Source organism: Ornithorhynchus anatinus, chromosome 1, assembly GCF_004115215.2.
Source record: "Ornithorhynchus anatinus isolate Pmale09 chromosome 1, mOrnAna1.pri.v4, whole genome shotgun sequence".
NCBI lineage: Eukaryota > Metazoa > Chordata > Mammalia > Monotremata > Ornithorhynchidae > Ornithorhynchus > Ornithorhynchus anatinus.
Window position 1 is genome coordinate 34,249,688 of NC_041728.1, and position 71,327 is coordinate 34,321,014.

Consider the following 71,327-nt stretch of genomic DNA (forward strand, 5'->3'; position numbering starts at 1 on the left):
ACATTAGAGAGATGGTCCAATGAGGCAAGGTTAATGCACTGAGGTGTCTCGCTAGAGAGGGCAACAGATAAGTCAGATTCCCCCTGTGACCATCCTGCCCTGAGCTGTGTACTGCCGGGACTGAGCCGACATGCCACCGGGGGGATTTGAGACTCACCACCAAAGCCTGCTCTGGGGATGGCACAAAAGAGCCCCTACCCAGTCGAGTTGGGTGTCACAATGGAGCACTTGAAATGAGGTCTGTGTCTGGAGTTGTGTAACCTGGTCTTGAAAGCCACATCTGAATTGGTAATGTTGAGGGGTCTGGATGCCCCACCCGGCCCTCTAACAACAGCCAGTGGTCTCAGCTGGAGAAGGAGCTGGGTGGGGGGAGGGGGAGGGAATTTGCAGGCAACCTAGTTTTCTGGCAAGCACTTGGCCCTCCACCCCCATCCCCAAGACACTGGCCCTAATAGAGAGAAGCCACCCTTAAGCCAGATGCTTAAGGGTTTATGGCATTTGTTAAGCGCTTACTTTGTGCCAAGCACTGTTAACACTGACTTGTGAACCTAAACCAATACCTACCTGCACCTCAGATCCAACTGTTTAACTCCAGAAATGGTTTGTCTTCAAGGGACTGAAGGGCCAGCAGCTATGCACGGGATAATTCACTTTCTAATATAATGCCTACTCTGCCCTCCTCACCCACACCCCTGATAACTCACAGGGAGCCCACTTAACTCTTCTCAGAGAGGAATGGGGTGGATCCACTGATGGGCACTATCCTCCACCTACCATTCCATTGCCAGAAGCCAGCAGTCCTCACAGAACTGTTCCTTCCCTGGGAGAAGAGGATGCAAAGAGTGATCCTGATTCACACACACACACACACACACTTTCATTCAATAGTATTTATTGAGCGCTTACTATGTGCAGAGCACTGTACTAAGCGCTTGGAATGTACAATTCAACAGATAGAGACAATCCCTGCCCAATGACAGACTCACACACACACACACACAACTCCTCCCCCCAACCCCCCTCAAACACATACTTTATTTTCTCTTCCAGCTCATCCACTAAGCACTGAAGAATTCATACCACAGCAATTAGGTACATATCCTTATAGTCAGATCCTTCCTTTCACTGCAGTATATCATCTGGACCCACCCCATTCAACTGATACTGGACCTCTAAGAATGAAAGGGGACTACTAGGGAATGCAGAAGACAAGTACATCTGAATGTCTAAGGGAGAATGAGAGCAGAAAAGTTGGGACAGGTATACTGAGGTGGGGAGTGAGGGCTGCAGGGAACATGTCTGCTAATTCCACTGTATTGTCCTCTCCCAAGCACTTAGAACAGTATTCTGCACATAGTAAGCATTCAGTAAGTACCATTGATTGATTGCAAGAGGGAAGGGTCTCTGAGAACTTCCACAGCCACAGAGAGAGGCTGGGGAACAAAGATGCAGTTCGAGTGGCTAGGGAGCCTTCTGAGATGGAGTATTAGGCCCTTCACCCCTCTACCCACCCCACACCAAAGGAGGCATGAATGATGTCAGGATAGGTGATGGATGATTACCCCCTCAGGACAGCCCTGCAGGGAGGCCCTGGGAAAATTACCTAGCCTAGAAGAGCTCCCAGCTAGCAAACCAGAAAGCACCTAGCCAGCTACATTCATAACACTTTATTTTCCCCACCTCCCCCAACTCCCTCAAAGGCAGTCACAGAGGCATTCTAAGTTCTGCAAGGGATGAGGATGTGAAGGGTGACCCTGAGGACAGGAGCAGGGGTTCAGGGAGGATGGAACCATCTATAGAATTAAGGGCACAAGATCTTCTCAGTCCCACAGTTAAATCCAACAGAACCAGTTCCCTACACAGGGGCTTAACCCCCGTTTGCAGAATAGCCTCAGTGCTGAGAATGACAGGTCCCTCTCCTCACCACCACCACCTCCTCCTGCTGCTGCTGTAACCACTAATCATCCGCATTTACCCCCATCACCTTCCCTTAGAGATGGTAGCTCAGCTTCTGATTCTACCTCTCTATGGCAATCAGCTGCTTTGCATCCTCACTGGAGGGGGTACAGTCCTCATGGCCAGGAAGTGTGGTGAGAAGCTTATGGGAGGAGAAGTGAGCTGGTTCCTCTCTTCCCCTCACCAGGACCCCTTGGACATCCACCTCCCAATCTGGAGGCTCTGAGTTGGATTTAGGAAGTCCCTGAAAGCTCCAGCCTGCTCACTGTCTCTCATTTGGTTCACCTCCACCCCCAACCCATCTTCACACATCCTCCCACCCCTCACCCCCATAGTGGACATGCCAGCAGCTTTCAAAAACTTGGAAAACCTCACTGAAATTCTTTCTTCTCCAAGTTTACCCTGACTAAAGCTCCCATCCTCCCCACCCACAACCAACCTCACCACACACCTTATTTTCCCTTCCACCTCACCCATACACTTAAGCTCATCCACCAAGCACTGAAGGATTCACCACATATCCTTATATCCTTCCCTTACCATTGTTGTATCCTCTGTGTCCTCCCCATTCAACTGACGCTGGACCTAAAAGATTCAAAAGGAACGATGTTACATTGTGGAAGACAAGCATATTGAAGGTATAAGGGAAGAAAACACCATAAGAACAGAAAAGTTGGGGACAGGTGGGCTGAAGTGATATGTCAGGACTGCAGGTAACGTCTTCTAATTCTGTTATATTACACCCTCCTAAGCATGGAATACAGTACTGTACACAAAGTAAGCTCTCAAATACCATCATTTGCAGGAGAGAAGTGTTTCTGAACTTATACAGCCTCAGAGAAATGCTGGGGAATAAAAAAACAGTTTGAGTGGCCAGGAAGCCTTCTGAGATAGTGTTTTAGACACTTCACCCCACTATTCACCCCTCACCCCCAACACAGGCATTAATGAAGTTAGGACAGGTGAGAGGTGATACCCTCAACCCAACAGCCCTGCCAGGAGAGCTGTGAAAATATTACCCTGCCCAGAAGAGCTTCCAGTTCACAAGTCAGTGCTAACAGTGCTTGGCACATAGTAAGCACTTAACAAATGCCATTATAATTATTATTATTAAGCCAGAAAACAGATTCAAAGTTACCCAAAACTCAACACCTCCTCCTGTTTTTTTGCCTAAACTCACTAAACACTTACAACAACACAAACACATGCAGCTCTAAGTAGAGTGAGGCCCTGAAGGCTTATATAGGACAGGGATGGTACTAATCCCCCTGAATGGAAGCAGCTGGGTTAGACATCAAATGACCTGGGAAGTAGCCCAAGCTGCTTCACTGCAGAAGGGGGTGGCTGTGGGAAAGATGGTGGGGGGGGAGGGGGATGGGAAGAAGGGGAGAAGGGGGAAAGGATCTGTAACATGAAGGTCAGGGGTTCTAATCCCAGCTCTGTCACTTGTCTGCTGTGTAACCCTGGGCAAGTCACTTCACTTCTCTGAGCCTCAGTTACCTCATCTCTAAAATAGGGATTGAGACTGAGTCCCATGTGGGACAGGGACTGTGTCCAACCCAATTGGCTTGAATCCACTAGGGCTCAGTACAGTCCCCGTCACACAGTAAGTGCTTAACAAATACTATCATTATTATTTAAGGGTTTGTCCAGAAAAACACAAATTCCCAACAGCTGTCCAGTAGGTCTCATCTCTGGCTTGATTCCCCACCCCACCTTCCTGTCCTGTCTCAGTTCCCGCCTCACAGTCTCCACATCCAGACAGCTGGCACTGGACCCCAGGAACAGTCAGGGCAACCTGGCCCTTCAAAGCATCACGCTCCTCACCTTCAGAGCTTTGCTAAAAATCACATTTCCTCCAAAAGGTCTTCCCCATCTAAGCCTTCATATCCTCTATTTAATAATAATGGTATTTGTTAAGTGCTTACTATGCGCCAGACACCATTACTAAGCACTGGAGGCAATGGACTAAGTGCAGAAGAGAGTGAGAGAAGAAGAAAAGAGCTGATTTCGGTTTTATTTTGTGCATGTGTGTTGTGTTTTCCTGTTTCATCATTCCTGATGTGTCTGTTCCCAGTCTCTCAGAGCAGGAGAAGGAGGCCTAGAAGAGAAGCAGCAGCAGCTAGGATATGCAAAAGAAAGGAAGAAAAACTCAAGGAGCAAGAGCTAAAGATGAAAGAGAAACAGAAAAAATTGAAGGAAGAGGAGCAAAGAAATACTACTGCAGAAATATCCATTGGGTATGACCTCAGTCACTACTTATGCATTATTTCAATTCCTGTCTGTTCTTAGACTGCTTTAACGTTTTAAAAATGAAAATTAATAGAAAATCAATTGTGCAGACAAAATGCCTCTAATGAAACACAGGAGAAATGCAAGTATCATATCATCTTCCTCTGAAGACAGTGCTTTGGTTTGCTTTGCCTTTCACAATCCGGGATAAAGAACAAAATGTTTAGAATTTTTAAGCCTAAAATTTTTATTATTGGGTTGGGGCAGGGAGGATTCTAATTCACCTCCTTTGAGGTTTCCATCTCCTTGTAGGTACACCAACTTTACTAGGGTTTGTTTGGCTTTGTGGGACTGGGACTAGAGACCTAAATACTGGCAATCTCCAGCAAAGTTGAAAATCTGGTAAATAGGCTCTTGGGGTGGATCAAGAAGAGGTGCAAAATGTAGAATCCTTGCAGGTGAGGGTATTTGGTGAAGGGCAAGCCACAGACACAGCCAGACTGGTGCTAGAAAAGAGCAAAAAAAGCCCTAGAATAGAATAGTAGTAGGCCCACAGTAAGAGAGGTGGGGGTGGAAGCTGTAATGAGAAGGTTCCACATACTGAGATCTGTGCAGTTCTGGGAAAGGCCAATGGTTTGGGTTCTGTTCCCAGCCTGGCAAGTAATATGTGAATCAAACCCAAAGAATTGGGCTTCTGAATCCCAAGCAGCTCCTCTGGGGGCAGCGTTGGGAGACGGGCACTGGCCAGAAGGAGCAGCATAGTCCCCCATGGAGCATGAGCTCACCCCCCAGGTGGTTTCTCCAGTTCCTCTTCTCTGAACGGGAGGGACAAGCAGGGCAGGGAGAAGGGGACAATTAAGTAGTCACCTTAGCTGGAGGAATTAATTTCCCTCAAAGCTACCAGTGACCAAATAACAGAGGAGCCAGAGCTGATCTTTGTCTCCCCAGCAGCCTGTGGGCCCTCTCTAAGAGTCTCTTAAATGGATAGTCAATGTTGTCGTTCATAATATAAGCATAGATCTGCTTGTTCACTAGGGTGGGACTTGATCCGGAGCCCCAGCTGAAAAGAATGAGACGTGAAGCCAGGTTTTGTCCCTCAGCAGTGGCCACCCACTCTGTCAGGGCCAGAAGGGCCAACAGAGCAGACCAGCGACCTTCGAGCTGAACTCTAGCTTCATGGGTTCTAATCCCAGCTCTGCCGCTTGTCTGCTGTGTGACCTTGGGCAAGTCATTTCACTTCCTCTGTGCCTCAGTTACCTCATCTGTAAAAATGGGGATTAAAAAATGTGAGCCCCACGTGGGACAATCTGATTGTGCAGTATCTACCCCAGCGCTTAAAACTGTGCTCTGCACATAGTAAGCGCTTAATATTATAATTATTATTATGATTAATGGAGAGAGCATAGACCTGGGAGACAGAACAATTGGGTTCTATTCCCAGCTCTGCCACTTGCCTGCTGTGTGATTTTAGGCAAGTCGCTTAACTTCTCTGTACCTCTGTTTCCTGGTCAGTAAAATGGCAATTCAAAACCTGCTCTCCCTCCTACTTAGACAGTGATCTCCATATGGGCAGGGACTGTGTCCAAACCAACCATCCCGTATCTACCCCAGTCCTTGGCACAGAGTAAGTGCTTGGCAAACGTCATTGTTGTTACGTTCTTTTGGTCGTTATGAAATATCATCCAACTTGGGGCAAAACTTGACTTTAGTCTCTGAAAAATCCTGTTTGAAAACAATTTCTAGAGGTAAAATCAATCGATCATATTTATCGAGTTCTGTGTGCAGAGTACCGTGCTAAGTGCTTGGAAGAATAGGAGTGCTTAGTACAGTGGTGGACACGCTCTCTGCCCACAGGGAGACAGGAGGAGGAGACAGCTTAGTTTCTTGATCTGATCTACCGTTCCTATTGGACAAGAAATAAAAAGAAGAAAACAGCTAAGAACCTAGCTAAAGAATGCTGATCCACAAGGTCATAATAGCACAGATCTAGACATGTATGTTATATATATTCAGTCATTCAACAGTATTTTCTGACTGCCTACTGTAAATTTTTTTTAATATACGTGTGTGTGTGTAATATATACATAGATATACATATCTATGTCTATCTGTAAATATAAATATATATATATACTGTGTACTAAGCACTGTGGTAGATCCTGGGGTAGCTAATCAGGTTGGATACAGCCTATTTCTCAAATGGGGCTCCCAGTCTTAATCCCCATTTTACAGACGAGTTAACTGAGGTACAGAGAATTTAAGTGACTTTCCCAAGGCCACACAACAGACAAGTGGCAGATCCAAGATTCAAACCCTGCTCCTTCTGACTCCCAAGCCTGTGCTCTGTCCACTAGGCCACACTGCTTCTAAACCTGTATCTAGCCCAGTTCTTAGAACAGCGCTCGACACATAGTAAGCACTGTTCTATCCAGAAAAATTGACTCCAGGTTTTCAGCTCATTGAGCAACGTTTGAGGTTTTGTTTGCTATATCCTAGAAAACCTTCCTCTGCTCTCCTCGCTTTGTGTCCCCATTTCGGCCCCTTACACAGCAGCCGTTGGGGTGGCCCGCTTGGGGCCCCGTTTCCTCACTTATGGCACCCAGCCCCGTTGTGAAAAGACGAGTATACCTTCGATCCTAGAATCCAAGCTTTGTTCTGGGGCTTTGCACTTTGTCATCCTGTCCTGCCACATGACATGGAGTGTAGCCCGTGTGACTGATGGAACTATTTATTTTTATTGCTATTGTTTTTGTCTGTCTGTCTCCCCCAATTAGACTGTAAGCCCGTCAATGGTTGCTGATTTGTACATTCCAAGTGCTTAGTACAGTGCTCTGAACATAGTAAGCGCTCAATAAATACTATTCAATAAAAATACTATTGAATGAATTGCAAACAACCTAGTTTTGGTGGGTGGCTGGGGGGTGGGGGGCAAGCACTGTTTCTGTGTCTGAGACCACAGGACAGACTCACGTTTTCCTTCTCCCCCACCCTCACCCCTTACCCCCTCCACAACACAGGGCTCACTGCAGAGCCCTCCTCTGAGTAGGAGGCAGTAGAATCTGGGTCTAACGGAAGCAAGGTGTCCCTGGAGCTTCTCCACCAGTACTGACGGAAACCCATCTGGAGTTGTGGAACCTGGTCTTAAAGGGAGTCTGAATTAGTGAGTCTGAGGGGCCGGGTTCCCCCATTCTGCCCTCTGCAGTCTTCCTCTGTGGCCAAACCTTTCAGTCTCCAGTAGACTCAGTTGTCTCATAGCTGGAGAGGGAGGGGTTGCAGATAAACTAGGGTTTTCTTGCAGGCTCTATTTCCCTCTCCCCTATGAAACCCTAAATCTATCATCAGGAGAACTGCGCTGTATAGACAGATGACCCCAGCTAAGCTGACTGCAACGCTCTGCCCTATTGATACTTAGTGGCCCCCTTCTCAGAACCCCAGCTCTGTTACTCCAGGAGGGCCTCATTCTCCAGAGACTGGAGGTCCAGCACAACTGCACAAGTCAACCTCTACTACCAAGCCTGGCTACTCTGCTCCTCACAAACCACACCCATGATGGTGGTCTCGGACAGGAGCCCACAAGGTTCTGCTTCTCAGAGTCGAATGGAGCGGACACCCTGATGCCACCCTTTCCTGCTCCAGACACTAGAATCCCAGAAGCCACCAAAGACAAAGGAGGGTTCCTTCTCCAGGGATTGAGTATGGGTATGGTGACCCTACATATAGGACTGAGGACACAGGGAGATTTGACCTGTCTCTTGGATTAAAGTGCTCAGGTCTTCTAAGTCCCGCAGTCAAATCTAACAGAACCAGTTCCCTGCACAGAGCTTCAGCGTCCAGAACCAGCCTCTGTACCAAGGGTGGCAGCCCCCGCTTCCCTATTCTATCCCCAAAACTAACCAGTCTCTCAGTGTCTCCCTCTCTCCCCCACCCCAAATATATACCTTCCCTTTGCAGTAGCGACGTGATCCACAGCTCCATCTATCCAGGGTGGGCAAATCTGAGAATTGATATGACCGGATCCACACCGCACAGGGGATGGTACTCAAGTCCAGGGCGAGCTGTTGAGCAGTCTCTGTCAAGAAAGTAATAGCTGGTCAGATTCTCCCTCAAGTCATCCTACCTTGAGCTGTGTACTGTAGGGGGTTGGTGCTCTGGGACTCCTGTCTGCACAGGTGCCAATGAGACACAGATCTAGTGCAGGGGATGAAGGACAGGAAACTTGTGACCCACTACCAAAGCCTCCTGTGGATAGGGGCAGTAGAGCCTGGAGCATGGGTCTGATGAAGGTGAGGTGTCACTAAAGCTTCTCCACCTGTCTTGGCTAAAACCCATCGGGGCTGAACCTGGTCTTAAGATACATGTGGATTATAGGCAGCTAGTTTTCTTGCAAGCACTTGGCCCTCCTCCAGCCCCCTCATTCCCAAGACACTGCCCTTAACAGAGAGGTGCAGAGACAGACCATGCTTAAGCAAATTGCTTCACTCTGCATTAAACAAATGCCAACCTGAACCTCAGATCCAACTGTGTCACTCCAGAAATGGCTCCTGATTTTACACCTCCATGGGAGTCACCTGCTCTGCATCTTCACTGCAGGGGGAACAGTCCTCATGGCCAAGAAGTATGGTGAGAAGCTTCTGGTCCCTCTCTTCCCTTCACCAGGAACCCTTGGACATCTACCGCCAGATGACTCATGAGTGGGGCTTAGGAAGCCCCTTCGAAGTCCAGCCCCATCGTGGTGTCTCATGTGGACCATAACCTCCCATCTACATAGTGGACATGCTAGTGGTCTCCCAAAATTAAAAGACCACTACCAAAATCATTTCTTCTGCAATAAGCCGTTCCTGACTAAAGCTCACATGCTCCCATCCCCAACCAAATACACATACTATTTTCACTTTGGCACACCCACCAAGCAATAAAGTATGCACCCCACAACTCACAACTTGTCAGTTATGGGATTTTGGGGAACTCACTTCACTTGGCCTCAGTTACATGATCTGTAAAATGGGGATTAAAACTGTGAGTCCCCCATGGGACAACCTGATTACCTTGTCTCTACCCCAGTGTTTAGAACAGTGCTTGGCATAAAGTAAGTGCATAACAAATACCACCATTATCATTATTCTTCTTCTACTCAGACCCTTCCTCATACTGCATTGTTTGGGTCCTCTTCATTCATCTGATTCTGGACCTATAAGACTGAAAGGGAACTATGTTAGTATATGAAGGTGTAGGGGAAGAAGACACCATATGGAGAGCAGAAAAGTGGGGGGAGGTACAATAAGGTGACGAGTCATGACCGCAGGGAACATGTCTTAATTCTCTTGTACTATACTCTCCCAACCTTGTAGTGCAGTGCTCTACACATAGTAAGCACTCAATAAATACCACTGATTGATTGCAGTAAGAAAGTGTCTCTTTGAATTTCCATAGCCACAGAGAGAGGCTAGAGAACAAAGCAGTTTGAGGAGCCAGGAAGCCCTCTGCGTTGGAGTGTTAGGCCCTTAACTCCACTACCCACGCCCCTGACAGACATGAAGGACATCAGGAGAGGGGTCAGAATGGTACCTCCACACAACAGCCTGACAGGGTGGCTTTTAAGAAAGTTACCAGGCCCAGAAGAGCCGCCCCTCCCCAACCCCAATTAGCAAGCCAAAAGGCAGATTCAAAGTTATCCAAAACTCAGCACCTCATTGCCCCCCAGCAGCTTTCTCCTCCTAAATTCAACAGCCACTTACATTAAGGCAAACTCAGTCGGCTCTGACTGGCCTCAAGCTCTGGAGGCTTCTATAGGTCAGGGTGGGGCCGGCCTGATGTCAGTAATCCACCTGATAGGAAGCAGCTGGGTTAGAGATCAGGTGTGCCGGGAGAAAGCCCCAGCCGCTTCATTGGAGGAGGGAATGGCTGTGGGAAAGATAGGGTAGGATAGGAAAGGAGATAGGGGAGAGGGTGAGATTGGATCTGTAGCATGAAGGGGTTTGTCCAGGGAAACACACATTACAAACAGCTATCTAGGGGGTCTCATCTCTGGCCTGACCCCCACCCCACCTTCCTGTCCTGAGTTCCCGCCTCATGGCCCCCACGTCTGGGCCACTGACACTGGACCCAAGGAACAGTCAGGGCAGCTTGGACCTTAAAAGCAGAGTATCACTCTCCCCACCTTCAGAGCCTTCCTAATATCACATCTCCAAGAGGTCTTCCCCCACTATCATTTCCTCTATTTAATAATAACAATAATTATGGTATTTAAGCACTTACTATAATAATAATAACAATTATGGTATTTGTTAAGTTCTTATTATCTGTCAAGCACTGTCCTAAACGCTGGAGTAGATACAAGGTAATCAGGCTGCCCCACAAGGGGCTCACAGTCTTAATCCCCATTTTACAGAAGAGGTGACTGAGGCACAGAGAAGTGAAGTGGCTTGCCCGAGGTCACACAGCAGGCAAGCTGGGATTAGAACCCACATCCTCCGACTTGCAAGCCCGTGCTCTTTCCACTAAGCCATGCTGCTTCTCTAGGTGCCGGGCACTGTACTAAGCACAGAAGGGAGTGAGAGAAGAAAGAGGAAAAGAGCTGAGTTTGTTTTTTATTTTGTGCATGTGTGTTGTGTTTTACTGTTTCACGGTTCCTGATGTGCCTGTCGCTAGTCTTTCTCAGAGTAGGAAAAGGAGGCATAGGAGATTGCAGACAACCTAGTTTTTTTGAGGGAGGGTTGGGGGACAAACACTGTTTCTATTTCTGAGCCAACAGAACAGACTCCTTCTCTCCTTTTTCCCCACATCCACCGCCCACTCCCTCCAAGACACAGGACTCACTGCAGAGCTCTCCTCTGGGTAGGAGGCAGGAGAGCCTGGGTCTAATGGAATACAAGGTGTCAGTGGACCTTCTCCACCAGTCCTCACCGAAACACGTCTGGAGTTGTGGAATCTGACCTAAAGAGACACATGTGGATCAGTGAGACTGAGAGGCCAGGTTCCCTCATCCTGCCCTTTGAGATCTGCCTCTGTGGCCAAACCCTTCAGTCTCAAGCAGACTCTGTTGTCTCAAAGCTGAAGAAGAAAGTTTAGGAGATTGCAGACAACATACGTTTCTTTTGCAGACACCATTTTCCCTCTCCCCCATCAAACATTGAACCTATCATCAGGAGAGATGTTCAGACAGACCCCTTCAGCTAAGTTGACTGCAACACTCTGCCCTTATCATTTGTTTATTTATATTCATGGCCACCTCCCCCTCTAGATTGTGAGCTTGTTTTCAGGAGAAAATGTGTCCATTTGTTGTTAGATTGTACTCTCCGAAGCGATTTGCAAACAGTAAGTGCTCAATAAATATGGCTGATTGAATGAATGAATGCTCTATTGATGCTGAGAGGCCCGTTCCTCAAAGCCCCAGCTCTGTTACTCCAGGAGGGCCTCATTCTCCAGAGACCGAAGGTCCAGCACAACTGCACAAGTCAACTTCTAGACCCAACCCTGATTACTCTGGTCCTCCCAAACCACCGCCCTGCTCACTGAAAATGTGACATGTGCCCTCTCTGTGGGACAGGAGGACTTGAGATCATGGAGGTGCCTTGAGCAGCCAGTGAGCCTCTCCCTTTAGTTTATCCCTGGCACTCTAGTGATCTCAGAGCTGAAAAGAAGAAGGAAAGAAGGAAAGGAAGAAAATCAAAAAAAACTTTCCTATCATAATCTTACTGTTAATTGATTTCAGCTTTTCTTAATTAGTTCATTACCTTAGAAACAGTAAAGTTAAATAAAACTTGCCAAAACTGTAGGGGTCCTCAATGGACTAGGGCTAAGTGTTTTGTCTCAGCAAAACAAAGTTGTGAGTTCTAATTGCACCTGTGGAAGTAGAATCTTTTTAAGATCCTAACACCAAAGCCAGGAGTAGAACACAGGTTTCCAGCCTCTCGGGGCGGTTACTTTTCCTCCATGAAGAAGAAGGGAATTGCAGAAAGTGAAGTTTCTCCTTTCTCACACTCCCCTCCGCCCCCCCCCCCCAAAACTCCCTACCACTGGCTTCCCCTGGAAGGATGGGTGTACAGGCAAAACCCTGACAGGTTAACTGCTACACTTTGCCTCACATTTAACACTGGACCCCCAAAGAACCTCACAACCATCAGTACTCCTGGGGTCTTAGATACCTAGGAAGGCTGCAGACCAGGCAGAAATCTGTTCCCCATACAATGCCTGCCTTCTCTGCTCCCTGGATTCCCCAACCATCCCCCCTGCTGACTGCCTCATCCTAAAAGCCCCCATGGTTCTGCCTCTCAGAAAAGGGGATGGAGTGGACACAGTCACAGTTCCCACCTTACTGCTGACACTGCATCTCTCCCCTTCCCCCTTCTCTCCCCAAAAGGAAGGCACTGGTCCCATAAAAACACGTATTTTGAAAAAATCCAGAGCAGAAAGAAGGGAGTATTAAATAAAGAAGAGGTGCAAACATTTCCTCTATACAAGTGAAGCTTTTACTAGTCATAGTATCAAGTTAACAATTTTCTATGATGATTGGGAATTTGGCACCATTTTCTTAGACTTCCCCAACTTGTCCATTAGGCTTAGAAAACTGGTTGTGTATTGTGTGAATTGACCTCCATGCACCCACACTTCAGTGGGCAGTCCTCCAAGCCGGGGAGATACGCTGACCAGTGTCTGTGGGGAGAGTAATAGTTGGGCAGTCTAAACTTGGTCATCCTGTGCACTCCTGGGGGGATCAAGGAGTGGGGGGAGAAAGAGAAGGACTCATGACTTACCACCAGTTTCCACAGAAATCCTCATCTAGAGCCGTGGAACTGATCTGGAGAGATGACAGGATTACCAATCCCAAAGTCCAGGGTCTTCCTTCCAGCCCTCTGGAAAAGGCTGAGAACTGTGTTTGTTACCAGACATATCAGTCTCGTGACAGGGAGGAAGAAACCAGTGGTATCGGAGCAGGAAAGGGATGGGTAGGGGGTTTGAGACATCCTAGTTTAGAGCAAACACTAGTCTCCCCATCCCCTAAAAACCCTGACCCTAATGCCAAGAGAGGATGTATACAGAGAGAAGCAGCTGACTGCTGCAATGTCCTATTGAGACTTACCCAAGATCCCCCTCACCCCCAGATCCCCAATCCTGTTACTCCATGAAATCCAGTCCCCTCGAGACCATAAGCTTGTTGTGAGCAGGGTATGTGTCTGTCCTATGGGTACTGTCCCAAGTGCTTAGTACAATGCTCTGCACACGGAAGACACTCCATCAATCTGATTGACTGAAGGGGCAGAACTGAATGCACGCTGGATAGAATTCAGTTTCTGGTACAATATCTGCCTTCTGTCCTCCCTGCCCACACCCTTGTTGACTTGGTCTCAGGCAGGAGTCTGCACAACTCTGCTTCTCCGAGAGAAATAGGGTGGAGACACTGATAGACATCCCGTCCTCCTGCTAACATTAGATCTCATAAACTTCCACATTAAGCCCAAAAGGGTCCCTTCTCTGGGGACTGAGGCAGGAAAGTGACCCTGCAGATAGGACTGCATTGCACTTTCCAAGTGCTTCACACGGTGCTCTGCACACAGTAAGCACTCAATAAATACGATTGAAGGAATGAATGACTATAGTCCGAGGGAGACTTGACTCATCTATAGAATTCAAGGCCCTGGGTCTTCGCAGTTCCAGGCAAGTCAGACAGAACTAACTTCCTGCACAGAGTCCAGGTCCCTGTCCTTCCATGAGTGGCAGCCGCCTCATCACTCTTCTACCTCCTTATTATTCACACAAACTCACACACATACACGCCCTTCTCTTTGGGGTAGCAATGCAGCCCACTCAGTGAGGGGGAAAATCTGGGAGTTGACTCTGCCTACAGTGTAAAAGAGATGATCGTCGAGGCCGAGGAGAAGCACTGAGTTGCAGGGGCTCTGTAGAGATGCCCCTGGGCCCTGGAATCAGAACCACCCTCGTACCTGAGAGTAGCAGCCCGCCCCCTGGTGGCACTAGTTGGGATACGGGGCGGCTGCATCGCTCTATCGCCGCCTGGTGGCAACAGGCGTTGGCATGGCAGGCTGCCCTTTTCAATAGCCTCGTGGTGGTACTGCCTATTATTCTATGAGGCTTCGCCTCTCTATCATCCCCCAGGTGACACTGACCATTTTTGTTGTTATTTATGAAGCACTCACTAGGTGCCAGGCACTGTACTAAGCGCTGGGATAGAGAGAAGTTCATCAGTTTGGACACAGTCCAAGTCCCAAATGGGACTTACAAGTCTTAAGCCCAATTTGAGAGATGTTATAACTGAGGCTCGGAGAAGGGAAGTGATTTGCCCCAGGTCACCCCGCAGACAAGTGGCCGAGGCTGGATTTGGAGCCAAGTCTTTCCGGGCTGTAGCCACCAGGTGGCGCTGCTTCTCTCCCAGACGGTGATTTTGGGCGGCCGCGCCTCTCTATCGCCATCTGGGGGCACTTTGCTCCTACTGCGCTAGCTTCTTCCTGGGCCTCCAGCTCCTCTAGGTTGCCAGTGACTCGTTTCCCTCGGCCTCCCCAAAGCCTAGAACTCCCTCCCTCTCCACATAGGCCAGAACACCACTCTCCACCTCTTCGGAGCATTATTAAGGACGCAACTCTGCCAAGACGCCTTCTCTGATTAAGCCCTCTTTTACCTCCTGCCCCGGCTTCTGCATCCTTTACAGCCTTGGATCTGTGACCTGTGGACATTCCCTATTTTCCCTGTAGCGCTTATGTGCATATCTGTAAACTAGGCATTTTGTGTAACAGAAATGCAATGGTTGTGAACACAGAGGGGGTAGTGAATAATAATAATATTATTAATAATTATTAGTAATAGTAATGTAGCATTTCTTTAGCCCTTAAAATATGTCAGGCAATGTACTAAGCATTGGGGTAGATAAAAAAAAATTGGATTGGACACAGTCATTATCCCATGTGGAGCTCACAGTCCCAGTCCCCATTATACAGATTAAGTAACTGAGGCACAGAAGAGTGAAGTGAGTTGCCTAAGGCCACACAGCAGACAAGTGGCAGAACCAGGATTAGAATCCATTACTTTTTGACTCCCAGGCCCGTTCTCTAGCCGCTAAGGAGAGGATGAGGTGAAAATACACTGGGGATAATTGAGCATATACTTTGCGCAAAGTACTGTACGATGTCCTGGGGGAGTAGGATACTGAGTTATTGTTAAGGTATTCGTCAAGTACTTACTATGTGCCAAGCAGTGTTCTAAGCACTAGGGTAGATACAAGGTAATCAGGTTAAACCACATGGGGCTCCCAGTCTTAATCCCCATTTTACAAAGTGACTTCTCCAAAGTCACACAGTAGACAAATAGAAGCAGCATGGCTCAGTGGAAAGAGCACGGGCTTGGGAGTTAGAGGTCATGGGTTCAAATGCCGGCTCTGCCACTTGTCAGCTGTGTGACTGTGGGCAAGTCACTTTACTTCTCTGTGCCTCAGTTCCCTCATCTGTAAAATGGGGATGAAGACTGTGAGCCTCACGTGGGACAACCTGATGACCCTGTATCTACCCCAGTGCTTAGAACAGTGCTCTGCACATAGTAAGCGCTTAACAAATACCAGCGTTATTATTATTATTACAAGTGGCAGAGATGGGGTTAGAACCCATATCCTCTGACTCTCAAGCCCATGCTCTTGCCATTAGGCCATGTTGTTGTGGACAGGTACTGTGTGTGTCCTATTGTACTGTCCCAAGAGCTTCATATAGTGTTCTGCTTGCAGTAAGTGCTCCATCATGTCTGGCATTGTGAGATCTGGCGTTGTGAGATCTGGCCCTGGAAGACACACCTGGATGAGCGACTGTGGAGGCACAGGTCTTGCTGCCCTGCCCTCTGTCACCACCTAAAATAGACATCCATTAGACACTTGGGGCTCCAGGAGAACCATTTGTCTGATAGAAAGGGAGAGATGGGGGGTGAAAACAAACTAGCTTTGCAAACCTGAGTCTCCCCCAAAACATGGAGTCCCCTTCAGAGGAGAGGTTTGACAATCGCAACCAAGCAGACTGCTACATCCTGCTTCATATTACCACGTCCACTGGTCATTCTCCAGGGACTGGATGCCCAGAACTACTACAGACTGGGCAGAATTCAGTCCTGGCACTCCTGCTGAAGTAAGCTAGAACTGAAGTCCACAAGGCTCTGCTTCTCAAAGAGGAACAGGTTGGATGTGTTAATCTTACCCTGCCCTACTCCTGACACTAGATTCTCCTCCTACCTCCCAGAAACCACCACTGTCAAGGCCACAAGTGTCCCTTCTTAGAAGACTGAAGCTGTGCAAAATGACCCTGCAGACAGGTCTGGGAGCAAAGAGAGGTTTGATCCAGCTAGAGAATTAAGGGCCTCGGGTCTTGTCCTTTTCCACAGCCGGGTCGGTCAGAACCAGTTCCCTGCGCAGAGCCCCAGTCCCCGTTTCCAGTACCAGCCTCTGTGCTGGGGGTGGTAGCCCCCCACCTCTCTTCTCTTCCAGAGATGAACTTGAAGCATGGGAATTCAAACACATATTCACCAACCACAAACAACAGCTTCCCTTAGAAGTGATGGCACAGCTCCTGACTCCATCTCTCCCCAAGGATTATTATTATGGTACTGGTTAAGCACTTACTATGTGCCAAGCACTGTTCTAACTGCTGGAGTAAATACATGGTAATCAGGTTGCCTCACGTGAGGCTCAGTATTAATCCCCATTTTACAGATGAGGTCACTGAGGCACAGGGAAGTTAAACAGAGTTAAGCGGCTTGCCCAAGGTCACATAGCAGACAAGTAGAGGAGCCAGGATTAAATCTCATGTCCTCTGACTCCCAAACCCGTGTTTTTTCCACTAAGCCACGCTGCTTCTGACACAGTCCCTGGCCTTCGGGGCTCAAAATCTAAATCCCCATTTTACAGATGAGGGAACTAAGGCCCAGAGAAGTAAAGTGATTTGCCCAGAGCCACACAGCAGACAAGTGGTGAAGCCAGGATTAGAACACATGACCTTCTGACTCCCAGGCCTGTGCTCTATCCACTACACCATGTCGCTTCTCTCGGGAAATGCACTGCTTTGGACACGGAGGGGGTCCCCACTTCCATAGGCACTACCACTATCAAACATGGAGGGGGTCCCCACTTGTGGACAAGAGTGTGCAGGGCTCCAGGTCTGCTCATTTGGTCAAGCCAAAGTCAGCTCCCTGCCCTGAGCCCCAATTCTTGAGTCCAGAACCAGGCTTCGTGCTAACGGTGGCAGCCCCCTCCTCATTACTCTTCCCAAAGCTAATCCCATCTTTCATGCATGCAAGCACACACACCCCACCTTCTCTTTGAGTGGCACTGCATTACAGAGCTCCATCTTTCAATGGTGGAGTACATTTGGGAATTGACCTCACTGCCCAAGTGCAGGGGGATAAACTTCATGGGTGGGGGTTGTGATGAACCGCAACTGTAGAGAGAGCAGTTGCCAGTAGGATTCTCCTGTTGGTCATCCAGCCCCCACCGGCGGAGTCCTGAAGGAGAAGACCTGTGGGGCTTTCCTGCTCCCAGAGCTTAGAGCCGACGGACCCAGAATTAGGGGTCTTGGAACGCACTGTAAATGTCTCCTCTGGAGATGGAAAAGAGGCTCTTTGGTCTCATGGGAGAGAGGCGACACTGGAGCCATCCTCCCTGCTCATGTGTTATGCCACCTAATTTCCCCTTGCACTGTACTTAGCAGCTCACTGGGTAATTTGATTCTGCCGCTTTGGATGCTCCTGTTGACAGTTGGGATTAGGAAACATAAACTTCCTGAAGTCAAACAGGCCCTGACTCTGCAGAGAACTAGCCGTGACCATCAGGAAAAGCCCTTTGGCATCAGGATCGCAGAGCAGGCGACCAGGTGATGATGCGAAGACTCTTACCGTGAATGAATCAGGGATGAGCTCCACTCAGGGAGTTCAACTGTCTCACAGTTCACCCGGGCTTTAACCACTTGATTTAATCGATGGAATTTTTTGAGCTCTTGCAGTGTGCAGAGCACTGGACTGTGTCTGGGAGAGGACAAGAGAACAGAGTTGGTAGGGATGTAGACAAATGTGGTAGACAATCACACCTCCCCCCTTCAAAGCCCTCCTGAAGGCTCACCTCCTCCAAGAAGCCTTCCCAAACTAAGCCCCCCTTTTCTCAGCTCCCTCTCCCCTCGGCGTCGCCCTGACTTGCTCTCTTTGCTCGACTCCTCTCTCCCCACCCCATAGCACTTGTGTTTATATGTACGTAGTAATAATTCTATTTATTTACACTGATGCCTTTTTACTCATTTTAATGTGTATATATCTATAGTTCTATTTATTTACATTGATGCCTGTTTACTTGTTTTGATGTCTGTCTCCCCCCTTCTAGACTGTAAGCCCAGAGTGGGCAGGGATTGTCTCTCTTAATTGCTGAATCGTACTTTCCAAGCGCTTAGTACAGTGCTCTGCACACAGTAAGCACTCAATAAATGTGATTGAATGAGTGAATGAATGAATTAACATGTTCCCTGCCCAGAAGAAGCTTACTGTCTAGAAGGACTGCCTAGAGTCAATCAATCAGTGGTATTGATCGAATGCTTACTGTAGAAAGTGATGTAATGAAATTGCAATAATTGAGCTGTTTGGTGGAAACTGAGCCTTAGCACAAGTTAAACCGTTTTGAGCAACAGGGAAGAGAACTTTTAAAATGCCAGTGTGAAAAGGTTTAGAAAATCCTTTGTAACTTGCTGAATTTTACTACCCACCATTTGAGAATGTGTCAACAAGGTCTGGGGCCTAAGATGACCTTATCTGGGAATCAAGATGTCTACGAAGTGATTGAAATGTGCATGTAAGGCCAGAGGGGTGCTACTGTGTGGGTCTAAATGTAACCGAAAAAGTGTCTTTGGGGTCTTACACTAATCACCCCCGGAGGCCTGGTGTTTGATCATTCTGCAGAATAAAATTTGGAGACCATAAGAACCATGCACGGTCTCAATGACCATGCAGAGCAACAAACAGCCATAATTTTACATGCAACATTACTGGATGCTGAACACTGTATTGAGTGCTGCTTGGAAAAGGATTATACAAAAGAGTTGGTAAACACGTTTCCAGCCCACAGTGAGCTTCCCCAGATGCCTGAGGTGGATAAGAGGATGAGACAATACTTGGAAGTTCTCTTCAGTGAGAAATAAGACCTTTCTGCATGCTCCTTTTTTTAAATGGTATTTGTTAAGACCTTTAATAATGTTGATAATTTTTAAGCGCTTACTATGTGCAGAGCACTGTTCTAAACGCTGGGCTAGATACAGGGTCATCAGGTTGTCCCACGTGAGGCTCACAGTTAATCCCCATTTTACAGATGAGGTAACTGAGTCACAGAGAAGTTAAGTGACTTGCCCACAATCACACAGTTGACAAGTGGCAGAGCCGAGAGTTGCAACTCATGACCCCTGACTCCAAAGCCCAGGCTCTTTCCACTGAGCAGTATGTACCAGGCACTGTTCTAATCACTGGGGCAGATACGAGCTGTTCAGGTTGGAAACCGTCCATGTCCCATGTGGGGCGCTCAGTCTTCATCCCCATTTTACAGATGAGGTAACTGAGGGAGAGAGAAGTGAAGTGACTTGCTCAAGGTCAAATGGCAGATAAGAGGCAGAAAAGGGATTAGAACTCAGGTCCTTCTGACTTCGGGGTCCAGGCTCTCTCCACTAGGCCACACTGCTTAGCGCTTAAATGCCATAATAATAATAATAATATGGCTTCAGCTATCATGTCACTATGAATGACTCCCAAATCCATCTCTCCAACAATCTGCCTTATGAGAGTGGGAAAAGCTTTTTCTTTCAGGACAGTTCATTCATTCATTCAATAGTATTTATTGAGCACTTACTATGTGCAGAGCACTGTACTAAGCGCTTGGGATGAACAAGTCGGCAACAGATAGAGACAGTCCCTGCCGTTTGACGGGCTTACAGTCTAATCGGGGGAGACGGACAGATGCCATCGAGTCATCAATTATGCTTCCACTCAACTTATTTCCCCTCTCTGCAATTTATATTAATTATTATATTTAAAAGGACTATTATATGAATTCCTTGCCGGGAAGAAACGTGTCTTCCAACTAAGATGTACTGGACTCCAAGCGCTTTGTACAATGCTCTGCACACAGTAAGTGCTTGATACCATTAATGAGCTCATCATGATTATATAACAATTATACCACTTCCACAAATACTTAGACTCATTGCAGCATCCATAAATACCTGCACCCAAAAGAGAGATCTTAAGAGGGAGACTTTGCCATTCGGGAATTGGAAAAACAAAAGTAATCAGAAGTCACAGTATTAACTCCAGGAGGGACAGGGACTGTGTCCAACTTGATTTGCTTGTGTCCACCCCAGCTCCTGGTACAGGGCCTGGCCTCTGGTGAGTGCTTAAATACCATTATTAATTATGACAATAATAATAAAGTGGGGATTCTATACCTCTTCCCCTTTCCTCTTATACTGTGAATTCCCTGAGGGATGGGGACAGAGTCTGAGCTGATAATCTTGAATCTACCCAATGCTTGGTACACTGTTTGGCACATAGTGAGCATTTAACAATGCCACCACAATTATTATTATGCAGGAAGAGGTGGGGGCCAGCTGGTTTCTCACCAGATTTCTGTCCTCTCTCTTTCTCCTGCCCCAGTCTTGTTAACTAGAAGAGTGTGGTTTGGCTCGGCAGCCCGGACACTGCTGAGGAGGGCACATGGGAGATTAATCATTTAGGCTTATTTTATGCAGACCACTCTACTAAGTGCTTGGGTGCCTTCCACAGAGCTGGTAAACACACTCTCTGCCTTCAAGCATCTTACATTCTACCTGAGGAGGCAGACAGTAAAATAAATTTACAGGTAGGTGGAATATTTGGGGCACAAGTGTATTTGGGTGTGTGGGGGGGAGGGGGGCATGCATACGTGTGCACCATGCAGGTGGGCTACCTATACATGGGTGTGAATGTACTGGAATTGTCTGCTTGGGGGTTCTTGCATGTGCCCACCTATGATGTTACAATTCCCTGTCATGGGCCTCAGAATCAGTCAGTCATGGGTTTTAATCCCAGCTCCACCCTTGCCTGCTGTGGGACTTTGGTCAAGTCACTTCCCTTCTCTGTGCATTACTTACCTCATCTGTAAAATGAAGATTAAGACAGTCAACCCAGTGTGGGAGAGGGAGGGTGTTCAACCTCATTTGCTTGTGTTCCGTCCTAGTTCTTGGTACAGAACCTGGCACGTTTTAGGTGCTTAACTACCACAGTTGATTACTTCCAGCTCTGACCCTTGTCTGCTGTGGGACCTTGGGCAGGTCACTTGACTTCTTGGGGCTTTAATTGCCTCATGTGTAAAATGGGGATGGAGACTGAGTCCCGGTCTGGGACAGGGACTGTGTCCAATCCAACTGCCTTTTGTCTACCCATGCTCTTGCTGTGATGCCTGACATGCTAAATACTTAAATACAATAGTTATCATTACTATTACTACTATTACAGCAGAGTTAGTAGACACATTCCCTGCCCACAAGAAGTTCACAAACTAGAGGGGGAGACATACATGCATGTAAATAATGCATATTCTGGCATTTAAGCACTTAATACCACAAGTATTGTGTTTATTACTAGAAAAGGGGGAAGGGAAAGCACGACTAGAGTCACACTGCAAGTCACTTAAGTCACTTCAATACGACCGATTGATTCACTGACTGACCGGGGAGTGGAACCTGGAACAACTTCCAGTCTGAGCCACTGCCCATCTCCAACCCTTGGTGCCCACTCTGTCTCTTGGGTTTAAGAGGGTCATGCCTTCTGGCCTAGCCCCACCTGATCAAGTTGATAGGGGCCAGGAGAAATCTGAGATTTTCCCACCCTTGGGAGCCACATTCCTAAGAGCCTCAGGCTGGTACGGGGAAGAGGGAAGGAGAAAAAGAGGGTGTCATCACCCCCTCTTTTTGCACTCCCAAGTCTCCAGCCCCCTTACCCTGACTGGGTGAAGCTGAATGAAAGGTGGAGGGAGGGATGGAGGAGGGAGAATGCTAGGTTGTCACTCTACAAATTAGAAGCTGGTGACATCCTCCTGCTTTGAGTAATAGCTGATACCCCCAAATTATAACCTTTTTGGGGAGCAGGGGCAGCTGCCAGTGGATCAAGGGACTCGGGAAAGAGGAAAAACATATCCATTTTATTCCATACAGATGCATTTGGGCTTACAGAGCCCCGGCCGCCAAAGGGACAGAGAGGGGAGGAGGAGAGGAGGGGGCCAGATCATGCCATTTCTGTTGGTAGGATGGGGGGAAAAGAACCACTTTGCATCTTCCCACTCTAGCATTTGCTGCTAGTCCCCGCCACCCCTCATTCTGCATGTCCAGGAGGGATGGAGGACAGAGGATAGTCACACATACATACAGATAGACACGCACTCCCCTTACTCCTGTCCCTGTACCCCCCTCCCCCAGGGGCACCCCCCTCAGGCGGGAGAGGGAGTCTGTACTCTTGAAGCCAGAGCTAGGCAGATAGCTCCCAACGGAAGGGCCTGGCCAGGAGGAAGTCACTGACTATAGAATTAAGGGCCCCAGGGCAACTTCATACCCACGCTCAGGTCCTTCCACGGAGCACCTACCTGAAGCTCTAGACCCCTGTTTCCATAACCCTCTACCCATCCAAAGAGGGGCAGCCCCTCTGACCCTGCTCTGGTCCCAGCCCTCGCTTTCACACACAAGGCATATACACACACATACACCTCCATCCTCTCCTGGAGTTACAAGGGACTGGTTTGGCACCCCTGATGCAGTGTTTGACCCTTGACCCCCAAAGGAAATGGCATTTTCTGGAATACAATCGTGGGCTTGGGGGAAAGAGGGAGGGGGTGTCCAGGGCGCAGCCACGCTGGCCCAGGGGCAGCAGCCCAGTGCTAACCAATTGCCCAACAGTGGGGCCGGCGCAATCAGTGTCCATAGCATCCGGTGAGTAGCTGGTCAGGCCTCTGCTGTCCACAGGTTCGGGTGGTCCAGTTTGGGGTAGTGCCATGGCTCTCTGGGGACAGAGGTGACCATTGGTTGACTGATGAGGTGTGCCCCAGGCCACCCATGGGGAGAGAGCCAGCCTATCACAGTTGGGAGTGGGGGAGACTTAGATAGGTCTCTAGTGGGGATCCACTTCCTCCAGGCAGGGAGCAGGAAGTTGGGTGTTGGGTAGGAGCCTCATCAAGGGTCACTACTGAGCCCTGGGGGACTCGGTCACTGTTCTGGTTTGTGGACTATAAGGATGCAGTGGATGGTGTGTGTATATATGTGTAGTGGGAGATAAGGTTCCCTTCACTATACTCTCTCAAGCGCTTTGCCTAGTGCTCAATCAAGACCATTGATTCCTTCCATTTGCCCCGACACAGAACCCAAAGAGCCCCAAGCTTAAAACATAAAACTCACCATCCTGTCCAGTTCTGTCAGCACCAACATGTCCTTGGGGAAGCAGGGTTGGACCGGAGGCCAGATCTTCCATGATGCACCTGGGGCTCAGGCTCCTTCCTTGGCCTTTAGGATAAATCTAGTCAGGTCTCAGGGTAATCTCGCTCTGTGCTCCTGCTCTGGTCAGGGGGTGCTGCAGCCAGGGCCCAGCCCCATCTGTGTCCCCATGTTGCCACTGGACTATCCCCTGCAGGCTCACTCACACCAGAAGTGAGAACGAGCACACGAGAAAGAGGCAGCAAGCAAGAAAGCGAGAGAAAGAGAGCAAAAGAGCAAGAGCGAGATAGAGCAAGAAAGCGAAAGCAAGACCGAGAGAGCGAGCAAGAGAGATAGAGAGAGAGAGAGAGAAAGAGAAAGAGGGAGAGAGAGAGAGAGGGAGAGCGAGAGAAAGAGAACCAGAGATGAGGGGCGACCCCTCTGAGACATGAGAGGCTGCCATTCACACACCCTGCAGGAGAGGCCCTGACTGGCTTTGTTACCCCAGAAAGTCTGAGTTTTCCCAACAGACTCAGACCCTGCAGACCCCCTCCCCACCCCCAATTCCCCAGAGTCTTACCTGTGAGCAGGATTGTCTGGGAAACTTCTCTAGGGTGCAGAAAGAAGATGGGCTGATGCCCTTTCTCTCAGGCAGCCAAGTCCCTGAACACTTACCCAGTGCCAAGCTGGTTCTTCACCCCCGGTCCTCTTTCAGTCCACCAAAAGTAGGCCTGGATGGGGCAACCGACATCAAGTTTGGCCTGGAGCGAGACCACACCCCCTTAATCACACTCTTTGGGTAACTTGGTGTAGGAGACAGTCCCTGCCCACTGGGAGCTTACAATCTAAGTCAGTCTGCCAGTCCATTGCACTGGAGCTCTTTCCATGGACAGAACACTGTACTAACCCCTTGGCACAGTTAAAATAGAACCATGTAATTAACATGCCAAGAACAAGCTCACAGCCTACAGAGGGAAGCACTGACTTTGGAACAGCATGGTGAGAATACTTCAAGTACTTTAGCATTACATAGCACGTGTGGCACCTGTTCTCAAGAAGCTTCCAGTCCACATGACAGACATTAAAATTGAGTTACGTACAGGTGGAAGAGCACATACAAGCTCAGTAGATGAAGTTGTACACTCTAAACCCATGATAAGTTTGAATCGGCATAAAAAACAAGTAAATCAATACGTAGAGTGAAGGGTGGCGGTGCTGCATTAAGACAGCAATAATGTTTATTGAATACCATTTGACAGAGGACCCTACTAAGAGTACGACGTGGAGGAAAGAGGCCTCAGTCAATCTTATTTATCCAGCACTTACTGCAGAGCACAATATAACCATCGACAGATTCCCCGCCCACTATAAGCTTACCGTCTAAAGGGGGAGACAGACATTAAGATGAATAAATTACATCCATTTGAGTAGAAGCCATGACAAGTGGATGGAGAAGTCATCAGGAAATATTCTTGTATACTAGATTCCAACTCAACGAGAGATTTGCACTTGGTAACTCCGTCTCCCAGGCGCTCATCTATGAAGTACTCAACAAATACTCAACGAACACATGCGAACCGCGCATGTGTTGGTGGTGCTATGGGTCAGGCCGGCATATTTATTAACATCGGTGTTTGTTAAGCACTTACTATGTGCCAAGCACTGTTCTAAGCCCTGGGATAGATACAAGGTAATGAGGTTGTCCCACGTGGGGCTCACACTCTTCATACCCATTTTACAGATAAGGTAACTGAGGCACAGAGAAGTTAGGTGACTTACCCAAGGTCACACAGCTGACAAGCGGCAGAGCCAGGATTAGAACCCATGACCTCTGACTCCCAAGCCCGGGTTCTTGCCATGGAGCACAGAATACTGTATTAAGCACAATTTAACAGACATTCCCTGTCTACAACGAGTTTACAGTTTATTCCACACCGTGGAACTACTGAACCCCAACTCACTGCTCGGCTTTTATGGGGCTGTTATGGAGTCCCACGGCGACGGAACAGAAGACTATCTCAGGGTAGAGGTATTGGGAAACCCAAAAAGAGTCCCCCGACGTCCAGCTGAGTTCGGCGCAAAACTGCCCTCAAGGGGCACGTGACAGTACCACCACCCCACTCCTTCCCCCTCAGCGGGTCTTGCTTCCTGCCCCGGGGGGGCTCACATTCTGATACTCCCATATTGACACTGCCAGGACCGACCCACAGCTCTCAATTCACTGAGGAGAGTGGAGAGTGGGGTGGGGAGAAAATTTCCAGTGGATGGGGGCTGGAGGTGCACCCCCTTTTGGATAATGGTACACTTCCCCTTTTGGAGGGGAAGTGTACAAGCCTTGCAGAAACAACCCTTCACCTTCCAGCACATTCCAGGCACAATGTTCCGGGTTGAAGTTGTGTAAGGTTACTGGCTTGGATGATTTTACAGTTGAGTGGGCAATACTAGTTAAAGGACCTGGACCAAGCCTAGGAAGAGAGCTCAGTGACAGAGACACACAAGACACACAGAGACACACACAGACAGTGAGCATGCACACCCATGCACCCCATAGTTTCTGCCCCTAAAAACCTTCACCTCTAGACCCAGAGCAGCAATCATTCCCCCCTAAAACAAGATTTCATCGCATCACATCCCCTCAACTTCCTCTGCTCCCGAGAACCAAATCAGAGGCTCGGCTACAAACGCTGTTAGCCACACACATGGGTCCAATCTGTTTATCTTCCACCTACCCCAGCACTTGGAACACATTAACTGCTTATCACATACCATCATCTCATCAACAGGATCAAACAAGTAAATGGTATCAAACTTTCTCCTACCAACCTCAGGCCTCTTCACTGTATACACATTATTAATCCAATTGACACTGACTATCCAGCCCTAGTCTCCTGCCTGCCCCACCACACACATAACTCCAGCTTCCTGCACCCCCTCGTAGATAATTCAGTACAGGAGGTCTCTCTTATCTTAACCCTAGATTATCAAGTCCAGTCATTGCTATCACTACTTGTATCCACTCCAGCAGTCAGTACAGTGCTTGGCATATAATAAGCATTTAACAAGTACCATTATTTTTACAAATAATACAAAGTCAATCATATTTAGGGAGTACTTACTGAGGACAGAACACTGTCATAAGCACTAGAGTGAGTACAATTTAACTTCTAACTACAGCCTCTAAAGGGCCACTACCATTATATCAACTATCCCAGACTTGGGTCTCCCTTCTCCACCCCTTCAATTCCAACTTTGAGCCCAACCCATTTTTCAGTCCCCTCCATCACCATAATCAATAAAATCACTATCCCAAACCTAAAACATGCAAGCCATTGTTGAGTCATCCATATAAAACCAACTCCCTTCATCAACCACTGCATCACCATTGGAGCAACAATAATTAGTCTAGCCCTAAATTGTCCCTTTAAAGCAACAACCCAACTCAATCCTGAACCAGCAAAACCAAACCATTTGCCCTACCCACCTCAGCACCACTGCTTTAAAAAAATAGATAGAGAAAGCCAACTTTGGGAGGCTTTTAGTCCAATACATCAACTACCACAGCTAAACAAAAGACATGCTAACCAAGAGAGCAACACAAGCCCTGCTCACCAAAACCCCAGAAGAACACACTCTGCCTTCTTTCCACAACCTACAGCAAATAAAGCCCCCAGGCATTACCTAAGGTAAAGAAAGACCCACCAGCCTCTGGGGCTTTAAAGGGGCAGTGCCACTTAACCCATTGTAGGGCACCTAAAGGAGAGACTGGGTTGCTGGGTTGGGTGGGGGAGGAGCTGTAGGAGCAAGGAAGAAAAAGAAGCAGAAGGCTATTAAAGAGAAGAGGACTTTCAGCTGCTCACTGTTAAAAAGGATCTGGAAAAACATCCTTAATTATAGACACCTGCATCCATCTACATACTCCTCAAGGATGGGGTCTAATTCTCATCCAAGGTTATCCCAGAGCCTAGTGCTCTGCACCCAGAAGGATATTCAATAAATAAGAATGAATGAGCAAATGAATGAATGAATCAATCAGTCAATAAATTCAAGCTCTTCCCTGAGCTCTCCTCAGTCCCCAGGCCTCACTGTCCCCTCCACTCTTTCTCTCCTTTTGTTTCCTTTTTAATGGTATTTGTTAAGCACTTTCTGTGTGCCATGCACTGTGCTGGGCACCACGGTGGATACAAGATAGGTTGGACAGGGTCTCTGTGCCACGTGGGGCTTGCCCTCTTCATCCCCCATTTTATAGATGAGGTGACCGAGGCCCGGAGAAGTGAAACGACTTACCCAGGGTCACACAGCAGATGGGTTGTGGAGGTGGGGTTGGAACCCAAGTCCTCTGACTCCCAGGCCCAGGCCCTTTCCGCTAGGCCACACTGCTTCTCTCCTCCCTGCTTCTGTTCCTTTTAGCGTCTGGGGAAGGACTTTTGATGAAAGAAGTCATTAGAGGAGGCCAAGTTTGGGGGGCTCTTAATGCAAGAGCCTGGAGAAAGTGGAGGGAAAAGGCAGGGAAGGTGAAGAAGACAGGAAGGAAGGACGGGTCAGCTTTCAGGCTGGACACTTGGGTGGCCCCTGATGGCCCTTGCAGATCTTGGACCGACAGATAATAATAATAATGGTATTTGTTAATAGCTTACTTTGTAGCAAGCACGGCATTAAGCCCTGTTGCCCAGGCTGTCACGCCTCTCACGGAACACTTTTTTAATGCTATTTGTTAAGTGCTTACTATGTGTTCGATACTGTTCTAAGCCCTGGGATAGAACAAAGTGAATTAGTTCGGACAGAGTCCCTGTCGCTTATGGGGCTCACAGTCTAAGTAGGAAAGAGATCAGGAGAACCAAGGCCCAGAGAAGGGGAGTGACTTGGCCAAGGTCACACAAAAACAGACAAGCGGCAGAGTCAAGATTAGAATTCTTGACCTTCTGATTCCCAGGCCCATGCATGATTGACTTTTTTGAACCTCACAGTGGTGACCCTTTCCTTCCCACTCATTCTTCAGCATGCCACTATTTTACTGAAATTCACCCTTCATCTGCGCTCCTCATTTTAGGGAGGTGGAATTTAGGGAAAATGGGGGAATTTTATGGCTCATTTAAGGCACATCTCCTCCAAGAGGCCTTCCCTGACTGACCCTCATTCCCTTTTCTCCCATTTCCTTCTGTGTCATCCTAACTTGCTCCCTTTATTCACTCCCTCCCTCAGCCCCACAGCACTTTTGTCCATATCCATAATTGCTTTATTTATATTAATGTTGGTCTCCCCCTCTAGACTGTTAGCTCTGTTTGGGAAGGAAATGTGTCAGCCAATTCTGTTGTACTGTACTCTCCCAAGCGGTTAGTATAGTTCTTTGCGCACAGAAAGCTTTAAATGAATACCACTGATGGATTGATTGGCTCTTAGATTGAAAGCCTGGAGCCTGGACATTGTCCCATGATGCTTTCTTGTGCTGCCAACAAACACCTCAATGCTGGGTGACAGTTTCTGGGTCCCAAGTGGGTCAGAAACTTTGAGGTGATTGTCTTCTGATCTAAAAACTTAATATATTAGAGACCACCCCATTTATCTCGCCCCTCATCGTGTGCAGAAATGTCTGCAATTTGTGGTTAGGTTGCTATTTCTTTGAAGTGGCTTAACTAATTCCACTGAAAGTAATTTTTTCAGCTGGGAGAATTTGGTCATCCAGCTACGCTGAAAAATTGCTAGGGGCTTTTGGCACTAAGCTGAAACCAATCCAGGAATTGCGGCACTGATAACTGACCTCTGGGATGTCAGTCCCAACTCAAATCCATGTATATGCCTTGCTTGTCACTAAAAAGTCTATCAGTCAAGGGTATTTACTGAGCCCTTACTATATGCAGAGCAATGTACTAAACATTTGGGAGAGAACTATAGGATAGAGTTGTTAGATGCACTCAAATCGATCAATCAATGGTATTTACTGAATGCTTACTGTGGGCAGAGAACTGTACTAAGCCCTTGGGAGAGGACAACAGAGCAAAGTTGCTAGATGTGTTCCCTGGCCACATGGAGTTTAAGGTGTAGAGGGGGAGACAGACATTAATCTAAAGCAATAAATTCCAGATATGTGCGTAAGTGCTGTGGGACTGAGGGAGGGGTGCAAATCTAAGTGCAAGTGTGAAGCAAAAGGAATTCTTCTATCTTGTCCATCCTAGGTGCAGTTTTTAGGTGCAAAGAAAGTGCTTAATAAATACCGTCATTATCATACACACCTTGCTTCTGTTGCAGACACATGGGACAGTTGTGGGGAGTGGGAATACACACACACAACCACACACACCCTCCCTCCCCTGCTTTTCCCCCCTTTCTCTGTAGCTCATCTTTAAACTTCATTTCTTCCCTCTGCTTATGAGGTATTGTAGTGTCCATCTCTCCAACTAGATTTTAAGTTCAGAAGGTGTTGTGTCTTCATGTTTCAGCATCCCTTGCTCCCCACTTGTGCTCTTATATTGTGAGCCCCCCAGTCTAATTACCACCTATGCCTTCTCTCCCCAAGCTTAGTACAGTGTTCTACACCCAGTAAGAACGTAATACCTTTACTATGACTGCTATTGCTACTCTGGCTCAGATCCAAGCTCATCTCCTCCAGGAAGCCTGCCCTGATTGACTCCATCCATTTTCCTCCCACCCCAATACTCTGTGTGACTCGTGCCATGAGGGTCCCGCTCTGTGAGTCAGTCCGGAGTCGAGTTCACCGGTGACCGTGCGTGGCTGTGGACGAGTGTGTGGTCCAGATACTCTGAGCCTGGGGGGAGTGATGCCCCAGCTACTATATGAGGCTCTGGGTCCAAGGCTGTGGGTGACCATGGGTGGCCCGTTCTGCCCCTCGGCCCCCCATGCCCTGAGGAGATGCCCTCGGCCTCATCCCTCTCTCGGACCCAGATGGCCGCTGGCCTGCGAGCCTGGGCCTGTCCGGATGGATACCCGTGTCCCTGGCAAAATTCTGTCTGTAATCCTCAGCTAGAGCTGTGGAACCCATCTTGAGACATGAGTGGAATACTGATATGGGGGTCCAGCGTCTCCCATCCTACCTTCTGGAGAAAGCTGAGAACCGTGTTTGTTACCAGACATTTCAGTCTCAGGGCTGGGAGGCGAAGAACCAGCAGTATCAGAGCTGGAAAGAGCTGGGTAGCAGATTGTAGACAGCTTAGTTTGGGGTAGACACTAATCTCCCCATATCCTAAAACACTGACCCTAATTCCAAGAAAGGATGTATGCGGAGAGATGTAGCTGACTGCTGCTATGTCCTACTAAGACTTGCCCCCATCCGCCTGGCCCCCAGGCCCCCTTTGGGGCACTAACAGGTATCTGGGGAGGCTGTGCCTCTTTATCACCCCCCTGGTGTCAGCAGCCTTGTTCAGGGAGCCTGCACCTTTTTATCATTCACTGCTGGTACTAGGTATCTCTCCAGTAATAGTGTATATATGATAATAGTAATAATAAGTATTATTATTAGTGGAACTGCACCTCGCTATCGCCCCCTGGTGCCACCAATCGTTATATTGAGAGACTGCATCTCTCTATCGCCGCCTGATGTTACTATAGTATAGTATAGCATAGTATAGTATAATATAGTATAGTACAGTACAGTACAGTTTAGTATAGAATAATAGTAGAAAAGCAGCATGGCTTAGTGGAACGAGCTTGGGCACGGGAGTCAGAGGAGGTGGTTTCTAATCCCACCTCCTCCACTTGTCTGTGTGACCTTGGACAAGCCACTTAACTTCTCTGTGCCTCAGTTACCTCATCTGTAAAATGAGGATTAAGACTGTGAGCCCCATGTGGGACAACCTGATTACCTTATATTTCCCCCAGAGCTTAGAACAGTGCTTGGCACATAGTAAGCACTTAAATACCAACATTAATATTATATCTCCCCCAGAGCTTAGAACAGTGTGTGGCACGTAGTAAGTGCTTAAGAGATGCCATCATTATTAGTAGTAGTTCATTCAATAGTATTTATTGAGCGCTTACTATGTGCAGAGCACTGTACTAGGCGCTTGGAATTGTAGTAGAATGGTACCGCACTAGGCTTGTTTGGGGAGGCTGATTTTCTCTACTGTTCCATGGTGTTACTAGGCGTTGCTCTGTAAATCTGCGCCTCCCTATCTCTCTCCCTGCCCCGGGGTGGCACTGATGGTTTGTTTTTTGGGTGTTTTTTTTTTCATGGTGTTTGTGAAGCATGTACTAGGTGCCAGTCCCTGAACTAAGCGCTGGGATAAGAAAGAAGCTCATCAGGTCGGACACAGTCTACGTTCCACTTGGGTGTCACAAATCTTATCCCCTATTTTAGAGATGAGGGAACTGAAGCTCAGAGAAATGAAGTGACTTCTCCGAAGTCAACCAACAGAGAAGCGGAGGGATCTGGATTAGGAGCCAGGTCCTTCTGCCGCACAGACCCGGTCTGTAGCCACCAGGCGGCGCTGCTTCCCTGCTATATGGTGACTCTGGGCGGCCGCGCCTCTCTATTGCCACCTGGTGGTACTTTGCTCCAACAGCGCCGGCTTCTTCCCTGAGCCTCCAGCTTCTCTATGTCGCCTCCGACTTCTTTCCCCCGGCCTCCCCCGGCCTGTCACTCCCTCCTTCTCCACATAGGCCAGACCACCACTCGCCCCCTCTTCAACGCATTATTGAGGTCGCAACTCCGCTGAAAGGCCTTCTCCAATTAAGCCCTTTTCTCCCACGCCTCCGCCCCTGCTCCTTCTCTCTTCTAATAATAATAATAATGTTGGTATTTGTTAAGCACTTACTATGTGCCAAGCACTGTTTAAGTGATTTGCCCAAGGTCACACAGCTGACAATCAGCAGAGCCGGGATTAGAACCCATGACCTCTGACTCCCAAGCCCCGGCTCTTTCCAATGAGCCACCTTCTGCATCGCCTACATCCTTTGGACACTGGCTATTTTCCCTACAGCATTTATATGCCTATCTGTAAACTATGCACTATGTGTACAGAAATGTGGTGGGTGGGTGTGAACACTGATGGGGTAGTTAATGATAATAGTAATAAAGATAATAATAATAATTGTGGTATTTGTTAAGCACTTAATATGTGCTAGGCACTGTACTAAGCACTAGGATAAATACAAACAAATAGGGTTGGATAGGGCTGACAGTCAATATTTCCAGCTATTCAAGAAACCAACAATTTAAGCAAAAAGCCTTCGGGCAGCGGAATGGATGGTTAGCAAAGACCAGGTTTTCAGTTTGTGGAGCAGGGGATCGATTGATGGTGGGAGACACCACCAGGATGGGGGGGGAAGCTGAGGCAGGAGACCACCATATGCCTTATTGAATGAAGGCCCACCTCCTCCAAGAAGCCTTCCCTGATTAAGCCCCCTTTTCCTCTTCTCTCACTCCCTTCTGCCTCACCCTGATTTGCTTCCTTTATTCATCCCGCCCACCCCTCCCAGCCCCACAGGACTTACATCTGAAATTTTATTTGTATTTAATGTCTGTCTTTCTAGGACGTAAGCCTGTTGTGGGCAGGGAATGTGTTTAGTTATATTGTACTCACCCAAGCGCTTAGTACAGCACTCTGCACACAGTGAGCACTCAATAAATACGACTGAATGAACTGAATGAAGTGTGGCACCATCTTAACCACAAGACAACTGCACCTCCTCCTCAATACCCTGCAACCCCAGCACTCATGTTTCTGCTGAGACAACAGAAGCACAAACCTGGTGAGCTGGTGGTGTTGGCAGCCACAGGGAGAGTTGGTAGACATGTTCCCTGCCCATAACAAGCAAGAGTCTAGAGACCTGAGAACAGGAAGGGTTGGAATCTCTGCCAGGGGATGACCCCAGGTGAAACCAACTGTAGAAATCCACAAGGCCTGTCGGGGAGGGCAATGACTGCTGCCAAGTCAGAACCAGGAGGCTTTTTAAATGGCCTGCCTCGGCACTTAGGTGTATCCCAGTGGGTCTCAGGGAACGAGAGGGAGATAGAACCAACTGAAGGTTGGCAGGAGAACTCCAGGGAACAGAAGTCATTGACTAGGGAAGCAGCATGGCCTAATGGAAAGAGCCTGGGCCTGGGAGTCAGAGGACCTGGGTTCTAGTCCCAGCTCTGCCAGTTGTTTGCTATGTGACCTTAGGCAAGTCACTTCATTTCTCTGGGCCTTGGTTTCCTCATGTGTAAAATGGGAATTCAATCTCTTTTCTCTCTTTTTTCTGGAATTTGTGAAGCATTATGTGACAGGCACCATACCTGGGATAGATTCAAGCTAATCAGGTTCACACAATCCATGGCCTCCATGGAGCTCACAATCAATCTCCATTTTACAGATGAGGCAACTGAGGCACAGAGAAGTAGAGTGACTTACCCAAGGTCACACAACAGACACGTGGCACAGCTGGAACTAGAACCCAGGTCCTTCTGACTTCAAGGCCCGTGATCTATCCACTAGGCCATGCCGCTTCCCCTTCCCAGACTGTGAGCCCCACGCAGTACAGGGACTAGGGCCAACCTGTTTATCCTGTATCTACCTCAGTGCTTATTACAGTGCTTGGCACACAGTAAGCTCTTAGTAAATATCACTCTTCATCTTATTACCTGGAATTCCCAACCCCAGAACTGTAGTCTGATAGAAGACCCTGAAGCGGAGGGTCTTCCCTACCTTTTCAGGGTCAGAGGCCGGGTCAGTTAGGGCTAGTAGACTGTAACCTCATTGTGGGCAGGGATTGTGTCTGTTCTATCATACTCTCCCAAGTGCGTAAGACAGTGCTCTGCACACAGTAAGTGCTGAATACATATGATGGATCGGCAGTAGCGGGGGCTGGGATCTCGGGGACCCTGCTGCGGTATCTGTGAGATGAGATGAAGGGAGGGGCTGCTCACTGCCACCTCCTAACACCAGGCAGGACTCGGGAAGGGAGCTCTGAATGCAGGACAGTTGTAGAAATGGTTTATTGTTGGTTTTTGCAGGCTCTGTTCTTTCCTTAGACAATTAAGGAATTTGGGGTTTCTCAGCAGCGACTCTTTTATCAAAAGAAAATGCGCATCAACCATCTCCCTGAAACATCTCTGGCCCCAAGGCCCTCGTGGGGGGTGGGGGGTGGGAGGTATGTGGGGGAAGAGGGGGTGGAGGAGAGCGGAGAACCCTCAGGCCTCTTCCCCAGGCCTGCTTGAGAGCAGGAGATGGGCAGGGCCTCTGTGCATGGAGCCTGGCCACAGGGCATAAGGGTCTGGGGGCAGTGCCAGAGAATGTCCAGATGGGGCATGGGTCCAGAAGGGATGAGAATATTGGCGTACCCACCCCCCCGCCCCGCTGCAATGACAGGAGCTCCACCTGTCCCCCAGAGCCTCAGGACTTGTTCTCTCTCCCTCTATGACTCCTGACCCCAAAGACAGAGGTTATGCCCAGCTACCACCATTCAGTGAGGAGGGGGTCCAGATGCCACTGGCCCTTCCCTCTGGGCAAGCAGACCCTCCCCCGGACCTTGTGACTTGGTGGCCCCAGGGTCCAGACTGGGAGGCCCTGGGACAGTGCCTGGCTGGTGGGGAAGCATTTGAGCCCAAGTCCCCTGGCCCCCCCCCTCGGCTGACCACTGAGAGACAACCACCCCCGCCCGCAACCCAGTTCTGGGTTCAGTGACTCCCTCCCCTCTAGCCCCTACACCACCCCCATTAATTCCAATCCTGGGCTTTGTTGGAATCTCGCCTGTCTGCCTGTCTTCTCTTCCCCACTGGGATGATCTCCAGAATTCAAAACACCAGCTGGGGAGGGGTTGCAGCCCCTGGAGACTTCCACCTCCCCCCCGCCCCCACCGCTGTAGCCCCCGAGAGGAGAAGTCCATGACAAAGACAAACTCAACCCATAGGGCTTCTCCCTTCACTCTCCAAAATATCTGGGTGAGGGAGCGTGGGGGGCAAAGTCAGCAACTCCTAGTCTGCCCTCTCCCTAAGGGAGAGACAGTACCTGGACTAAATCTTCCCAAAGCTAGGGGATTGTGGAATCTGATCCTGTCAGAGGAGAGGAAATTGCCCCCCCACAGGCTGTGGGCACTGGCACTTCCCACCCCAAATTCTTTCCTTTCCTGGCTAAAGCAAGAGGGTGCTTGGTCTAGGAGTTCGGCAAGTGCCGCCCCCATGGTTATTAACCGGGCGGAGAGGACCCCAAGGAGGGGACCAGCTGGGTAGGTAGGAGGGCTTGGAGGTGGAGATTGAAGGCAAAAATAGGGGTCAGAGAAGAACCCCAGATCTGCAGCAGGGTGCAGATCTCTGGAGCCAAAAAGACCTGTCTCTGGGGGGGCAGAGGACCAGAGTTCCCTCCAGCAGGCTGGCCATGCTCCAGCAGGCTGGCTCTCACTGGCACACATCCAGATTTGTCTGTTCATCTGTGTCCCGGGTACCAGGTATGTGCCAGCCTTGGCATGGTTGAAGCCTGACCAGTGCAGCTGTGACAGCCTGAACTAGGGAAGCCCGACTCCTGGCCAGAGTCGCATGGGGGGAGGTTGTCCTGCTGGGTCTGGACACTTCTGGCTGTGGAACTTTAACAATTCGGTGTGACCTTCAGCTCACATGTGCTCTAGGGGATGAGTGGGACCCCGACTTCAGTAGTGGGGAAAGAGGGTGGCAGGGGAAGAGAAGAATCCTGGTGTCCAACCCCCAAGCAGCCCAGACCACTCCAGGTTGACAACGGGTATGGCCAGAGGCGTGGTGGCTTGATGACCAGATCCCTGGGGGTCTAGAAGCCTGGGCCTTTGAGGGTCTGGGGGTCCAGTGGAATCCCAGGGGCCTGCCAGGGCCAGCCAAGGCCGGGCTTCCTCATTAGGCAGTGCCCACAACTCTCCGAGGTGCCATGACCGGGCTGGAGGCAGGAAGAGCCTGGGGGGCAGGGAGGCCAGGGTGCCACTAAGCTGGGCCGGCACATGTTCATACCTAGTGCTCTGCGTCCATGGCAACTAGGTCCTTGGCTTTGATTATCCTGGGCAGCAGATTGTACCTAGGGGAGACACAGACAGTTGCGGGGGGAGTTGCAGGTGGGGAGGCAGAGCTGAGAGGGGAGACCGACAGTTAAGGGAGACTCGATTGGGAGGGGGAGTCCCTGCTGAACTCCACTGTTCTCCCCTTATAATAATAATGGTATTTGTTAAGCACTTACTATATGCCAGGCACTGTACTAAGCGCTGGGGTGGGTACAAGCAAATTGGGTTGGACTGTCTCTGTCTCACACTGGGCTCACAGTCTCAATCCCCACTTTACAGATGAGGTAACTGAGGCCCAAAGAAGTGAAGTGACTTAATAATAATAATAATGTTGGTATTTGTTAAGCGCTTACTATGTGCAGAGCACTGTTCTAAGCGCTGGGGTAGACACAGGGGAATCAGGTTGTCCCACGTGGGGCTCACAGTCTTCATCCTCATTTTACAGATGAGGTAACTGAGGCACAGAGAAGTTAAGTGACTTGCCCACATTCACACAGCTGACAGGTGGCAGAGCTGGGATTCGAACTCATGAGCTCTGACTCCAAAGCCCAGGGTCTTTCCACTGAGCCACGCTGCTTCTCAGCGTGTGACTTGTCCAAGGTCACACAGCAGACCCGTGGTGGAGCTGGGATTAGAACCCACGACCTTCTGACTCCGAGGCCCAAGCTCCATCCACTATGCCATGCTGCTTCTGATAAGGGTGGACGGCAGGGTGAGCCCCTGGAGGTTTTCAAACATCATCAACAAGACTATGTCTTCCTCTAGACTGTAGGCTCATTAAAGGTGGGGAATGTGTCCACTGCATTGTAGGACTGTACTCTCCCAGGCACTTAGAACAGTGCTCTGCACTCAGTAAGTGCTCAATAAATACGATTGACCCACTGGGGGCCACTGGGGGCCCGAGTTCCCATTTCCAGGCTGACCTCATTCATTCATTCATTCGTATTTAATGTGCACTTACCATGCTTCCCATGCAGTCTCTAGACTGTAAACTCGTGAGCTGGGAATGTGTCTGTTTATTGTTGTTTTGTATGCTTAGTAAGTGCTCTGCACACAATAAGTACTCAGTAAATAAGATTGAATAAATGACTGAAAGAGATGGGCCCAAAGGCCCCCCGACCCCGGGGGAGAGATCGGAAGGTGCCCCGTGGAGGTGGAAGAGGTGGGCACCTGATGGGGATCATGGCAATCATGATGAGGGGGAAGATCATCTTCATGTAGGGCAGAGGAGACATGCCGAACGTACAGAGGAGCAGCAGCTGGAGCACCTGCAGCACGGTGAAGTAGTGGATGGTTCGCTGGGGTACCCGCCAGATGCAATGCACTGGAGAGTAGGCCGTCTGCGGAGAGAGAGAGCGGGGGGTCACTGGGTGGGCACGAGTCGGGTTTACCAGACCTCAACCTGGCCCCGGGGGCGAGGGCTCAGGGGGATTGAGGTTAGCATCCCCCTCCACCCCCAAACAAGGCCAGGGCAAGGTGGGAGACTGGGACACAGGAGCGGGAGGGGGCCGGGCGACCCGCTCCAACAGCTGGTTGCCATCGATGGAGGTGAGGGCGATGTAGAGGAACAGGCCATAGACCACGGGATCCACTGCAGCGGGAAGGGCAGCAGCAGCAGGAGGAACAACCCCACCAGGACGTTGGCCACCAGGGTGGTCAGTCGAGTCTCCTTCACACTCACGGTCCTGGGGAAGGGGGCAGGGAGGTCCAGCCTGGCCAAACAATCTTCATCTTCATATCGCTCCTCAAATCTGCCAGTGACTCTCCAGTACTTCAAAGCCTTACTGAAGGCCCATCTCCTCCAAGAGGCCTTCCCTGACTAAACCCCCCTTTCCTCTTCTCCCACTCTCTTCTGCGTTGCCCAGACTTGCTCCCTTGATTCACCCCCCCTCCCAGCCCCACACCATTTATGTCCAGATCTGCCATTTATCCATTTCTACTAATGTCCGTTTGCCCCCTAGACTGTAAATTCTTTGTGGGCTAATGTCTGTTTCCCCCCTCCCCCCTAGACTGTAAGTTCTTTGTGGGTAGGGAATGTGCCTGCTATATTGTCCTATTGGATTCTCCCAAGCACTTAGTACAGTGCTCTATACCCAATAAGCGCTCAATAAATATGAATGAATGAATGAATGAATGAATGAATGAATGAATGAATGAGGGTGCTGCTGCCCCGTAACTATCCCCTGCCAATCCACCTGCCCAGGCCTCTTTGGGGGAGCTGGTACTGGGGTAGAGAGGGGTTAGGGGTGAGGACAAGGGTTGGGGGAGGGACGGAGGCACTCACGTCTCATAGATGTGCCCATTCTCCACGTGCTCCTCCACGAAGGCCAGGGCTCGGACATGCATGGGGGAGTGTGGGTAGGCAGCATGGATCCAAGGCAGACCGAACAGGAACAGCCCCGTGTTGATTAGAGCCACCAGCAGCAGGTCCCAGTGGTAAGCTGTGCCTTTTACCAACCTGTGGTTTGGACTCGGACATCCAGGGTCAGGCACCCCCAAAACACACTCACAAAGACACAAACACACCCCCCCCCCACTCTACAAGCCATGCGGGAAGCAGTGGGGCCTAGTGGCAAGAGCCCAGGCCTTGGAGTCAGAGGACGTGGGTTCTAATCTTGGCTCCCCCCTCCGTGTCTTATGGGTGACCTCGGGCAAGTTCCTTCACCTCTCTAGGCCTCAATTATCTCATCTGTAAAATTGCAATTAAATCCTATTCCCTCCTACTTAGGCCGTGAGCCCCTTGTGAGGCTGGGGCTCTTTCCAACCTCATTAACTTCAAATGCCCTAGCATTTAGAACAGTGCTTGGCAGTATAGGTTTCTATTTGAAACCTATACTTAAAACTTTAACACCTATACTAATACTAATATCACCAGTAATTATGATAATACAAGGAGGGACTGAGTTGAGCCCCTCTCTCCCTTACTAAATGAGGAGGCAGATCAGAGAAGGAGAGTCCTGTCCCAGGGTCCCAGAGTGGCTGGCTGCAACTGCCTCTCAGGCTCATTCCCCTTATTATTATTTTTTTAATGGCATTTGTTAAGCACTTACAATGTGCCAGACACCATTCTAAGTGCTGGAGTACATACAGCATTGTCAGGTTGGAGAGAGTCCCTATCCCGCATGAAGTGAACACTCTTAATCCCCATTTTATAGATGAGGTAACTGAGGCACAACCAAGTGATGGGACTCACCCAAGGTCACACAGCAGACAAGTGGAGGAGCCGGGATTAGAACCCAGGTCCTTTTGACTCCCAGGCCCTCTCCACTAGGTTTTACTGGTTCTCTAGGCCTGGGGTCCCCGGTCCCTGGCACTGCCTCCTCTGACCGAATCCCAAAGATGATGCGGAGGGAAGTCGGGGCAGGCCTGGAGGGGGCGGGGGAGTGGGCGGGGGGAAGCCGTACCTGTTTTGGGGTCATTGGCCAGCGATGCCACGATGTTCTGCTCGATGAAAAAGAACATGGACATCAAGAAGCCCAGGCCCATGGCTCTCAGGGCCACACCACTGGACAGCAAGTGCACCGGAGCCAGCTCAAGCAGGTTCTCACTGGGGTTGTAGCTGAACTTGGATACTACCAGGGGGTGGGGAGGGGCCATGAGAAGCCCACTCCCTTCCCATCCTGGTTCTTTCCCCATTCCCATCCTGGCTCTGGTCTCCCCCACCAGGGGAAGGGGCAAGTGCCACAGCCAAGTTGGTGCACTGAGCAGAACGAATGCCACACTTTCCCCTGGTCGCTGTGTAGCCCTCCCCTCTTCCCACCTGGAGTGGGCCAGAAGGTCCCCCTGCCAACCTCGCTCGCCCCCATGCTTCCTCCCGAGGCCGCTAACATCAGCCGGCAATGTAGTTCCTGCCCCCATCGTTGGGGGGATGGAAATACTAATCTGCGTGGCTGGGCCCCATCCAGACATCCCCACTCCTCTCCCCCCGGCCCCTCCGCCCTCCCCCCCGTCCACCAGACATCTGCAGCATGGTTTGGATGACCCATCCGGCCCAGTTCAGACTCAGGCCAGGGCCCAGAAGGTGGGCCCCAAACCCGGGCGGTCGGAAAAGAGGCCTCAGCTTGGCAGAGATGCCCTCGGGCAGGGAGGGGTGGGTGGGCGATAACGCAGGGCACCCCCAGGGCGCACTCACTCTCTATCTCCTGGAAGAAATAGGAGCCTACAAGGGAGAAGGTGAGCACCGAGATGAGCACTGCGCAGTCGGACAGGATCTCCCGAATGTGGGCGTGCATGCAGGTAGGGGCTGCGGAGGGAAAGCATACCGGGAACTGTTTCCTTCCGAAGTTGACCACTGCTTCCGCCAAGGAGCCAGCCTGGATTGACCCTCGGCCTTACTCCAGTCACTCCGATTGTGTGTGTGTGTAACCTTGCCTAACTCCAGTCAGTCCAGCTGAGATTCTGTGAGTGTGTGCTTGTGTGTGTGTGTCTGTGTGTGAATGTGTGCCCTTACTTCCCCATCAGACCTTGAAGGCAGGGACTGTATCTTCTTCCTCTGCCTCTCCCCCAACATCCAAGTGTGTGTGGGAGGAACCGGGGGTGGGGGAGGGGCCTTCTCCATATGCAGACCATCCACCCTCCGTCCCCCCATCCTTTCCCTAGGTCCTGGGCCCCGTGCACTGTCCGGCTGGGCCCGGGTCAGCCGCCCTGGTTCATAAGAGAAGCAGCGTGGCGCAGTGGAAAGAGCCCAGGCTTTGGAGTCAGGGCTCGTGAGTTCGAATCCCAGCTCTGCCACTTGTCAGCTGTGTGACTGTGGGCAAGTCACTTAACTTCTCTGTGCCTCAGTTCCCTCATCTGTAAAATGGGGATTAAGACTGTGAGCCCCACGTGGGACAACCTGATTCCCCTGTGTCTACCCCAGCGCTTAGAACAGTGCTCTGCACATAATAAACGCTTAACAAATACCAACATTATTATTATTATCCGCCTGCTCAACTCTTCTTGAACTGGTAGAGGGTGTGGCCCAGCCAGAGGGTCCCCAGCATATTCATGAGGCTCAGCACGGCTGTCTCCTGCCTGTAGTGTGCCAGCTCATGCCCGCCGGTCTGGTTCTGAGGGCACAACGAGCCGCCGAATGACAAGTTCACCACAAGGGTCGTGTTGAGGCTGAGGCTAGGGAGGCGACGGGATGCTTCTGTCGGGCAGGGGTGGCTGCCCTAGGGCTCGCCTTAATAGTATTTGCCTATGAGGAAGCACTTTCTGATGGGTAGGCTTCACCCATTAAAAAAAAATCTTTGACTTCTATGACAGTCTTCTACCAATGACTCCTATCACCCTTTAAAGTGTCTTAAAATTCATTTAGTTCCTAATTTTCTAGCATCTTTAAAAATGCCTTAATGCTAAATGAATTAAAATGAAACTTGCTAAGTTGGGAACACAAGAGACTTAATACTTCAGAACTACATTTTTGCTTTTTTTTTATTTTGAAACCTGAGGGGAGGTGTCGAGCAAGCAACCACACATGCTATCACGGTCCGGCCTATCAGGACACCGTCTTCGAACCGGGTGCTGGTGGCCCTCCTGGACCCCCGCCCTCGCAGTCAGGGGATGGACCGTCCAGCCCCCCCCCCCAACTCTCCAGTGACCGATGGGCTCAGCCTTGGGGCTGGCCCACTTGGTGCCCGGCTTCCCAATGGAACCCATTCCGTATGCTTGCTCTCTGCCCCGACGAAAGCATTTCCTGATGCTTGTTGGTTCTACACCTACCACTGTCCAGCTACAACTGGGGGTCCCCATGTTGCTGGGGTTGGTTGAGGTAAACCAATGCTGGGTCCCACCTGTTAGCACCCTTCCTGGATCTGTGAACTCTACTTCTGCACCCTCTCAGCCTGCAGAATCCTGGCCCCTTCAGGCCATCTCTCCATCCATCCCCCCGGCCGCCCTTCTCTGTCTCACCTTCTGGTTGCCTTAGACATAGTCACCAAAATTGTATGTGGGGGTCCCGGGGTGGTCACCCGACAGTTTTATAGAACAGTTTCCAGAGATACACAGACACATACAGGCATGTACACCGACATGAGTGTGCCCCTGTGCACATAGACAAAAATACACCCTCATGATCACAGAGCACAAACAATCAATCACTCGGTGGTATTTATTGAGGCCTCACTATGTGCAAGGCACTATACTAAGTGATTGGGAGAGTATACTAAAGTAACTACAGCAGAAGTACGGCTCAGTGGAAAGAGCAGAGGGAAAGTGGAAAGTCTAGTGAGGGAGACAGGCATTGCAATGAACTATACTGGGGGAAGCAATCGAGTAGAAATCAGATTCTCATCACACACACACACCCATGCCCATGTACGCAGGCACACAAACACACACACACACACTCTCTCTCTCTTTCTCTCTCTGATTCACTCACATAACCCAACCTCCACAGTGAACATGGGTTCACTGCTAAGGACTCAATGAGCCAAGCAGGTCCTCAAATCTCCAAGTCCCCGAGGGGTCTGAACTCCCAATTCATGATCTCAAACCCAAAGGGCCCATCTGGGCACCGACCTCAGCCTGGCCCCGGCAGGAGCCCAGTTCTGCCTGGGACTCTGTACATGGAATCAGGGAGGGAAGGGAACCCAGGTGGGAAGGGGAGACCTTCAAAGCCTTTCTCTGGCCCAGCTGGATCAGATCTGGGGAGGGGGCTGGGATGGGTCTGAAGCAGATTTGGGTGTCAAGGATAGGGTGCAGTTGAGTACCTTTGTCTCGAGTCAGATTACTTTCCTGGCCTTAACCATGTTCCCCTCAATAATAATAATATTGATGATTATAACTGTGGCATTTCTTAAGTGTTTACCATGTGCCAGACTCTGTACTAAGCGCTGGGGTGGAAACAGTGGGGTGGAAACAAGCAAATCGGGTTGGACCCAGTCGCTGTCTGACTGTGGGGCTCAGATTCTCAATCCCCATTTTATAGATGACATAACTGAGGCCCAGAGAAGTGACGTGAGCCTGGTCACCCAGCAGACAGCTGGCGGAGGCGGGATTAGAACACATGACCTTCTGACTCCAGGGCCTGTGCTCTAGACACTATGCCATGCTGTTTTGATGCCAGCCAGAGCCAGAGGCTGGGAAGGGGCAGCAGGGTAAGGGACTTCCGGGACACTGGAGGAGCTGATTCTAGGGGGAAGAGTTGTCAGGTGCCCCTGAAGAAGCACTGTGGGTTTGGGGGATTGGAGGTGGGGGAGGGTCACCATGCCTGGGGGTCCATTGGCAGGGCGACCCCTACAGTCTTCAACCATTCCCCGGGCACTTTTGATGCCTGTCCTGTCACCAACCACTTCTGGGGAGGACGAAGGTCAAGATCAAATGATGGGCTGGCGGCTCCAAGCGCTGGGAACGAGGGACTGGAGGCTGGGGAGGAGCAGCCTCGGGTGTGATCACTTCTTGTGCACTCCCCAAGCCCCTGGTCTGCCCAGCTTGGATGCGGGAGGGCCCCTTTCAGAACCCTGTCTTGGCACCGCCCGTCCGGGCCAGCCATCCCAGTTGCCTGGTTGGCCACGCTACCTCCCGGGTCTCCGGGAGAGGCCTGCCCCCTTGCAGAGCCCTGGGGAATGGAGGCACTGCAGATGAGAAGGGGGCCGGGACTCACTTGTGATGATCCCCTTGATGGGGTCGAGTACAAAGGTGATGGAGATGAACAGGGCGATGATCTGAGGCCGGCAGGCAAGGCACCGGGGAGGCAGGAGGACCAGAGGGTGGGGGCACAGATGGATGGACAGATGGACAGCAGTCGGTCACAGTCCACAGCGCATGCCAAGACATAAGGCCTCGCATCTCATGTCTCGCCATCCCGGGCCCGACTAACGGACCCCTTTTATTCCTATTATGTTTGTGGTTGCAGCGTACTCTCCCAAGAGCTTAGTACAGTGCTCCGCACACAATAAGTGCTCAAGTGCTCAATAAATACCACTGACTAACTCTAGACTGCCCACACTGAGGGCAGGGAATGTGTCTGTTTGTGGTTGTAGTCTACTCTCCTAAGTGCTTAGTACAATGCTCTGCACACTCTAAGCGCTCAATAAACATGAGTGGCCGACTAGGCCACACTGGGGCCTTGTGAATAAATTGGGGAATCTCACCCCTTTTCTGGTCCACAGCCCTGGGATACAGCCACCAGGGGCTCCGCCCCCACCCCAGGGGACCCTGCTGGGACTGGGCTCCCTTCCTCCCTTGCGAGGGGTCTGCTCAGCCCAGATCCCAGCCGCCCCCGCTCCCGGGAACCCACCGCTTAAAGAGTTTCATGAGCAGGCTGAAATTGAAGACGGCGTAGAGGATGAGGAAGAAGCTGTTCCACAGCCCTGTCCAAGCGTAGATGTGGAAGTCCAGGCTGTAGTCATCACAGATGCCCTGGATCACTAAAAGTCACCAGCTGCTCACCGGCGGGAAGGACACTCGAACCCACAGATGCCCCTCTAGTCAGTCCCCCTGCCCGGACCCCAGCAGTCCCCTAGCAGTCCCACCCTGCCAGCCACAGGAGCTCCCCTAGGGGCCTGTGGGTCTGAGACAGGACCCCTCTTCCTTCTCCTCTTCATCGCTACAGGAGTCCACAGCCTTTCTGGAATCTCAGAGGCTCCCCTTCAAAGCCTTATTGAAGGCACATCTCCTCCAAGGAGCCCTCCTTGAATAAGCCCTTCGTTCCTCTTTTCTCTTCCTCCCTCAGCCTCCTATCTAAACTCAGAGGCCCCCTTCACAGATTTATTGAACTCACATCTCCTCCAAGAGGCCTTCCCTGAATGAAGCCTTCCTTACCTCTTTTCCCTCTCCCTTCTGCATCGCCCTGACTTGCTCCCTTTATCCATCCCCTCTCCCAGCCCCACACCACTTACTTCCATATCTGTCACACATGGATTTGTATTAATGTCTGTCTCCCCCTCTAGACTGTAAGCTTGTTGTGAGTACTCTCCCAAGCTCTAAGGACAGTGCTTTGCATTAAGTAAATGCTCAATAAATATGATTGAATAAATGAAGGAAAGGTCCCTGAACCCGGGGGGGGACAGGGAAAGGCAGTGGCAGCAGCAGGGCCAGGCTGATACCACAAATGGAAGCTTGGGAGACTTGGCCTGATCTGCCCCCAATCCCGATAGCGTCAACCTCCAGCTGCCCGGGGTTGAGGAGGGAGCTGGAAGAGACTGGGGGGGGGGGGGGAATCTGAGAGAGGCAGCCCACCCAGGCCCAAAAGAAGGGCATAGACTGGCTCATGAAACAGTTGCATGGCACAGGATCAGCCTTGCCTTGTGTGGAGTCATCCTGGCCCTGATTTGGCCCCTCTCCAAAAGGGTCAGTCAGTCAATGGTAATTATTGAGCACATAGTGTGTGCAGAGCACTGTACTAAGTGCTTGGGAGGATCCAATAGAAGAGAGTAACAGACACATTCCCTGCCCACAGTGAGCTTACAGTCTCGAGTTCAGGCCCACCTGGGTGGCATCCCACCCCTGGCATCCACGGGAGCTTCAGCGGTATGAGGGGCGGACGTGGGCCCATGGGGGGCCGGTTGTGTTGGGCATCGGGTCCTCCCTCTGGACCCTCATCCCCCTGCCCGGCCCAGCATGCCCTGCCCTCACCGTTGATGTAGAGCACTAGAGGGGTGGTGGTCAGGAGCACGACCAGGGGCTGCCCAGTGAACAGAGCGTATAGCAGCCCGCTGATGCACTGGCCCACGATAGTCTTCTGCACGTCTGCAAAATGGACAGGTGGGTAGATGGAAGCCCCACCGCTCCCGGGACAGCCCGCGGGAGAACTTAGGGGGATGACAAGGGGGCTGCACTAGCTTCCTGGGGGCGGGGTCTATCCAGAGCAGGCCGGACTCTAAGGGTCGGAATTGGACAGCTGGTCAGGGGGATGGGTTGGTCCAACTGGGAGTCCCTAGCCCCTCCCTGGGGGTCCCAAGCAGACCCACTGGACCTCACGAGAGGAGACATAATGATAACAATGATGGTATTTGTTAAGCGTTTACCATGTGTCAAGCACTGTTCTAAGCGCTGGGGTAGATACAAGCTAATTAGGTTGGACTCGGTCCCTGACCACATCGGGCTCACAGTCTTCATCCCTGTTTTACAGTTGAGGGAACTGAGGCTCAGGGAAGTAAAGTGACAGATGAGGTCCCTGGGGGCAGAAAAGTGAAGTGCCATGCCCAAGGTCACACAACAGACAAGAGGTGGAAAGAGGATTAAAACCCAGGTCCTTCGACTTCCAGGCCCATGCCACTTGCCTGCTGTGGGACCTTGAGCAAGTCACTTGACTTCTCTGGGCTTCAGTTACCTCATCTTTAAAATAGGGATTGAGACTGTGAGCCCCATGTGGGACAGGGAATGGCTTCAACCTGACAACTGTGTCTCTACCCCAGTGCTTCGTACAGTATCTGGCACACAGTTAGGACTTAACAAATACCTCTATTATCATTATTATTATTATTATTATATTATTATTATTAGCACTACCCAGTAGGCTGCGCTGTTTCCCAAGGCATGACCCAGACTGATCCGAACCCCAGGGTTGTGGCCCCTCAGGCCATCCCAACCTGGACCAGCAACCTGATTGGGTCTGGCCTGGCTCTGTGCCCAGCCCCCCACTTCCCGCCAACTTGATGGGGAGGGAGGGGGATTGGGACAGGCTGGCCCCTGCCCCCTTTCACCCACTGGCATCACGGGTCCCAAGGTGAGGGCAGAGCTTTACCTATGGAACCGTGTGTGTTCTCGTCATTGAGGGAGCCAAAGGCTATGGTAGGCAAAAGGCAGTCAAAGTACAGGAACATCATCGTGGTGATGTACTTCCCCACCGCCTTATTGCTTCTGATGATGCCTAAGGAGAATCACGACAACAAAAATGTTCATCGCTGTGATATAACCTAAGCATTTTCTATGTGTCGAGCTCTGTATTTAGCACTGAGATAGGTAGGAGCAGATGAGAAACAGTCCGTCTCCGTACCACACGGGGTTCACAGCATAAGGGGGAGGGAAAAAAGGTGTTTAGTTAATAATAATAATAATAATAATAGTGGTACTTAAGTGCTTACTATGTGTCAAGCACTGTTCTGAGCACTGGAGTAGATACAAGGTAATCAAGTTGGACACAGTCCCTTTCTTATATGGGGCTTACTCTCTTAATACCCATTTTATAGATGAGGTAACTGAGGTCCAGAGAAGTGCCCAAGGTCACACAGCAGAAAGGTGTCGGTACCAAGATTAGAAGCCAGGTCCTGATTCCCAGGCCCGGGCTCCATTCACTAAGCCATGGTTGGGCGGCCCAGAGCAGGGGGCCAAGATCTGCCCCAAGACAGGGAAGATTCAGAGTGACCGATGGCTGTGAATTCTGCTTTCTGAGAGTTGGGGGTGAGGGCCTTGGAACCCCAGAGATACAGCAACCCACCCGAGCCAAAACCACTGGCTCCTCACGAAGTCATTAGGTTTAGCCCCCTGATTTTGTGCAGGAGGCAGCTCCAACCCAGCGGGACTTGAGAAGTCTTTAGAAGCAGTATGGACTACTGGATAGAGCAGGATCCAGGGAGTCAGAAGGACCTGGGTTCTAATCCCACCTCTGCCCCTTGTCTGCTGTGTTACATGGGGCAAGTCACTTCACTTCTCTGGGTCTCAGTTCCCTCACCTGTAAAATGACTATTAAGACTGTGACCCCTCTGTGGGACAGAGGCTGTGTCCAACCGGATTATCTTGTATCTACCCCAGTGCTTAGAACAGTGCCTAGCACATAATAAATGCTTAACAAATACCTCAATTGTTATTATTATTTTCCAAGATGCACCTCAACCGTCTAAATCAGGGTGAATTTTACTGATGTGGGCTGGGACTGAGGCAGTCTCAGAGGACAAGGGGATGGACAAAAAGACTTCTGAGGGAAGCAATGACAGCCCCCGCTCTTGCCCCCGCCCCCCCCCCCCACCACACCTCGGTATGTGGCTATAGGTGGCTCTCCTTTATGTCCCCTGTCTTCAGTGGGAACCCAGAACTTCATGCTGGTATATCGAGCACCGGGCTTGGCTCTGCCCCTGACTCTCTTTGTTCCACAAAAGCCAACTGGCAGCTGCCAATGCCCCAGAGGCACAAGCCAGTTTCCAGGCCCTCCCTCCCACCACATCCAAGGCCCCCAGAGCCTAGCGAGAGCCCGGCTGACCCTCTGGTTGCCTAACATAGGTCAAGTCCAGCGCAAACATTGGGAATCGCTGGGCAATGTCATCCAGGATGCCTTTCCTGACCCAGAAGAAGTCGTTCAACTGTGGGAGGAACGAGGCGTAGGGGTCAGGGCCAGGAGGGCCTGAAGAGCAGCCCCCTTTATCCACACCCATTCCCCCAGCTGCTCCCAGAATGCAATCTCGATCGTCTCTTATCTGCTCCGACAGCTGAGGTGCCGATAACGTATAGGAGCAGATAAACCAGAATGAAGGAGGTGTCGGCAAGTGAAGGGGCTGTGAGAACTCTTTATGGAATTTTTCGACATCACCTTCCACCTGAAGCTGCTGGAGACCAAGACGGAGGAGGAGTTCAAGGAGGCCCTGGTGCACCAGCCATATCTGCTGACCATGGTCAACCAACCAAAGAGATGCCACAATCACTCTCGGTCCCTCATTCCCTGGTTCCCTCCACCGGGAAGCCCTTCCGTCTGTCTCATCTCCATCCTTTCCGCTGCCATTTAAAACCAACTCCTTTTGTTTTGTTCCCGGAGGAAGCATGGCCTCGTGGATAGAGCCCAGGCCTGGGAGTCAGAAGAGCCTGGGTTCTCATCCTGTCTCCACTACCAGTCTGCTGTGTGATCTTGGGCAAGTCATTTCACTTCTCTGAGCCTCAGTGACCTCATCTGTAAAATGAGGATGAAGACTGTGAGCCCGATGTGGGACAGGGACTCTCTCCAACCTTATTTGTTTATATCCTCTTAGTACAGAGCCTGGCACCTAGTAAACATTTAACAAATACCACAATTATTATCATTATTGTATTTGTTAAACACTTACTAGGTGTCAGGCACTGTACTAAGCTCTGGGGTAGAAACAAATCATCAGGTTGGTCACAGTCCATTTCCTAAATGGGGCTCCCAGTCTTCATCCCCATCTTAGAGATGAGGGGACAGAGGCCCAGAGAAGTGAAGTGACTTGCCCTAGGTCACACAATAGACAAGTGGCAGAGCCAGGATTAGAACCCAGATCTGGGCTCTAACCACCAGATCATGCTGCAGAACCTTACGTTTCTTCTCCGAGTGCAGGAGCCTGCCTGGCAGGGTGAGCCCGGGCCCACGATTGCAAGGCCTCAGAAAAGGATGGCATGATGGGGAGAACTCGTTAGGCCCTGGGTTTTTCCCCGATGGGACAGTAGCCAACTGGGCTTTTCCAGGTGTCTGCCCGCTGTGGGGAGAGTGGCAGTGGGGCTAGAGGGCAAACCCGAGCCCACTGCCCAGCCTCCAGGGGACAAAAGGGTTTGCCACCAACTCCAGGCCTGGCCCTTGAGAGTGGACAACCCAGAGGCCCCGCTCCCCATCTGCCCCGTCTGCCTGGATAATAATAATAATAATAATGTTGGTATTTGTTAAGCACTTACTATGTGCAGAGCACTCTTCTAAGTGCTGGGGTAGACACAGGGGAATCAGGTTGACCCACGTGGGGCTCACAGTCTTAATCCCCATTTTACAGATGAGGTAAATGAGGCACAGAGAAGTGAAGTGACTTGCCCACAGTCACACAGCTGACAAGTGGCAGAGCTGGGATTTGAACTCATGATTCCTGACTCCAAAGCCCGTGCTCTCTCCACTGACCCACGCTGCTTCTCTGGATCCCAAGGCTGGTCCCCCCGGAGACCCACCTGGAGGGCCTTGTGGCCGGGTTCCTTGAGGGTTTCGCTGAAGCCGGCTGGCAGGTGTTGGTTGACCATGGTCAGCAGATATGGTTGGTGCACCAGGGCCTCTTTGAACTCCTCCTCCGTCTTGGTCTCCAGCAGCTTCAGGTGGAAGGTGATGTCGAAAAATACGGTGGCGAAGTTCCGTCCCACCTCTGTGGTCGTCTTGGTGCTCTTCTGTGGGGGCCGGGGATGGGGAGATGAAGAAAAAGAGGGAAGGGGGATGGTTATGGCAGAAATAGGGGGTTTTGGAGGAGCACCAGCTTGTGCTGAAACTGTGAGCCTGGGAGGGAAATTCACCCTCCACTTGCTAACTGCTCTGTGCTTGATTAACTGGAAATCTGATGATGGTAATAAGAAGGATGTCTCTTGAGCGCTTACTACGTGTCCAGCACCATGCTCAGTGCTGGGGCGGATACAAGGTAATCAGATCTATCCCAATCCCTGCCCACCTGGGGTTCACAGTCTAAGGAAGAGACAGGAGGACATATTTTATCCCCATTTTGCAGAAGAGGAAACTGAGGCTCAGAGAGGGTAAGAAACTTGTCAGGCAAGTGGTGAAGCTGGGACTAGAACTCGGGTCTCCTGACTCACAATTTTCTTTTTTTTAATGGTATTAGTTAGGCACTCACTATGTACCATGCATTGTACTAAGTGCTGGGGTAATATGCAAGCTAATCATGTTGAAAACAGTCCATGTCCCACATGGGGTTCCCTGTCTTCATCCCCACTTTATACATGCGGGAACTGAGGCCCAGGGAAGTGAAGTGACCTGCCCGAGATCACACAGCCGACAAGTGGTGGAGCCGGGATTGGACGCAGGTCTTTCTGACTCCCAGGCCCGTGTTCTTTCTGCTAAGTCATGCTGCCTCCCCCTCTAATGGAGGAGAAACGGCTCATATGTGCATGTGCGCACAAACAGAAACACACATAAACACATGTATAGGAGCATCCCGAGCACTGGGGGGGGGGGGGATGGAGGAAGAGACAGAGGGTACGACTGCAGGCCTTGGCTCCTCTCGTGCCTTCCCCTCTGAGCTACTCCACCTGGCCCCCCTGGGCCCATGGCAAGGGGCTGGGGCCGGGCTGGGCCGGAGCGTCCAGTCCTCCCGCTTTGCGGACCCATGGGGGCACTCACCATCTCGGGCGGTGCCAGCATGAGGATGACGATGCTCACCTCACAGGAGTTCTCTCCCCAGTTCTGAGGTTGCTCCAGTCGGCTGATACAAATATGGCACCTTTGCAGGGTCTTGATGGTGCAGCTGGGGGAGTGGGGCAGAGGAGAAACATCACAAGTTACCCATAGGCAACACAAACCCACGGACAACACAAACTCACAGAGTATCCAACCCCCTTTTCCTTGGTTTGGTTTGTTTTTATGGCATTCGTTAAGCACTTACTAGAAGCAGCGGGACTTAGTGGCAAGAGGCCAGACCTGGGGGTCAGAGGTCGTGGGTTCTAATCTTGGCTCCGCCACTTATCAGCTGTGTGACTTTGGGCGAGTTACTTAGTTTTTCTGTGCCTCAGTTATCTCATCTGTAAAATGGGGACTAAGACTGTGAGTCCCACGTGGAACAACCTGATTACCTTGTATGTACCCCATGCTTAGAACAGTGCTTGGCACATAGTAAGCACTTAACAAATACCATCATTACGTGCCAGGAATTTTTCTAAGCGCTGGGGTAGTTACAAGGTCATCAGGTTGGACATGGTCCCTGTTCCACATGGGGCTCAGTCTTAATCCTCATTTTTACAAACGAGGGAACTGAGGCCCAGAGAAGTGAAGTGACTTGCTCAAGGTCACACAACAGACCAGTGGTGGAGCCGGGATTAGAACTCAGGTCCTTCATACTCCTAGGCCCGGGTTCTATCCACTAGGCCTCATTGCTTCCCAGTGTTGGTGGTATCCTGGGGCCTCCCTGTTGCCCCTGGGGAAACGGTCCAAGAAGCACCCCACTCGGGGCTATGGAGATGTTCCCCCCCAGATGGGGAAGAGCCCAGGGCCTGGCCCCTGGGCAGGCCTGGGGACCCCATTCTGGGGGATGGGGCTGGAGGCTGGGGTGGTCGCGGAAGGACAGGTACATACACGATGCACAGCCAGGACTTCTGGTACTGGACCCCCGTCACCGTGGCCGTCATCCCCTGGATGATGAGAGAAGGTGGACCGGGGAGACAAAGACATGCGGTGTCAAGTGGAGAACCGACTGAGCCCTCCTTTTGTCTTCTCCCCCTCCCTTCTGCGTCATGCTGACTTGGTCTATTTATTCATCCCCATCTCCCAGCCTCACAGAGCTTCTGTCCATATTCCTAATTTATTACATTGACAACTCTCTGGTGTTTCCAGTGACAGTCTATGGAACCCGAAAGCTGAACAGTGAAAAAACAGGATAGAAAGACCATTGACTCTTTTGAAATGTGGTGCCGGAGAAGGCTTTTGCGAATACCACGGACTGCCCGAAAGACAAACAAATTAAACAAAGCAAATTAAACCAAAGCAGTCTTTGGAAGGCTAAATGACTCAACTTAGATTTGCATAATCAGGAGGACTAATTCTAATGCTAGAAAAATTCCAGGGAAAATATGAAAGTGGCAGACCAGCAGCTAGATGGATAGAGACCATAACAACAATAACGGAAGAACCGTTAGAAAGGCTGCGGATTATGGCAGAGGACAGGACGTTCTAGAGAAAGTACAGCCATGGAGTCACTACAAATCAAAAATGAATTGAAGGCACTTAAATAATAATAACATTAATGTCTGCCTCCCCTTCTAGACTGTAAGCTCACGGTGGGCAGGGACTGTGTCTGCTATAATGTTATATTGTTTTCTCCCAAGCACTTAGTACAGTGTTCTGCACACAGTAAACACTCAATAAATATGAGTGACTGACACTGACACTGTCCTCTTCTCGCTGCCTCCCTCGGCCGACGAAGCCCTCTCTTCCCATGCCTCCTCTCCCTTCTGCATCATCTGTGCCGTTGGATCAGTGACCTTTAGGCATTTGGTATTGGCCCCACTCCCAACCCCACAGCGCTTATGTACGTATATTTAAATTACATGTTATAAAGTACATATTGTTTTACGTTAATGTCTGTCTCCCCCTCTGGACAGTAAGCTCATCATGGGCAGGGAATGTGTTTGCTAATTCTGCTTTACTGTACTCTCCCAAGTGCTAAGTACAGTGTTCTGCACAGAATAAGTGCTCAGTACATACCAATGATCGATTGACTGCTTGAATGCCAGGGATTCCCTCGGGGAGTGAGGCTGGGGAGAACAGCAATGGGAGAAGGAAGAGGAGGAGGAGGAACAGAAAGAGGAGAGGAGCAGAAAGAGGAAGAGCAGGTGTTGCGATCCCTGATCTTAATCTGGAAAATCCTTGTGAGCAGGGATCATGTCTACCAATTCTACTGTGTTGTTCTCTCCAAGGTATTTAGTACAGTACTCTGCAATCAATCAATCATACTTATTGAGCTCTTACTGTGGACAGAGCACTTGGGAGAGAACAAAACAACAATACAACAGACACATTCCCTGGCCATTACGAGGTTTACAGTCTAGAGGTAAGCCCTCGATACTTCTCATTGATGGATTGACTGGTTGATTTCCACTGGCGAGACAGAAGTGAGACACACTCATCTTCTGAGACCCTACAGTTCACCGCCCCCCTCCTTTATGTCCTGGGCCAAGGCCACCTTCTCTAAGAAGTCTTCTAGCATTTCCCCACTTCCTTCATCTGTCCTCTCCTTATACTCCCTGCTGCCAGGGGTGGACCCGTATGTTCAGAGGGACAGGCCTGTGAGCACATCAGGGGGTCGTGTGTGTGTGTCTGTCTGTCTGTCTACACGCCTCGGCCCATTTACCGTTGCCCTCACAGTGGGTGCTCAAGTCGGTGATCAGGGTGCTCATGATCTTGTCGAAGTTGCAGTTGGGCTCGGTGCTGTCGGCATCTTCGGTGAAATGTCTGAGCAACTTGCACAGGACATCGTCCAGGGGCGTGGCCGTTTCGCCCAGGAGGATGCTGGCCCAGGGCAGGAAGCCGTCCAGTTTCCGGTGTGCCCGGATCTCCTCCTCAAAGTCTTTCAGCTTCAGGTACTGGGTGCACAGGGTCAGGGAGGGGAGGAACAGAGGAGGTGGGAGGCCAGGGCAGAGCACCTGAGGGTGGCTCTGACAGGCCCGGTCCACAGCGGGGTTCGGCCAGATGGGCCCGAGCCAGAGTGACCGGAGGGCGTTTGCGTGTTGGGGGATGGGCTGGTGCAGCAGTGAGAGAAATGCGGGTCAGACCACAGGAAGGACCCTGGGGGGCAGGAGGGGTTAGCATTCCACCCCAGCATTCATTAATTAATTCAATCGTATTTATTGAGCACTTACTGTGCAGAGGACTGTACTAAGCACTTGGGAGATGATAATGCAAGAATAAATAGACACATTCCCTGTCTACAACAAGCTCACACCAGACCCTTACTTGAGGCTTTCATGTCACTCAGTCAGTCATATTTAATGAGCGCTTACTGTGTGCAAAACACTGGACTAGCATTTGGGAGAAGACAATAGGACAATAAACAGACACATTTCCTGACCACAGTGAGCTTTTAGTCTAGAGGGGGAGACAGACAGACATGTGACTCCCACGGGTCTCAAGCTATCCCCCCAGGTGAGGTTCGAGGCAGCTCTGGAGTGATGGGGAGGCAGTGGGAGCCAGGGGCAGACCATGGGGCATCGGGGCATATGAGGGTACAGGCCAGACTCACCTTCCTGGATGTGTGCAGCAGCACACAGCCGGACCCTTCACTGTCTGTGGGGAGAAGAACAGGGCACTGGGAAGACGGTGGAGACCCTGGACAGGCCAAGGAGGGGAGGGGGCTGTGGAGGTAAGAAAGGCAGGAGGTGGCCAGCCTAGAGGGCCCCCATTTTCTCACCCAGTTCCCCTCCTCACTCCATGACCTGGGGCAAACTACTGCTCTACTCTAGGCCTAGTTAGCCCCTGACAATACTGCCACCCCCGATAAACCCGAGTCAGGCAAGGAAACAGAAGCCCCAGTGTGTGGACTCCTCAACCCCTGGAGAGTGAACTGGGGGACAAGTGGGGCAGATGGGGGGCACCGGCAGCCTCCTGATTAGCCGCACCTGCGAGGCTCTGCTGGACCTCCAGGTTGACGTTGACCAAGAAGCAGATGCTGTCGCCGGACACGAGGGAAGAGTTGACCGTGTCGAAGAGCTCATCCCCGGGGCTGCCCTCATTGGCCTCACCCCCCATCGTCCGTGTCACAATTCAGGTACCCTGTGGGGTCGGTGGGGACACTGGGATTGGCAGGAGGCACTGGTATGGGCCCGGTGACGCCCTGCCCCCCGGCTCAGGCTCCAGCAGGGGCAATTCGAATTGACGTGCCCCGAACTGAACTTCACCTTCCCTCCCTTCCCAAATCTCCTAATAATCATCATTGTGGCATTTGTTAAGCACCTACTATATGCTAAGCCTCCCTTCCCAAATCCTCTCATAATAATCATCACTGTGGTATTTAATAATTGTGGTAATTGTACAGTGCTTACTATGTGCCAGGCTTTGTACTAAGCACTGGGGTGGAAACAAACAAAATCAGGTTGGACACAGTCTCTGTTCCACATGGGGCTCACACTCTTCACCCTCATTTTCCAGATGAGATAACTGGGGCCCAGAGAAGTGAAGTGACTTATCCAATATCACACAACAGACAAGTGGAAGAGCTGGGACTCCCAGGCCCGGGCTCTAACCCTGAGGCCATGCTGCTTTCTCACTGACAATGAGTAGAAACCAGAGACGCTGGATGCGGGGGAGTGGGGTGAGGAGAGCTCATTTGCATATACAGCAGTGAGGGGCATGTTGGGAGTTTACCTGGGTTGTGGGGAGACAATGCCACTCCTCTTCCTTCACACAGCACCCAAACCCCTGCCTGGCACCTTCAGGGAAATGTGGGGGACCCTGAGCCAGGGAAGGGGGGAAAGAGGGAGCAGAGGCAGTGTGGCTTAATAGAGAAAGCCAGGTCCTGGGAGTCACAAGAACCTGGGTTCTAATCCTGATTCCTCCATATGTCCGCTGGGTGATGTTGGGCAAATCACTTCACTTCTCTGGGCTTCAGTTCCCTCATCTGTAAAATGGAGATAAAGAGGGTGAGTCCCTTGTGGGACAGGGACTATGTTCAACCTGATTAACTTGTGTCCACCTCAGCACTTAGATCAGTGCTCGAAACAAATTAAGTACTTAATTCATTCAAATGTATTTATTAAGCGCTTACTATGTACAGAGCACTGTACTGAGCACTTGGAATGTACAATTTGGCAAAAGATAGAGACAATCTCTGCCTAATGACGGGCTCACAGTCTAAATGGGGGAGACAGACAGCAAAGCAGAACAGAACAAAACAGAAACAAGACAACATCATCAAGATAAATAGAATCAAGGGGATGTACACCTCATTAACAAAATAAATAGGGTAATAAATAATATATACAAAAGAGCACAGTGCTGAGGGGAGGGGAAGAGGGAGGAACAGAGGATGGGGGGAGGGGAGGAAAGGGGGAGCAGAGGGAAAGGGGGCTTAAGTCTGGGAAGGCCTCTTGGAGGAGGTGAGCTCTCAGTAGGGCTTTGAAGAGGGGAAGAGAGTTAGTTTGGCGGACGTGAGGAGGGAGGGCATTCCAGGTCAGTGGAAGCACGTGGGCCAGAGGTCGGCAGTGGGATAGACATGAAGGGGGAACAATGAGGAGGTGAGCGACAGAGGAGTGGAATGTATGGGGTGGGCAGTAGAAAGAGAGAAGGGAGGTGAGGTAGAAGAGGGCAAGGTGATGGAGAGCTTTGAAGCCAAGAGCGAGCAGTTTTTGTTTCGTGTGAAGGTTGATAGACAACCACTGGAAGATTTTGAGGAGGGGAGTGATATGTCCAGAGTGTTTCTGTAGGAAGATGATCCGGGCAGTGGAATGAAGAATAGACTGGAATGGGGAGAGACAGGAAGAAGGGAGACCTGAAAAGAGGCTGACATAATAATCCAATCGGGATATTATGAGAGCTTGTACCAGCACGATAACTGTTGGGATGGAGAGGAAAAGGCAGATCATGGCGATATTGTAAAGGTGAGACAGGCAGATACTGGTGACAGATTGGATGTGTGGGGTGAATGAGAGAGCTGAGTCAAGGATGACACCAAGGTTGCGGGCCTGTGAGACGGGAAGGATGGTCGTGCCATCCACAGTGACAGGGAAGTCAGGGAGAGGACAGGATTTGGGAGGGAAAATAAGGAGCTCAGTTTTAGACATGTAACAAGTACCATAATTATTAGTAGTAGTAGTAGAGGAAATAGACTGTAGACTGTAAGCTCGTTGTGAGAAGGGAACGTGTCGTTTATTGCCATACTGAACTCTCCCAAGCACTTAGTTAATTGTATTTATTGAGCACTTACTGTGTGAAGAGCACTTTACAGAGCATTTGGGAGTGTACAATATAAGAATAAACACATTCCCTGCCCAAAATGAGTTTACAGTCTAGAGTGGGAGACAGACATTAATAGAAATAAATTAGTCCAGTTCTCTGCACATAGTCAGTGCTCCATAAGTACGACTGACTGAACGACAGACCTTGCAGCAGGAGGGAAGGAGGGTAGACTTGAGATGGAATCCCAGGAGAAGGAGAAAATGCTCCCAGGGGAAGAGGGGTGGGGGAGGGAGGAGAGGTCTAGGAGTCTTGGATCAGACACCCCCTCTGCCTGAGCCCTAGTGGGAAATGCCAGTCCCCCCGCACTGGGGAGGTCCGGCTCCAGCCCAAGGTGATGGGCCCTTCCCCTGGGGGTGCTCACCTCCACGTTCTGTCCTTGGGATTGGGTCGGGCGGGTGCGGTCAGTCCTGATCTCCGGCGCCCAAGGTCGATGCCCACAGTTGGGCGGCTGGAGAAGCTGTGGGTGTTGGCGGCTTCTACAAAGGGTACAACGGGGTCAGTCCTCGCTTGCTGGACACACAAGCACACACACCTAAATAGTTGCACACGCTCCGTTCAGTGGAAAAACAACTGAGCAGAGGCAATGCCACCAACCTAAATCTGTTTCATCCCCTGGGCCCGCCCCTTCCTGCTCGTGCCCCTTGTTTCCCTGCCGGCCCGGGGGTCCGGGGCCAGGGGGCTTGGGGCCCAAGCGGTGACAGAAACGCCAGGGGAAAAAGCCCCCACACTGGGGAAGGGGCTTCTGGAGCGGCCTAGGTCCCAAGGCCTAAAGAAGGGGAGGGGTCATGGGGTCAGGAGGATACAGCCCCCATCCTCCACCCCCAGTCACCAGCCAGCCCCCTTCTCCCGTCTCTGCCGGCCACAAAAGAGGGAAGCCAGGACTCCTTGGTCCTGGGCTTCGACAGGTGCAACGGTGGCATCTGTGCCTTCTCGGGCCCGTCCCCCGCCCTCCACCGGGGGGCAGAACCCCGTCCAGCTGCTGGGGTCAGAGAGGCAAGGTAGTGTCCTCTCCCTAGCGCTTAGTACAGTGCCCTGCATGCAGTAAGCACTCCATATATAGGAGACGGGAGCGCGTCTCTTGAGCGCCGGGGGGCTCCAGGGCCCGGGACTGCCGCCTACTCACCCCCATCCACCCCTGGACTGCGGTCCGCCCGCCTCCTCCAGGAACGCCTCACAGATCTGCCCGGCAGGAGCCTGCCGGCTTCACCAGGGAGACCAGGCCCCAGGGCCTGTCCTCCTGCCGGGGGCGGGGCGGGATGGTAGGAGACTCTTGGGGGCTTGGGCTGTACGGACTGGACATGGGGGACATGAGTTCCTGCCTCCCAGATGTTGCTCACAGATACACACACACACACACACACACACACACACTCCCAGCTGTTCCAAAGAGGCATGTATATGCACAGTGACAACCATGCCCGTTCCTCTCCCCTCTTCCCAAGCCTCACTGAAGGCCCACCTCCTCCAAGAGGCCTTCCCAGACTAAGTCCCCCCTTTCCTCATCTGCCCCCGCTCTGGGTTGCCCTGACTTACTTCCTTTGCTCTTTCCCCAGCCCTCCAGCACTTATGTCCTTAGCTGTCACTTTGTTTATTGGCCTTGATGTCTGCCTCCCTCATCCCGCCTCCCCAGACCATGAGCCTATCGTGGGTAGGGATGATCTCTCCTTACTGCTGTCCTGTCCTCTCTCTAGCGCTTAGGCCAGTGCCCTGTACACAGTGGGTGCTCAATAAATATGACTGAAGGAATGAAAGGCACACAGTGACCTCCGGGGAGCCACCCGCATACAAGACCGCGGCTGCACGTGGACACAAGACAACCCCGAGGATACCACACACTCACGCCCTGACACGCACACACGCCCACACATGGACAAGCATGCATGCACATCATTCCACATGCACTCATCCCACCTGTGCCCGGTCCCGCCCGTTTCCCACCTTCTGTCCCGGACACCTTGCTTCACCCTCCTCTCTCATTCATTCATTCAATAGTATATATTGAGCGCTTACTATGTGCAGAGCACTGTACTAAGCGTTTGGGATGAACAAGTCGGCAACAGATAGAGACAGTCCCTGCCGTTTGACGGGCTTACGGTCTAATCAGGGGAGACGGACAGACAAGAACAATGGCAATAAACAGCGTCAAGGGGAAGAACATCTCGTAAAAACAATGGCAACTAAATAGAATCAAGGCGATGTACAATTCATTAACAAGATAAATAGGGTAACGAAAATATATACAGTTGAGCGGACGAGTACAGTGCTGTGGGGATGGGAAGGGAGAGGTGGAGGAGCAGAGGGAAAAGGGGAAAATGAGGCTTTAGCTGCGGAGAGGTAAAGGGGGGATGGCAGAGGGAGTAGAGGGAGAAGAGGAGCTCAGTCTGGGAATGCCTCTTGGAGGAGGTGATTTTTAAGTAGGGTTTTGAAGAGGGAAAGAGAATCAGTTTGGCGGAGGTGAGGAGGGAGGGCGTTCCAGGACCGCGGGAGGACGTGACCCAGGGGTCGACGGCGGGATAGGTGAGACCGAGGGACGGTGAGGAGGTGGGCGGCAGAGAAGCGGAGCGTGCGGGGTGGGCGGTAGAAAGAGAGAAGGGAGGAGAGGTAGGAAGGGGCAAGGTGATGGAGAGCCTTGAAGCCTAGAGTGAGGAGTTTTTGTTTGGAGTGGAGGTTGATAGGCAACCACTGGACATGGCCCAGGCAGGTTTGGGGGGGATTTAAGGGGAACTTGGGGTGGGCGGGGCCTGGGACCTCCGTTCGGGTGGATCCCGACCCCAACCCCAGGGCCGGAAACGATGACGTTACTGTAACGCGGCGCTTCCCGATTGAGGGGGATTCGATTGGGATTCGAATGGGAATCTGCTGGCGCCATAAGGTCCAGCAGGCGCCGGCCGGGGGGAAGGAGGAAAGCACACCGCTCCAGACCAGTCCCAACCCAGCCCCGCTGTGGTCATCCCAGCCCGGGTGGAGCTCTCCAGGGCCAGTCCATCATCGGTCCAGTCCGGTCCAGCCCGGCCTAGCACCAGCCCCCGACCCAGCCCTACCCCATCCCGGTCCGGCCCCGCTGTGGTCAGCCCAGCCCAGCTTCCAGTTCAGGCCGGGTCCAGAGGGCGAGGGGCTGGGGGAGTGTCTGCCCAGTTTCCTCCCTCTCCCCCGGCCCCAGGACCCCCGGGCCCCGCCCTCACCACATGGCTGGAGGTGGAAGATGCGTCTGGCTGCAATCGCCCCGGACTTCGGGTCGGGCTGGTCAGTCCACCGGCCCCATGGAGCCGGACAGAAGGACTGGCCAAGGGGTGGGCGAGCAGGAGGGCGAGCAAGAGGGCAGGAGCAGGAGGGTGGAGCTTCTCCCTGCAGGGGCGTCGTCTCGGGGCCTGGGAATCCCGGGTCTGGGCCGGTCCTGGTGGGGAGGGGCAGGGGCGCTGGGGGGACACACCCCCACCCCACCCACATCTGGGTCCTACTGACCCTCTGCCTCCCTCCGGCCTCCTCACCCCCTCCTCCTTCAGTCCTACACATCATTAAGATTCATCATCAGGGTATTTGTTAAGGGCTTACTAGGTGCCAAGCACCGGTCAAGGCGATGGGGAAGATACAGGGTCATCAGTTTGTCCGCCATGGGGCTCACACTTTGAATCCCCATTTTACAGATGAGGGAACTGAGGCCCAGGTAAGTGAAGTGACTTGCCCCAGGTCACACGGCAGACAGGTGTGAGTGTTAGGAGAAGTGGTGTGGCTTGGTGCAAAAAGCCCAGGCTTAGGAGTCAGAGGTCATGGGTTCTGGTTCTGGCTCTGCCACTTGTCAGCTGTGTGTCTTTGGGCAAGTCACTTAACTTCTCTGGGCCTCAGTTACCTCATCTGTAAAATGGCGATTAAAACCGTGAGCCCTACGTGGGACAACCTGATTACCTTGTATTCCCCTCTCATTCATTCATTTATTCATTCATTCAATAGTATTTATTGAGCGCTTACTATGTGCAGAACACTTTACTAAGCTCTTGGAATGTACAAGTTGGCAACAGATAGAGACAGTTCCTGCCCTTTGATGGGCTTACAGTCTAATCGGGGGAGACAGGGAGACAAGAACAATGGCAATAAATAGAGTCAAGGGGAAGAACATCTCATAAAAACAATGACCACTAAATAGAATCAGGGTGATGTACATCTCATTAAATAAAATAAACAAAATAAATAGGGTGATAAAGATATATACAGTCGAGCGGACGAGTACAGTGCTGAGGGGGTGGGAGGGGAAAGGGGGAGGCGGAGAGGGAAAAGGGGGAGAAGAGGGTTTAGCTGCAGAGAGGTGAAGGGGGGTAGAGGGAGCAGAGGGACAAAGAGGGGGAGTTCAATCTGCGAAGGCCTCTTGGAGGAGGTGAGTTTTAAGTAGGGATTTGAAGAGGGGAAGAGAATTAGATTGTCTGAGGTGAGGAGGGAGGGCATTCCAGGACCGCGGGGGAGGAACAGGGGGCCTAAGGAGAGAGTTAAAGGTCCGGAACAATTGGCGGGGGTGACGGGCATGGGTGTCAATGAGGGAGGAGAAGAAGTTTTGCCTGGCAGAGGAGAGGGCAGAGTTAAGGCAGGAAAGGATAAATTTGAAATGTATGAGGTCAGCTTGGTGCCGCCAGCAGTGCTCAGCAGCTCGAGCATAGGAGCGTAGGAGGCGAACAGAGGAGGTGATCCAGGGCTGTGGGTTAGTGGAGCGAGAGCAGCGGAGGGAAAGGGGGTGAGAGAGTTGAGATGAGTAGAAAGGGTGGAGTTGAGAGAGGAGACCTGATCATCGAGAGTGGGAAATGAGGACAGGGCGGCAAAGTGAGGAGAGATGCTTTTGGAAAGACGGATGGGATCAAGAGATCGGAGGTCTCTGTGGGGGAGTAGCAAAGATTTGCAGGGGGAGGGAGTGTGAGAGATGAGGCAGGTGAGAAGGTTATGGTCAGAGAGAGGGATTTCAGAATTGGTGAGGGAGGAGATAGTGCTTGCCCCTCTCCCCACCCCAGTGCTTATAATAGTGCTTGGCACCTAGTAAGCACTTAACAAATGTCATCATTATTATTATTATGTGGTGGAGACAGGATTAGAACCCACGTCCTCTGACTCCCAAACCTGTGCTCTTTCCACTTAGCCATGCTGCTTCTCTTAATAATGATGGTATTTGTTAAGAACTCACTATGTGCCGGACACTGTACTAAGCGCTGGGATGGGCATAACTAAATCAGGTTGTCCCATATAGGGCTCACAGTCTCATCGCCATTTTACAGATGAGGAAGCTGAGGCCTGGAGAAGTCAAACGGCTTCCCCAAGGTCACACAGTGGAAAAGCGGTGGAGCTGGGATTAGAACCCATGACCTGCAGAGTTCCAGGCCCAGGTTCTCTACACTATGCCATGCTGCTCCTCTGTATTGCTCAGTAATATTACTTGGTATTGTAAGTGTTCTGTACTGAGCTTACTGGGAAAAGGTTAGTCTAGGGGAAGTGGATAGGCTAGAGGAACAGGTTAGGCTACAGGAAAAGGTTAAGCTATGGGAGATGGTTAGGCTATGGGAAAAGGTTACGCAAGGTGTAAACTTTAGGTTAGGGGAAAGATTAGGCTAGGGAAATGGTCAGGCCAGAGGAAAGGTTTAGGCCATGGGAAAAGTTTAGGGTTAGGCCAGGGGAAAAGGTTAGGCTAGGGCAAAAGGTTAGGCTAGGGTAAATAGGCTAGGGTAAATGGTTAGGCTAGGGGAAAAGGTTACACGAGGGGAAAGGTTAGGCTAGGTGAAAAGGTTAGGTCAGGGAGAAGGGTAGGCTAGGTGAAAAGATGAGGCCAGAGGAAAAGTTTAGGGGAAAAGGTTAGGCCAGGGAAAAGCTTAATTCATGGAAAAGATTAGGCCAGGGGAAAAGGTTAGGCCAGGGAAAAGCTTAGGTCATGGAAAAGATTAGTCTGGGGAAAAGGTTAGGCTAGGGGGAAAGGATAGACTAGGGGAAAAGGTAAGGCCGGGGAAAAGTTTAGGCCAGGAGAAAAAGTTAGGCCAGGAGAAAAGGAAAGGTCAGGGGAAAAGCTTAGGCTAGGGGAAAAAGTTAGACTTGGGGAAAAAGTTAGATTTGGGGAAAAGCTTAGGCCGGGGGAAAGGTTAGGCAAAGGAAAATGGTAAGCTAGGGAAAAAGGTGAGGCTAGGGTAAATGGTTAGGCTAGGGGAAAAGGTTACACTAGGGGAAAAGATTAGGCTAGGGGAAAAGATTAGGCCCGCGAGAAGCTTAAGCTAAGGATAAAGGTTAGGCTAGGGAAAAAGGTTAGGCTAGGGAAAATGGTTAGGCTAGGGTTCGGGGCCAGGCCTGCAAGGAGAAGTGTTGGGGGCCAGGCCTGCAAGGCAAAAGCGGGGTGGCCCAAACTGGAATGAGAAGGGTTCAGGTACAGGTCTGGAAAGCAAAGGCAGGGGGGTCCACACTGGAAAAAAAAAAAGAGTTCGGGACCAAGCCTGCAAGGCAAAGGCGGGGGGACCCAAACTGAAATGGGAAGGGCTGGGGGCCAGGCCTGCAAGGCAAAGACAGGTGGGCCAAAGTGGAACGTGAAGGGTTCGGGGCCAGGTCTGGAAGGCAAAGCCAGAAGGGCCCAAACTGGAACAAGGAGAGTTCGGGGCCAGGCCTGGAATGAGAAGGGCTGGGAGCCAGGCCTGCAATACAAAGGGGTGGAGGGGGCAAAAGCTAGGCCTGCAGTGCAAAGGGGTGGGGGGTGGCAAACTGGAATGAGAAGAGTTGCGGCCTGCAAGCCAAAGCCGGGGGGGTGGGGGGTGGGGAAAATGAGAAGGATTGGGGGCCAGGCCTGCAAGGCAAAATTGGGGGGCCTAAACTAGAAGGAGGAGAGTTCGGGCCAGGCCTCGAATGAGAAGGGTTGGGGCCAAGCAAAGGCTGGGGAGCCCAAACTGGAACGAGAAGTGTTAATAATGTTGGTATTTGTTAAGCGCTTACTATGTGCCGAGCACTGTTCTAAGCGCTGGGGTAAACACAGGGGAATCAGGTTGTCCCACGTGGGGCTCACAGTCTTAATCCCCATTTTACAGATGAGGGAACTGAGGCACAGAGAAGTTAAGTGACTTGCCCACAGTCACACAGCCGACAAGTGGCAGAGCTGGGATTCGAACTCATGAGCCCTGACTCCAAAGCCCGTGCTCTTTCCACTGCGCCACGCTGCTTCTTAGTGTTCTGGGCCAGGCCTGCAAGGTAAAGGCCGGGGGTGGGGGAGGGGGCAAATTGGAATGAGAGGGTTTGGGGCCAGGCCTGCAAGGCCAAAGCCATGGACCCAAACTGGAACTGGAAGGGCTGGAGACCAAGCCTGCAAGGGAAAGGCACTGGGGCCCAAACTACAATGAGAAGGGTTGGGGGCCAGGCTTGCAAGGCAAAGGCAGGGGGTGCCTAAACTGTAATAAGAAGAGTTCGGGACAGTCCTGGAGCGAGAAGGGTTGGGGGCCAGGCCTGTAAGGCGAGGGGTGGAGGGTGACCCAAACTGGAACGAGATTTGGGGCCAGGCCTGCAAGGCAAATGTCCCAAACTGGAATGAGAAGGGTTGGGGGGGACCAAGCCTGGAACAAGAACGGTTGGGGGTTAGGCTTGTAACGCAAAGGATGGGGTGGTGAATCGGCAAGGCAAAAACTGGGGAGCCCAAACTGGAACGAAAAGAGCTCAGGGCCAGATCTGGAAGGCAAAGGCAGGGGGGCCCAAACTGGACGAGGAGATTTCGGAGCCAGGCCTGGAACGAGAAGGGCTGGGAGCCAGGTCTGCAATGCAAAGGCGTGGGGGGGCAAACCGGAATGAGAAGTGTTGTGGTCCAGGCCTGCAAGCCAAAGCCAGGGGGTGGGGGGCAGGGCAAATGAAAAGGGTTGCGGGACAGGCCTGCAAGGCAAAGTTGGAGGGCCTAAACTAGAAGGAGGAGAGTTCAGGGCCAGGCCTGGAATGAGAAGGGTTGGGGGCCAGGCCTGCTAGGCAAAGGTGGGGGAGCCCAAACTGGAACATTCAGAAGGGTTCTGAGCCAGCCCTGCAAGGTAAAGGCAGGGAGGGGGCCCAAACTGGAATGAGGGGGTTGGGAGCCATGCCTGCAAGGCCAAGGCGGGGGGGCCAAACTGGAACTGGAAGGGCTGGGGGCCAGGCTTGCAAGGCAAAGGTGGCGGGGCCCAAACTGGAACCAGAAGGATTTGGGGCCAGGCCTGGAATGAGAAGGGTTGGGGGCCAGGCCTGCAAGGCAAAGGCAGGGGGGTCCCAAACCGGAATGAGAAGAGTGGGGGGCCAAGCCTGGAACAACAAGGGTTGGGGGTTAGGCCTGTAATGCAAAGGATGGGGTGGCAAATCGGCAAGGCAAAAACTGGGGAGCCCAAACTGGAACGAAAAGGGCTCAGAGTCAGATCTGGAAGGCAAAGGCAGGGGGGCCCAAACTGGAAATAGGAGGGATCGAGGCCAGGCCTGGAACGGGAGGGGCTGGGTGCTAGGCCTGCAAGGCAAAGAATGGGGGGGGGGCAAATCTTCAAGGCAAAAACTGGGGAGCCCAAACTGGAACGAGAAGGGTTGCAGACCAGGCTTGCAAGGCAAAGGCAGGGGTGCCCAAACTAGTACAAGAGGGTTGGGGGCCAGGCCTGCAAGGCAAAGGCTGGGGGCCCAAACTGGACGAGGAGATTTCGGAGCCAGGCCTGGAACGAGAAGGGCTGGGAGCCAGGCCTGCAATGCAAAGGCGTGGGGGGGCAAACCGGAATGAGAAGTGTTGTGGTCCAGGCCTGCAAGCCAAAGCCAGGGGGTGGGGGGCAGGGCAAATGAAAAGGGTTGCGGGACAGGCCTGCAAGGCAAAGTTGGAGGGCCTAAACTAGAAGGAGGAGAGTTCAGGGCCAGGCCTGGAATGAGAAGGGTTGGGGGCCAGGCCTGCTAGGCAAAGGTGGGGGAGCCCAAACTGGAACAAGAAGGGTTCTGAGCCAGCCCTGCAAGGTAAAGGCAGGGAGGGGGCCCAAACTGGAATGAGGGGGTTGGGAGCCATGCCTGCAAGGCCAAGGCGGGGGGCCCAAACTGGAACTGGAAGGGCTGGGGGCCAGGCTTGCAAGGCAAAAGTGGCGGGGCCCAAACTGGAACCAGAAGGATTTGGGGCCAGGCCTGGAATGAGAAGGGTTGGGGGCCAGGCCTGCAAGGCAAAGGCAGGGGGTCCCAAACCGGAATGAGAAGAGTGGGGGGGCCAAGCCTGGAACAACAAGGGTTGGGGGTTAGGCCTGTAATGCAAAGGATGGGGTGGCAAATCGGCAAGGCAAAAACTGGGGAGCCCAAACTGGAACAAAAAGGGCTCGGAGTCAGATCTGGAAGGCAAAGGCAGGGGGGCCCAAACTGGAAATAGGAGGGATCGAGGCCAGGCCTGGAACGGGAGGGGCTGGGTGCTAGGCCTGCAAGGCAAAGAATGGGGGGGGGGGCAAATCTTCAAGGCAAAAACTGGGGAGCCCAAACTGGAACGAGAAGGGTTGCAGACCAGGCTTGCAAGGCAAAGGCAGGGGTGCCCAAACTAGTACAAGAGGGTTGGGGGCCAGGCCTGCAAGGCAAAGGCTGGGGGCCCAAACTGGAACAAGAAGAGATCGGGGCCAGGCCTGGAACGAGAAGGGTTGGGGGCCAGGGCTGCAAGGCAAAGGATTGCAGCAGGGGGTGGGGGGGGATAAATCTGCAAGGCAAAAACTGGGGAGCCCAAACTGGATCACTAGGGGTTGGGGGCCATGCCTGCAAGGCAAAGGCAGGGGGGGCCTAAACTGGAACAAGAATGGGTCAGGGCCAGGCCTGGAACAAGAAACATTCTGGGCCAGAACTGCAAGGCAAAGGCGAAAGTGCCCAAACTGGAATGAGAAGGGTTCGGGCCAGACCTGGAAGGCAAAGGCTGGAGAGGCAAACCTTGAATGAGAAGTTTTCGGGGTAGGTCAGGAAGGCAAAGACAGAGGGGCCCAACCTGAAATGAGAAGGGTTCGGGGCCAAACCTGCAAGGCAAAGGCTGTGGGGCCCAAACTGGAATGAAAAGGATTCGGAGCCAAACGTGCAAGGCAAAGGCTGTGGGGCCTAAACTGGAACGAAAAGGATTCGGAGCCATACCTGAAAGGCAAAGGCTGTGTGGCCCACCCCTGAACAAATAACTTTCAGGGCCAAATCTGCAAGGCAAACTCTAGGGGGTCAAAACTGGAACCTAAAGCATTCAGGTCCACACCTGCAAGGCAAAGGCTGCAGGGCCCAAATTGGACCCAAAAGGATTGGGGGCCAGACCTGCTAGGAAAAGACACGCGGCCAGGCCTGCAAGGCAAAGGATGGGGTGGTAAATTGGCAATGCAAAAATTGGGGAGCCCAAACTGGAACAAGAAGGGGTCAGGGCCAGGCCTGCAAGGTAAAGGCGGTGGGCCCCAAACTGGAATGAGAAGGGTTGGGGATCAGGCCTGCAAGGCAAAGGCAGGGGGACCCAAACTGGAACAAGAAGGGTTGGGGGCCAGGACTGCAAGGCAATGGCAGGGGTGCCCAAACGGGAACGAGAAGTGTTCGGGGCCAGGCCTGGACCGAGAAGTATTGGGGGCCAGGTCTAAGAGATCAGGTCTGGAGGTGCAAATCCGCAAGGCAAAAACTGGGGAGCCCTAACTGGAACGAGAAGGGTTGGGGGCCAGGCCTGGAATGAGAAACGTTGGGGGCCATACCTAATAATAATAATAATGTTGGTATTTGTTAAGCGCTTACTATGTGCCGAGCACTGTTCTAAGCGCTGGGGTTGACATAGGGGAATCAGGTTGTCCCACGTGGGGCTCACAGTCTTAATCCCCATTTTACAGATGAGGGAACTGAGGCACAGAGAAGTTAAGTGACTTGCCCACAGTCACACAGACGACAAGTGGCAGAGCTGGGATTCGAACTCATGAGCCCTAACTCCAAAGCCCGTGCTCTTTCCACTGAGCCACGCTGCTTCTCCGCAAGGCAAAGGCGGTGGGCCCCAAACTGGAATGCAAACTGGAATGCAAGGCAAAGGATGGTGGGAAAATCTGCAAGGCAAAAACTGGGGAGCCCAAACTGGAACAAAAAGGTCGGGGGGCCAGGCCTGCAAGACAAAGACCGGGGGTCCCTAATTGGAACAGGAGAGGTCAGGGCCAGGCCTGGAATGAGAAGAGTTGGGGTCCAGGTCTGCAAGGAATAGGCGGGGAAGCACAAACTGGAACAAGAAGGGCTCGGGGCCAGGCCTGGAACGAGAAGGGTTTTGGGCCAGGCCTGCAAGGTAAAGCTTGCGGGGTCCAAACTGGAACGAGAAGGCTTTGGGGCCAGGTCTGCAAGGCAAAGGCAGGGGGCCTAATCTGGTATGAGAAGGGTTGGGGACCAGGCCTGCAAGGTAAAAGGTGGGGGAGCCCAAACTTGAATGAGAAGGATTCAGGGCCAGATCTGGAAGGTAAAGGCAGGGGGGCCCAACCTGGAACCAGTAGGGTTCGAGCCAAGGCCTGGAACGAGAAGGGTTGGGGGCCAGACCTGCAATGCAAAGGATGGGGGGCAACTCTGCAAGGTAACAAGTGGGGAGCCCAAACTGGAACGCTAAGGGTTGGGGGTCAGCACTGCAAGGCAAAGGTGGTGGACGGTGGGGGGCAAAACTGGAACGAGAAGGCGGGAAGGGCTTGGGGCCAGGCCTGGAAAGAGCAGGGTTGGGGGCTAGGTCTGCGAGTCAAAGTCCTGGGGGGGCAAATTTGCAAGACAAAAAATGGGGAGCCAAAATTGGAACTAGAAGGGCTGGGGGCCAGGTCTGTAACACGAAGGGTTGGGGCCAGGCCTACAAGGCAAAAGTAGGGTGGGCCCAAACTGGAATGAGAAGCGTTCGGGTCCAGGTCTGGAAAGAGATAGGTTGGAGGAAGGTCTGAGAAGCAAAGTCTGGGGTGGCAATCTGCTAGGAGTAAAGGTTAGGCTAGGGGAAAGGTTAAGCTACAGAAAATGGTTAGGTTAGTTGTAAAGGTTAGTTTAGAGGAAAAGGTTAGGCTAGGGGAAAGGGGAAGGCAAAGGCAGGGGGAACAAACCTGGAAAGAGAAGGTTTCAGGGGGAGGCCTGGAAGGCAAAGGCTGGGGATGGGGGGTGCCCAACATGGAACGAGAAGGGTTCGGGGTCAGGCCTGGAAGGCAAAGACAGGGGGACCCAACCTGGAAGGCAAAGGCGGGGAGGCCAAACCTGAAAGGCAAAGGCGGGGGGCCCAACTTGGAACGAGAAGGGTTCGAGACCTGGCCTGGAAGGCAAAGGCGGGGGTGCCCAACCTGGAATGAGAAGGATTTGGGTCAGGCCTGGAAGGCAAACGTGGGGGGGCCCAACCTGGAATGAGAAGGGTTCAGGGCCAGGCTTGGAAGGCAGAGGTGGGGGGACCAGGCCATGTAGTCACAGGCGGAGGGGCCAAACCAGGAAGGATAAGGAATTGGGGCCAGGCCTGGATGACAAAGCCGGGGAGGCCAGACCTGGAAAGCAAAGGCGGAGGGCCCCAACTGCAATGCAAAGACCGGGGGGCAAAACCTGGAATGAGAAGTGTTTGGGGCCAGGCCGGGGAGGCAAAGGTGGGCGGGCCCAACTTCGAATGAGAAGGGTTCGGGGCTATGTCTGGAAGGAAAAAGTAGGAGGACCAAACTTGGAAAGAGAAAGAGAAGGGTTTGTGACCAGGTCAGGAAAGCAAAAGTTGAGGGGGAAGGGGAGCAGGCTGGGAAGGTAAAGGAAGGGTGGGCAAACCTGGAATTAGAAGGGTTTAGGGCCAGGCCTGGAAGGCAAAGAGGGGGGCTCAGGCCGGGAAGGCCAAAACGGGGAGGGAAACCTGGAACGAGAAGGGTTCAGGGCCAGGCCTGGAAGGCAAAGGCCAGGAGGGCATGCAGGGAAAGCAAAGGTGGTGGGGGGGTGGGGGACAAACCTGGAACGAGAAGGGTTCGGGGCCAAACCTGGAAGGCAAAGGGGGGGGGGGGGGCGGGCAAACCTTGAACAAGAAGAGTTCAGGGACAGGCCTGGAAGGCAAAGGCTGGGGGCCCCAAACTGGAACGAAAAGGTTTCAGGGCCAAACCTGCAAGGGTAACTCTAGGGGTCCCAAACTGGAATGAAAAGGATTCGGGGCCAAACCTGCAAGGCAAACTCTAGTGGGGCCCAAACTGGAATGATGCCAACAATTATGGCAAAGGCTGTGGGGCCCTAACTGAAACGAAAAAGTGTTCAAGGTCATAGCGGCAAGGCAAAGGCTGCAGGGACCAAAATGAAACCAAAATGGTTAGGTTCCAAACTGGCAAGGAGAAGCATTCGGGGCTAAAACTTTAAAAAAAAGGCTGCGGGGCCCAAACCTGAATGAAAAGGGTTGGGGGCCAAACCTGCAAGACAAAAACTGGGGCGGCAAACCTGGAATAAAATGGGTTCCGGGCCAAACTTGCAAGGCTAAGGCTGTGGGGCCAAAGTGGAACCAAAAGGCTTTGGGGCCAAACCTGCAAGGCAAAGGGGACCCCAAATGAAAC

The 71,327-nt window shown here is 51.5% G+C and overlaps 1 protein-coding gene across 1 annotated transcript; it reads right to left on the reverse strand.

Moving 5' to 3' along the window:
* Positions 1-36,534: 36,534 nt before the first annotated feature.
* On the reverse strand, positions 36,535-55,665 carry LOC100088882 (sodium bicarbonate transporter-like protein 11). The gene is given in 20 exon segments (XM_029058534.1): positions 36,535-36,598; positions 37,752-37,921; positions 38,075-38,169; positions 38,172-38,266; positions 38,866-39,043; positions 39,989-40,153; positions 40,714-40,824; positions 41,515-41,629; positions 43,769-43,857; positions 44,167-44,227; positions 44,799-44,932; positions 46,140-46,253; positions 47,251-47,376; positions 48,703-48,802; positions 50,379-50,588; positions 51,550-51,673; positions 52,498-52,615; positions 54,284-54,503; positions 55,160-55,203; positions 55,536-55,665. Coding segments are annotated over 20 exon segments (2,463 nt in total).
* Positions 55,666-71,327: the final 15,662 nt, after the last annotated feature.